The sequence below is a fragment of the Chionomys nivalis genome, chromosome 12, assembly GCF_950005125.1.
Source record: "Chionomys nivalis chromosome 12, mChiNiv1.1, whole genome shotgun sequence".
NCBI classification, from domain to species: Eukaryota; Metazoa; Chordata; class Mammalia; order Rodentia; family Cricetidae; genus Chionomys; species Chionomys nivalis.
Window position 1 is genome coordinate 70,346,892 of NC_080097.1, and position 60,948 is coordinate 70,407,839.

The window sequence follows — 60,948 nt, forward strand, 5'->3', positions numbered from 1 at the left end:
GATCTAGCCTCCTAAATCTACTCAAACAGTGGTACCAACTGGGGACCTGATGGAGGTGGGTCTTGTATTTATCTGTTGCTTTCATTGATTAATTAATAAAGAAAACTGCTTGGCCCTGACAGGACAGAAAATTAGGTAGGCAGAGTAGACAGAACAAAATGCTGGGAGAAAGAAGCCGAATCAGTGAGTCACCATGATTCTCTCACTCCAGACAGACGCAGGTTAAGATCTTTCCTGGTAAGCCAGCTTGTGGTGCTACACAGAATATTAAAAATGGGTTAGATCAATATGTAAGAGCTAGCCAATAAGAGGCTGGAACTAATGAGCCAGGCAGTGCTTAAAAGAATACAGTTTCCATGTAATTATTTCAGGGCATAAGCTAGCCATGTGGGCAGCAGGGCACCGGGAATGTAGCCCCGCCACTCCATATTACTACAGAGTGGCATCCAACGTGATGGACTAAATCCACTTAAAAACCTGAGAGGGCTTTAAAAAAAAGGGGGAGAGAGAGTTTAACACAGCTTTTTGCTGTTTGTGGGTGGCTTGCCACAAAGAAATTTTCTTGACTCAGCAGCAGGAAAAAACTGGCTGTTTTAAAATGCCGGCTTTCTGGGCTGTGCCGCCATTGTGATATCTGCCTGGCTCCTGCGGGAGACAGAGCATTTGAATGGAGCATTTGGAGTAAAGTGCTATGGCTTGCTTGATGGCAACTAGACTCACTGTGTGCCTAAAAGGAAGTCATTGCATGCTGCGGCTCAGAGGCACAAGCAGCTCCACCATGCTACTGGTGCAATATGCAAGGATCAGAGACACGAGCGGCTCCGCCATGTTGGACCGGGCGGGGCAAGCTGGCAGTACCTGTTTTTGACCTAGGAATGTCATAGCTTAGATTCTTAAGTGTTTAACGATTTAAAAGCTCAAGACAAAGTGCTCCTGGATAGTAAAAAATTACAGATTCACAATAGAACAGATTTCAAACATAGAAGACCACTAAACGGATCACACAGTTGGATGAGTGTAAGTAGGCTTGAGAGAGAAAAGAAAAAAATATATAGAGAAAAAAAGTTAATGGTTTAAAAAAAGGGTAAAGTCTTTAAAGAGACAGAGTACAGATAATTATAGATTAAAAGAAATAAAGAAAAATAAGTCACATAAAAATGGAAAAATCACAGAGAGTCTCGATTATGTACATTGTGTTTTCTTTAAAATTTTTGACTGTAAAGGAGCTAAATACAGAGAGACATTTCATTATATGGGCTGCCAAGCTAAACCAGAATGGATATCATAAGGGTATTATGACTTCAGAATTTGGGTCTAAAGATATGATGCTTTGGAGAGGGTCTTCTTTTGTTTTCACAGAGGATGAGACTCTGTGGATTGCGTCTATCCCAATATGGTATGATAGACCACGCCGTCCTGAAAGGTTGCTGTGAACACCTTCAGAAAATTACTTCACTCAACTGTCAACTGAGACCAAACTAACACACAGGTTACACCATGAAAGATCTGAATAACAGCGCCCCCATTCAGCAGGAAGCAGTTTGGAGAGAAAAACTGCACCCATGTTCCCAAATATGGTTTATAAATGTTCTTTTACATTTAAAGGGGGATATGATATAGATATAAATAATTTACACTGGTATGGATTATAAGGTCAATTTTGTTATGTGTACATGTATTTCTGATCTTGATTAAGGTATTGTGATTGTATAGTTCATTTAAAAATGTAATGTATAGTTAAGAAATATAGGTTAATGGATAATCATCAATAATAGTCAAGCTTGTAGTCATGTTAGTTAGATTTTCTAGATATATAGAGATATATTTCAGTTAGATAGACATTCTTCATATCTTTCAAAGACTACAGAATATGGCATTTAAAATATTTTAATAACTTAGGGCTTTTCATGACAGTGAGACACGTCTGCTCCTGGCAGCACCAATCAACTTTGAAGATGGGCATCGAAGAGGATTCTTATGGAGTTGGTTAGCCATTTGAGCAAGAAACTGCTCTTGCCTGGACTATTGCATAAACTGGACTATTGCATAAACTGGAAAGAGGACTGCTGAACTTGCCTAAAGGTGGGATGGTCTTTCGGGGTTCCTGACTCATGAAAGAGTCTGCGATGCATTCTGCAGGACACAGCAGATAATGACTGAACTGTCTTTGAAATTTCCTGCTTCATGGAAAGTCTGCTGGACACTATGGACCTGTAAGCTGAAGATGGATGCCCCAACGGTACAGAGGAACTTTGGGTGACTGTCCAGGCAGCGAGATGTCTCTGTCATTTCTAGAGTTTGAAGTTTCTTATTTCTTGTTTACTTAGGTAATATTATATCCTTTTGGAGTCTTTGATGGAGTTGAAGAATGGTTAGTTATAGTTATAGTTTTCCTTAGTTATGATAAAAGATAAAATAGATATAAATATTGTAACTATAATTCTTGCTTTATAACTGTTTTGTTATATGTAATTTTACTATGTTAAAGTTAAAGCCTTTCTTTTTTGTTTAAACAGAAAAAGGGAAAATGATGGAGATAGGTCTTGTATTTATCTGTTGCTTTCATTGGTTAATTAATAAAGAAAACTGCTTGGCCCTGATAGGACAGAAAATTAGGTAGGCAGAGTAGACAGAACAGAATTCTGGGAGAAAGAAGCCGAGTCAGTGAGTTGCCATGAATCTCTCACTCCAGACAGATGCAGGTCAAGATCTTTCCTGGTAAGCCAGCTCGTGGTGCTACACAGAATACTAGAAATGGGTTAGATCAATATGTAAGAGCTAGCCAATAAGAGGCTGGAACTAATGGGCCAGGCAGTGCTTAAAAGAATACAGTTTCCATGTAATTATTTCAGGGCATAAGCTAGCCATGCGGGCAGCAGAGCGCCGGGAATGTAGCCCCGCCACTCCATATTACTACAGGGACCAAGTATTCAAATGCATGAGACTATGGGAGGCATCTCCTCCAAAGCTCTACACTCAGCTTTAGAAAAAGAATTTGGAAGTGGGACTGAGGATATGGCTCAGTAGTTAAGAGCATTTGCTGCTCTTGTAGAGGACCCAGGTTTGGTTCCTAGTACCTATATGGTGGTGGCTCATAACCATCTATAACTCCAGTTCCTAGAGATCCAACATCCTCCTCTGGTTTTTAGGGGCATTACACACATGTACATACAGGCAAAATACTCATTCACATAAGATTAAAATAAAATTTAAAACCCTAAAATATTTATTAAAAATTTGATGTTATTCCTTCTTTTTCTACTTTATAGGAGAATTATGTATGTTAGTAATTCTCTGCTAAAATTCTTCAGCGAATCCATTAAGCCCTGAGGTTCTTTTACTTGGGTGCTGTGGGATAAGACTCTTGTATACTGTAAAGATTTGTCACTCATATTGTTTCAATAAAATGATGATTGACCTATACAGGATGTATAGGTGGGGTGACCAGACTACGAGAATTCTGAGAAGAGGAAAGGCAGAGATGCAGTCTCCAGCAAGATGCATAGAAAGCAAGATGAGAATTCCTTATTGAGAAAAGGTGCCAAGCCATGTGGCTAAAAATATAAGAATTATGAGCTAATTTAAGTTGTAAGAGCTAGTTAGTAATAAGCCTGAGCAATAGGCCAAAAAGCCTATAATTAATATAAGCCTCTGTGTTTTTATTTGAGACTGAATGGCTATGGGACCAGGTGAGACAGAAACCTCCATTTATAAATGGCACACATGTTTGGCAACTACATCCATGTAAAACCTGAGAGAGCTTGGGAAGGGATTCTAGGCACAAAAGAAAAGAGTCAAGTTTCTTGGTTGCAGCACTTTTTCAGGTGGTATGTTTGCTAGAAGCAAGCAGAGGCATGGCTTTTTTAAGAGAGATTTTTTTTCTAGCAAAGCAAACCAGTCTACAAATCACAATCCCAGAGAACCTAGACAACAATGAGGACCCTAAGAGAGACATACATGGATCTACTCTACATGGGAAGTAGAAAAAGACATGATCTCCTGAGTAAACTGGGAGCATGGGGACCATGGGAGAGGGTTGAATGGGAGGGGAGAGGAAGGAGGGGAGCAGAGAAAAATGTATAGTTAATAAAATCAATTAAAAAAAAAATAGGGAGATTTGCTGACTCAGCATTAGTGCCCCAAACCACGCAGCTCTTTTAAGAGGCCCTGTTACCAAACACTTAAATGCTGTTTATGAGCAGCTGGCAGTATGCTTCTTAGTGGTAGAATGGACCTGGAATCTCCACAGAGTTGTGGCAGTAAACGTGGTTCATGCCCGTACCTCCGCCATGAATCCAGACTCTCAGGAAGCCAAGAAAAGGGACACAGCCAGCCACCAAGGTCACAGCTTTAATCCTAGCCATGCCACTTAGCAAATTGAAGATTCGTGTGCTGACATGGGAGCACTGGACTGAGCTCCCAAGGTCCAAATGAGGAGCTGAAGGACGGAGAACATGAGCAAGGAAGTCAGGACCGCGAGGGGTGCATCCATCCACTGAGACAATGGGACTGATCTATTGGGAGCTCACCAAGGCCAGCTGGACTGGGACTGGTGGAGCATGTGATCAAACTGGACTCTCTGAATGTGGCTGACAATGAGGGCTGACTGAGAAGCCAAGGACAATGGCACTGAGTTTTGATTCTACTGCATGGACTGGCCTTGTGGGAGACGAGTCTGTTTGGATGCTCATCTTCCTAGACCTGGATGGAGGCAGGAGGGCCTTTGGCTTCCCACAGGGCAGGAAACCCTGACTGCTCTTAGGACTGGAGAGGGAGGGGGAGAAGGAGTGAGGGGAGTGGGAGGGAAATGGGAGGAGGGGAGGAGGTGGAAATTTTTAATAAATAAATAAAAATTTAAAAAAAAAAGATTCATGTGGTGAGAAAAAGGTGGCCATTTGGATGTCAGTGTGGCCATTTATCAGAAAATTAGGAAACAACTTTCCTCAAGACCCACTTTTGTGCATATATCCGAAGGATGCTCAATCGTGCCACAAGGACATGTGCTCAACTATGTTTGTAGCAGCATTGTTTGTCATAACCAGAACCTGTAAACAACCTAAATGCCCCTTGACCGAAGAATGGATAAGAAAATGTGATACATTTACACAATGGAGTACTACACAGCAGAAAAAAATAAGGACATCTTGAATTTTGGAGGAAAGTGGATGGAGCTAGGAAACATTATTTTGAGTGAGATAACCCAGAAAGACAATTATCACATGTACTCACTCATAGGTGGTTTTTAAACATAAAGCAAAGAAAACCAGCCTACAAACCATAATCCCAGAGAATTTAGACAACAATGAAGACACTAAGAGAGACTTACATAGATCTAATCTACATGGGAAGTAGAAAGTAAAAAAAGACAAGATCTCCTGAGTAAATTGGGAGCATGGGGACCTTGGGGGAGGATTGAAGAGGGAGGGGAGAGGCAGGGAGGGGAACAGAGAAAAATGTAGAGCTCAATAAAAATCAATTAAAAAAAGAACACATCAAAAAGATCACCCAGCTTCATCCCAGAGATTCATGGATGATTCAACAGTTCTTCTATCCCAAGGTTCCAAATTCTGTCTACAGTCCTCCTTAAAACATGGTCAGGTCTCACCAAGTGGTGATGGCACACATCTTTAATCCCAGCGCTTGGGAGACAGAGGTAAGCTGATCTCTGTGAGTTTGAGGTCAGCCTGGTCTACAAGAACTAGTTCTAGAACAGCTAAGGATGTTACACAGAGAAACCTTGTCTCAAAAAACAAAAACAAACAAACAAAAAAAAATGGTCAGGTCTACCACAGCAATACCTCACTAATATCTATCTTAGTTATGTTTTTATTTTTATGAAGAGACACCATGACCTCAGCAACTCTTATAAGGAAAACATTTAATTGAGATGTTGACTTACAGTTTCAGAGGTTCAGTCTATTTCCAGCATGATAGGGATCATGGCAGCATGCAGGCAGAAATGGTGTTGGCTACATTTTGACCAGAGGGAGCAGGATGTCAACTGACTGTCACACTGAGTGAAGCTCAAGAAAAGAGACCTCAAAATTCACCCCACAGTGACCCACTACCACCAACTAGACCTACCTACTCCAACAAGACCACACATCCTGACAGTGCCACTCCCTTTGGGGGCCCTCTTCTTTCAAAACTCTACAGAAATGATGATATCTCAGCAGTGTTTCTATTGTTCAGGATTTCTTTGGCTATCTATGGTTTTTTGTGTTTCCATATGAATTTTAAGATGACTTTTTTTCAATTTCTGTGCATAATTGTGTTGGAATTTTGAAGGGCGTTGTATTAAATCTGTAGATGGTTTTCAGTGGGATAGCTATTTTCACCATATTTATCCTACTGGTTCCTGAGCACAGGAGAACTCTCCCTCTGATAACCCTAACCCTGACTTTATTTCTTCAGTATCTTAAGCTTTTCATTGTATAATATACCTTTGTCATATTTATTACAAGAAAAAAATTAGAAAACAAAGTTTGTTTTTTTTTTTTAAGGAGCTCAGTAGGATGTTCTTTAGGAACCTAAGAGCAGTGCAGAAGATGGGGGCCTGGCTTGTAACATTTCAAAGAGAAGGTTAAAGACTTTCTCATGGCCATTTGGTATTTTGAATTAAAATCCTGTAGTTCTGGTTAGCTGGAGCTGAAAACCCAGCTGTGATTAACAAGATACCAGAATTACTAAAGCGAAATTTTGCTTTGCTGGGATACTTGATGCTGGTCACCTAGACCTAAGAAATTGGTGGTGACTAAGAAGAGACCAGCTTTGCTAAGGTGAAATCTTCTGAGATTTGTTTCCTTCATATCTATAAATCAGTGCATTTCTTAACTCTCATTGGAGAAGATTCTTTTTGCAGTAGATGGAGATAAGCACAGAGAGCCATAACTGGTCAACATGCAGGAACTACTAGACGATAAAGTGTTCACATCTGAAGGGGACACCTATATCACATACCCCTCTCCCTGTAGATGGAGCAGGGGGCTGACCTGCTTTTCGTCCCGCCCGGCTCTGCATGGCTAGCTTAGCTCCGGAAATAACAACACACAAACTGTATTCTTTTAAACACTGCTTGGCCCCTTAGTTCTAGCCTCTTATTGGATAATTCTCACATCTTGATTAACCCATTTTTAATCATCTGTGTAGCACCACGAGGTGGTGGCTTACCGGGAAGGATCTTAACCTGCGTCCATCTTGGAAAGGAGAGCTATAGTGTCTGCCTCACTTCCCTTCTTCCCAGCATTCTGTTTGGTCTACTCTGCCTATCTTAATTCTGCCCTATCAGGCCAAGCAGTTTTCTTTATTAACTAACCAATGAAAGCAAGAGATAAATAGAAGACCCACCTACATCATCTCCCCAAAACTCAGGAATAATTCCAGAAGAGGGAGCAGACCTCAACAGTGAAATGGTATTTGCTGAACATGATAGTGCTGTTGTACACATGAACTCACAGTAGCTGTGACTGCATGCATTAGATCCACACAAGGTTAAGCCAGTCTACATCCCAGCATAGATGGGAGGGGCTCATGAAGTCACATTCTTAGCTGAGGAGCTATTGCAATGGATGGCTACTTGAGAAGGGAGAAGCAGGTTTCTTCAGGGTTACAGACCCTAAGAGATTATTTGTGGTCTAGTAGAGGGCACTACACGCATGTACATTGTGTACATGTGGGCAGCACTGAGTGGACTAAGCGCATGAGGTTGGAGACAAATTGCTGTGGGGTAGGGGAGGAGTTAGAGGGGAGGGAGTCAGAGACAAGCTTGATCAACACATGCTATAGACAAAGCTTGAGCTTTTAACACCAGCACTCAGGAGGCAAAAGCAGGTGAATCTCTGTGAACTTGAGGCCAGCCTCAAAAATCAAAACAATGAAGCCCCACTATGTGCATGAATGAAATGCTCAATCAATGAAAGAGAAGATAAATATCTTCATAAATGGAGAAATACTATTTCTTCATAGGCCAGACTGTTAGGGTGTCATTACTTCAACTGGTGGATAGTATCAAAACAATTCTAGCAGCTTTTTTTCCTGGAAAGGGGATTGAACCCAAGACTTCACAAATATAAGCACATTAAATGGGCTTTTTTTGTGTAGAAATGGACTAAAATTTCTAAAACTAACACTAAAGATTCCAGTCACACAAAACAACTTTGAACTAAAAGAACAAAATTTGAGTTCTAACACTTACACTTACAAAATAATGTAATAAAAAAGGGGGTGGTGGTGATGGCTCATTGGGTAAAGGCACTGCTCACCTAGGCTGACGACCTAAACCCAAAAGCCCAGACCCACACTCTCCATCAGGAGAGAACTGATTTATGCGAGATGTCTTTTGACTTCTGCACTAGTTCTGCAGCACACGCACCACACACACCCACTCCACAACGTATCTGCATGCATACAAACAAGACAAATGTCTGAAAGGGAGCATTGGCTGCTACCGAAAGCTAGCCAGATTGTTTGGCATTGGCATTAAGATAAACAGAGCTATGAAGCTGAAATGGTTATAATTTTTAACAAATATGCAAAGGCAATTCAGTACAGAAAGGATGCTTATCAACAAAAGATGCTGAAAAAAAAAAAAAAAAAAAAAAGATGCCCAGCTAGGATAATAGTGCTGCCTGTAATCCCAGCTCAGGGAAGGTGGAAGCAGGAGAATGATGAGTTGAAGGACGGCTTGGGCTATGTAGCAAGACCTTGCCAAGGAAAAAAGAGGTAGAGACTGTTTAATCCATACCTCCTCATACCACATGCAAAATAATAGCTTAAAAACAAGTTAAGGATGTGCGCGCGCGCGTGTGTGTGTGTTGAGAGAGAGAGAGAGAGAGAGAGAGAGAGAGAGAGAGAGAGAGAGATCCTGGGGGTTGCATCGAAGACCACAAGGTGTCAGATGAGCTCCAGTCACTGATCTTCATCCCCAGCTCTGGACCACAGACTTTCATGAAATGCCTGAAACTACAAGGGTGGTGGAATAGAGCACGGTCCTAGCAAGATGCACAAAGTTAAGAATCTTCTGGGGCTGAGGGGCTGGTAATCAGTAAAGTGCCCTCCCTTGCAAGTATGAGGGCCTGAAATAGACCCCGGCCCCCAAACAAAAGCAGGGTGTGGTAGTGCGTGCCTGCAGTCCAAAACCTGTGGGTATAGAGGCAGGAAGAGTCTTGAGACCTGCTGACCAACCAGCCTAGGCTAATCAATAAGCTATAATAAGATTCATGGAAAGACATTGTTTCAAAAACCCAAGTGACAAGTGACTGAGGATGACATCTGTCATGGATCTCTAGCCAAGGGTTTGAGAAGAGTCAGTCAGTCGGAAAATATGAATTAAAACCACAATGAGACACCACTCCAAACCTACGAAAATCGTCAGAGTGTAGGTGCGGCTGTGGAGAATTGTCTTAGGATTTCTGTCGTTGCGACCAATTTGTGACCAAAGAGTAAGTTGGGGAGGAGAGGGTCTATTTGGCTCACACTTCAGAATTGCTGTCCATTACTAAGGGAAGTCAGGACAGAAACTCAAACAGGACAGGATCCCCGGGGACAGGAGCTGGTGGAGAGACCACAAAGAACTGCCGCTCACTGACTTGCTTCCCATGGCTTGCTCAACCCACCTTCTTATAGAATCCAGGACCAGCAGCCCAGGGATGGCCCCACCCACCATGGCCTAGGCCCTCTGCTCATTGATCACTAATTGGGAAAATGCCTTACAGCTTGATCTCATTGAAGCGTTTCCTCAACTGAGGCCCCTTCCTCGGATGACCCCTAGTTTGTGTCAAATTGACACAAAACCAGCCAGTACAAGAATCTAGACCCACTGTTGTCAGGAATATAGGTTTACCTGACCACTTCAAACAATAGTTCCCAGTCTCATTAGAAACTAGTTAAACATACACCAGGCACTTGATCTGACCACCCCTAGATATATGCCCAGAGAGGTGACAGCATATATCTTTTCAAAGACATGTAGCTGGCTAGAATAGACAGGAAGCAACCCAAGCCTCCCTCAGCAGATGCAAGGATAAACGAGTGACCTAAAAGCACAATTCAACCAAGAGATAGTCACACACCTAGTACACAGAATACAGCATTAGAAAGAAGGAAATGCAGATTAACCACAGATTAACCACAACTTCATTTTACTACTTTTAAAATGTTTCTTTAAAGCCACAAAAGGGGATGTGGGAGAAAGCCTTCTTCCTTCTCTCTGCTTGGCAGCCACCAGGTGAGCCAAGATGGGTGCACACAAATACATTCAAGAGTTACCATTGCAGAAGCAGTCCTACGTGATGCGTGTTTCCTTCCGAGGGTCAGCTGCTGGCAATACTGCCAGCTCTTGGCACCACACAGCTCTCTGAACACCCCACCTCACCCCACCTGATAAAGCACAAAAGCTGAGATTCAGGCCAAGCAAGGTTGTGTCATACACAGGATTTGTGTCAGAAGTAATGGCTGCAATGCCCAGCTCCACCTGTCCATCATGGTGTTAACCAGCTAAAGTTTGCCTGAAGCCTGCAGCCTGCTGCTGGGGAGCAAACTGGATGCCACTGTGGAGTTTTGAGAGGCCAGAATACTGAGTTGGTAAACTATCAGAAAAACCCTGATACTCAGTGTGCCAGACCAGTACACAAACACAGAAAGAAGTGTTGATAGAGGTCACACCTGGTCCCACAGCTTATCAGTGAGGCATTCTCATCTTGCTTCCTCTGGGTCTGGTGACGACTGCAGACTGAGCCTTCCCTGAATTCTCCTATTCTGGTTGCCTCACCTGCCTGGCTACTGGCCAATCAGCATTTCATTAAATCAATACAAGTGATAAATCTTTACAGGGTACAAGACCATTGCCCCACAGCACTTCCCCTTTTTTCTTTTCAAAAAGAACTCTGAATCTAACCTCTTTTGTTTAGCTATTTTCCTGTAACTAGTAACCAACACTCTAAACAAAGATAAATATCCATAATCCATTTTTTGGGAATGTGGACATAGTTTTCTAGGCTACTTTTCTGCTGATTGGGGTCACTGATAATCTTATGGGAACCTAAAGAAAATTAGGATTATGATCAAGTCCTGACTGGAATATTCTGTGAGGCTTGATCATCTCATTCAGAGATGATCCAGGCTGTTCTGGACATAGAACTCAGAGGAAACTCCAACAGAGGTCCTCTGAAATGTTGGATCATCTGGTCATCTGTTCACATTGGAGATTTTTCAGGGGGTCTTCCTTGGTCACACCTGATTTTTCTTAACCCAGAATTAATCCACAGCCTCTCATTTCCTGTAAAAACAAAAGCAAAACCTCTTCTCCAAAGTAACATATCTTTTGACTTAAATTTTGAAGTCAAAGCATTTTCAAAATACATATGTTGGATTAATCCAGCAGCATTTATAATCAAATATCTTTTAGCAGCTGTTGCTCTTTCCTCAGCCATTAAACAATTAAAAGACAACACAATAACATACAGTATCCAGAGTCTCTGTGTATTTTCCATCTTTATGTGGCTTTACCTTAAACTCTATTTCTTTAATTTTTACTTTTCATTTTTGGCTTTTTGAGACAGGGTTTCTCTGTGTGTCTTTGGCTGTCCTGGAACTCACTCTGTAGACCAGGCTACCCTTGAATTCACAGAGATCTGCCTGCCACAGTCTCCAACATGCTTGGATTAAAGGTATGTACCACCATACCCAACTATTCTCTTTCTTTTTTTTAAGGACTTTATTCTTTTTCTTTTCTCTCCCAAGCTAGCGTATATTTTTTAACACATTTTAAACCATTTAGTGGTGTTTTTTTCTGAATCTTTTTAAACCATTTAGTGGTGTTTTTTTCTGAATCTATCTTTATTGTATATCTCTATTTTTCTGACCACATGAGTCAAATTAAAATTAGCAAATTAAAGCTAAGTGATATGTCTAGGATTAAAGCTGTGGCTTTGATGACTGATCTACCTTATTCCTTAGCTTTCTGAGAGTCTAGCTTCATGGTAGAGGTACTGGCAGGAGCCATGTTTATTGCCACAACTCTATGGAGTTTCAAGGTCCCTGCCACAACCAAGAAGCATGCTGTCAGCTATTCATAAACACCATTTAAGTGTTTTGTGGCAGGACCTCCTAAAAGAGCTGCAAGGTTTTACAGTTAAAGCTAAGTCAGGAAGCCTCTCTTAATTGAGGTGTGATTTCCTCTAGCAAACAGAGCTCACCTGAGAAAATGCTGCTACCAAGAAGCCATGTTTAATTCTGTTCTTTTGTGTCTAGAATTACTTCCAAGGCTCTCTCTGGTTTTCTGTGGATGTAGTTAGTTCTCCCACGTTGGGCACCATTTTTTGACAGAGGTTTCCGTCCCACCCGGTCCCGCAGCTTTTATCAGTGAGGCATTCTCATTTTGTTTCCCCTGTATCTGGTGACAACTGCAGACTGAGCCTTTCCTCTTCCCAGAATTCTCCTATTCTGGTTTCCCTGCCTGTACTTCCTGCCAATTAGCATTTTATTAAACTAATATAAGTGATAAATCTTTACAGGGTACAAGACCATTGTCCCACAGCAGAGAAGCATGGGCTGGTATCTAGAAGTTCAAGGCCAGCCTGATCTACAGAGTGAGTTCTAAGATAGCTACACAGAGAAACCCTGTCTTGAAAAATCAAAAAAACAGAAATAAGAAATAGATAAATTATTCATGTATGTGTGTGGGAGACCGTGAGTTTGGGCATGTGCGTGTAGTACCCATACACACGCACACACACACGCACACACACACACACACACACACTCTGAGAAACAGTTTCTTCTTGGTTAACTGGGCAAGGACTCATATTCCTTACCCTTTAGCTAACTGCATCAGATTGTAAAGTCAAGCTCCTACCAATGGGCTCAGATGCAGTCACCTATGTTAAGGATAAAATACACCTGTGTTTGCTAGCCTGGTGTGAATTCTAGTATACCCTTTTTTCAAGCTGTACTTTGCTAAGCTACTTTTCTTTGTGTGTTCCTTTGTGCTACACCAAGGTTTTTTATTGTTTCTAAAAACTCACATGTATACATACAAAGATATTTAAAAATAATTATGACCGTAAATGCTATGTTCTATGTATTTCATCACAATAAAAAATGGAGAGAGAAAAATGAACCTTTTTTCCCACTGAAGAAAACAGAAACAGTACATACTGCTTCTAAGGTATTGATGTGACCATCTCCCCAGCCCCTAAATGTTTGTTATTGATGATGTGGTTTGTACAAGGATTTTTACATTTTAACATTTATTTGTTTGTTTGTTAATTGCATTATGATACATTTATATGTGTGAGGGATGTATGCAGTCATGAACAACTTGCAGGAATCTGGTCTCTCCTTCTATCACATGGATCCCAGGAATTGAACTCAGGTTGTCAAGTTCATAAGCAAATGCCTTTAACATCTGAGCGATCACAAAAGAGCCAGTGTGTGTGTGTGTGTGTGTGTGTGTGTGTGTGTGTGTGTGTGTCTTGGTATTAAAATGTTATTATAACCTACAAAATCAAGAATGCAGTTCAAGATGACTAGATCAAAGCAGATTTGGGGTACTGTGTTTTTACCCTGACTCAAGGTCCCCTCTCCTTCCACCAGTCATGTTGATGACAGCTCTTTCCCATGGGAACTTTACCTCCTGGACTTCCAAAGCCTTCTTAGCCATTGGGTTTTCTGATTGTTGTTTTGAATCACTGCTTAAGGAGGTATTCAAATAGCATACAATTTACCTGTATAAAATACACATTGCAACTGGGTTTAATGACTCTGGCTTGTAATCTACACAACTCTGCTTCAAAAAATAAAGCAGGCTGGAGAGATGATTCAGTGGGTAAGAGCACTTGCTACTCAAGCATGAGGAACTGAGTTCAAATCTCCAGGTCCCACATAAAAGGCCAGGCATGGTCATATGCCTATAACCAAGCAGAGACAGGAGAATTAACTCCAGATTCAATGACATACTGTCTCCAAGGAATACAGTGGGGAATTGTAGAACAGGACACCCACTATCCTTCTCTGGCCTCTCTACACTAGCACATACATGTGTGCACACACACATCACACACACATACAACCACTGTTGATTTTAATGCATTACAACTAGTGTGTCTGTTGGTGTTTGTTCGTTTGTTTGTTTTCAAGGCAAATTTTCAATTTGTAGACCAGGCTATCTTTGAATTATAAATTCTCCTGCCTCGAGCTTTTGGATGCTACAAATCTTAACTGTATGCCACAATGCCTGGATACCACTACGATTTAATTTTGGTTTTGTTGTTGTTGTTGTTGTTTGCTTGTTTGGTGTGGTGTGTGTGTGTGTGTGTGTATGCGCGCGCGCATTTAGTTGGTTGGTTGGTTGTAGATAGGGTCTTGCTATGAAGCAATGGTCAGCCTCAAACTCATGGTCCTCCTGCCTCAGCTTCTGAAATGCTAGGGTTACAGGAATGTGCCACCATACCCAAGGTACCACCATGTCTTTATCTGACACAAACACACACTCCATTGTCTTCACATCACAAATCTTACACTAAAGGAACTGGCATCTTGGTTCTTTGTCTCCTGGCTACATCTTTGATGTCTTCTTTAAGGAGAAAAAACTCACTGGATCCCTACAGGGTGGAATAGTGAATGACAATCTTCCGGAACAAGTCCAGGTTAACAAAGGTCGCAGGAAATGGAACTGTGGGCATGGGAGCCGCAGGAAACTTTCTCACACAGGAGTGGATACAGAGGCAAGGGGGATGGAAACTGGCTCGGCCCAGAATCCAGGGGGCCCTGCCATCAGACCTGTGCCCATCCGATGTCTCTTGCCCTTCCCGCAGGCCCAGCTTGACCCAGAGCCTACAGAGCTATCGTTTCCTAAGCTTGAAAACAAACCATTTCCACTGCCAGCCACTCAGGATCCCTTTTCCTGTCTCTCTGCCCTGAGAAAGCACTTTTTAAAAAACTTATCCTCCTGGGAACAGCATGGATGGAAACTTCAGTAAATGTGACTGGGTGCAGAGTCCACCTGGAACTCACCTTTCACCTTGCTCCATAAGAACCCCAACCTACACTATCTATGATCGGAGCTCTGAGGTAAGGCATTTGGCTCAAAGTCAATCTCTGCAGATGGCTTGCACAGACTGTCTGACTCTTTGCCACCTTCTCCTGCCCTCACCCCACCTAGGAGAGTCGTTCTTGTTCTGCTGACGTTACCCAAAGTAACGTCTGGAGAAGTGGGATAGAGTAAGAATATCCCAGGGCTTGCAATGGTGGGTGATGGCTGGGGTGGTTTGAATAAGATTGGTCCCTATAGGCTGGTAGATTTGAATGCTTGATCATCTGGAGTGGCACTACTTGAGAAAATTAGGAGGTGTGGCCTTATTGGAGGACGTGTGTCACTGGGGGAGGGATTTGGGGTTTCAAAAGCCCAAACCAGACCCTTCTCTCTTCATGCCACCTGTGGATCCAGATGTGGAACACCTGATGCTGCCACGCTCCCTGCCATGATGGTAATGGACTAAACCTCTGAAACTGTAAGCCAGCCCCAATTAATGTTTTCCTTTATAAGAGTCGCCATGGTCACACCAATAGAATGCTGACTGAGACAATTCTCTTCCAAACCTGGCCCAGAATGAGCAAAGGCCCTAGCCATGAAGCTGTAAGTGAGAAACCCATAGGAGTCCTTGGCCAAGTGACCTGACCTCTCTGAGCCTCAGTACCCAAATCAATAAGACCAGAGTTAATAAACGGAAATAGAATGGAGGAGATAAAGGCCTTCAAAATGATCCTCCTTCTTGTTTATTGGTCTCTGGCCAATCTTGTTTATCCCAGCTTTGTTCCTGCCTTGGAGTCTTGACACTGACTGTCCCATGTGCCCCAAACATCTCCAGCTCAGATGCTACCTTCACAGAGAACCCTTCACCACCACCTCCCCATTCCTGCCTTTTACCCCACTTTTATTTTTTTACAAAACCCTAAAACTACCTACCATGGTAGAGGGCAATGAGTTTGCTGACACTGAAGTGCTAGAAATGACATTTGTGGGAGGGGCTGGGGAGATTGCTCGGTAGTTAAGAGCACTGGCTGCTATTCCAGAGGACCTGGGTTCAATTCCCAGCACCCACGTGGCAGCCCACAACTGTCTGTAACTCCAGTTCCAGAAAATCTGAGACCTTCACAGAGACAGATGGGAAAACAAAACATTGATGCTCATTAAATAAATAAATATTTTTTTTTAAAAAAAGGCATTTTAGTGAGTTAGAGACCACACCTGTTGCTTTGTCCCTGGTCCTAGGACAGCACCTGACATGTAGCAATCCACAAGTGTTCAACTCAAGACGCAGCAGCTTGTGGTATATCCTAGTCAGTTTGCCTTCCCTGAAGCTCAGCAAGAGCAGGTGCTAATATTTCTGCATTGGAGGAGTCAAGAGGCCCAGGAAGGGATAGGGCTAGTGTCCTAAAAAAATGTAGGGCTGCTGCCGGGCGGTGGTGGCGCACGCCTTTAATCCCAGCACTCGGGAGGCAGACGGATCTCTGTGAGTTCGAGACCAGCCTGGTCTACAAGAGCTAGTTCCAGAATAGGCTCCAAAAAAAACCACAGAGAAACCCTGTCTCGAAAAAAAAAAATGTAGGGCTGCAATGGATGGGACTCAGAGGTGCCTATAGCCTGTCCTAAAGCAGTCGCCCCAGGCTGTGACAGAGAGCAAGTGTAGGCATTGACCTCAGAGGACTCCCTGCCTGAGCCCACCCTGAGCCCTGGCCTAACAGCTCTGCTCCCCAAGGTCCTACAGACCTGGATCCATACCCAGCAGCCCCTCCCTGCCAGAGGATTGATAAGAGACTGACTGTCCCCAAGGGATGAGACCCCAGAACAGGGTTTCCTCACCTGCAGACCAGGTAGGCAATGAAACCAGACCCTAGGCAGAGAGTCCAGGGAATATAGTAACAGGTGGATATCCTAATCCGTTGCACCAGGGGCCTGCCACATCACAACTGAGGAAGTCAGAGTCATAGAGAAAAGCTAACCCCAATCAGCTCTAGGGATGTGACCTCAGAAAATCACATAGCAGTCTTTGTGCCTCAGTTTCCCCATCTGCCAGAGGGAAATACTAAAGTCCACTTCCTGAGATGACAGGTTGTTTCTTGCCACTTCTCTGCTGGGTTCATGTTGAGGGTGATCCCCAAAACCTTTCTAACATGAGAGGTTTCTACTCCACCTTTGGAGAGGGGGAAAACAGGGTCAGAGAGGATAGCGGCCAGCCCAAAGCCACACAGCTAAGGAGGACCGAGATGAAAATAGACCCAAGTCCATCCACCTCAAAACCCAGTATTTACACCACAACTCCAGGCCAGACACACAAAGATCCCCAAATAATGTGATTTCTTCCCCCTCGTTCCTTAAGCTTTAGATCTTAGGGCATATGATGACCACAGAAGATGGGAGGGTCCAAGGCTCCAGATAGAGACTGCAGCAATGTACCCCTACACTCCCAGTCAAGAGTCAAGTACACGACCAGTGTAGGCTGGCCTTCCCAGCCACACACCTCCTCTCCAGCCCAGGCAGGGTTCAGCCAGTTCAGGTCCAGTTCCCACAGCCTCAGTGTGACCCTCTGTCTCCTCTCCACTCATATTTAGGTAAAGAGACCCCTGAAATCCCTGCCTACCTAGGGTCTGCCCGGCTGAGCTGCCACTGACGTGGAACTCTCAAAATCAGACAGCCCTCACTCACATGTGACCCGCACCCATAAATCAGGGAGGGTGAAGGGTGGAGACATTCATAAATCCATATCAAACAGCCCCCAAATTATGACAGATGACACAGCAGTCATAAAATTGCCCAAGCAAAACTCACCAAGCCATTAATTTCATGGCTCTAGAAAATAAACAGACACATTTTTCCTCGGCCCTAATAAATTTTTAAAAACTCAAAAGAATGGTCCATCTGCTTCGAATAATTTTTAATTTCCTATTCTGTCTCATTCCCATTAGCTATTCCACAGAGATATTTGCTAAATTCTTTCATTTACCTCCACCCATCTGTATTCAATTACCTGACTCCCAAATAGACCGAGTTTTTGTTTCTCCCCTGCACGGCACAAAATGCCCTCACCTGTCCCCTAAAGCAAACGTTATGTGTGTTTTATTATCTGCTAGACTGTATGAGTCATTCTAAACTCGATTGCCTGCTACAGAAAGGCTCAGAGAGCATGTGATTTTGATGTTTTCTGGCTTGGGTGGTGAACACCTGCCTCGTTCTCAGAGAGAATCTATTAACGTGGTAAATGCTGTAACAGATGCTTGTGAGTGAGCAAGGGGCCGCGAAGCCTGTGACGGGGCTGGTGTCGGGCGTGCTGGGGAAATGCTCAGAGATCAGAGACCAGCAGCACCGCAAGGGGCCAGGCTGCCAGAAACGGTGTTTCCTGGCCAGGGTTCTCCTTCTTGCTGCCTGGAGGCTCCCATTGCCTCCCTGGACTCTCAGCAGCCACTAGAGTTGTAAGGACCTTTCAAGGTTACTTTGGATTAATGCGAAAGAAGCCAATGACCAGAGAGGGCATGTGCCTTGATCAAAGCCACACAGCACACTGGAAAAGAAGAACGTCCCGAAAGGTTGCAGGTGGATCAGGAACCAGAGCTGACCTGCGGGCACAGCTCAGCATCTCCTATCAAGGAAGGTCACATCATTCGCTGCATTGTCAGCCTCCTGCCACTCTTCCCTCTCCTGCAGGTGCTGAGCCAGGGCCATCACACAGTAAGGAACTCAGAACAGAGCTGAGGGCCAGAGCCTTGCCTTGGGGTGGCCTGCCTTCGGTGGTCCTTGCATGCTTCTTTTACAAGGCCCCAGGAACGTGGGCTTCCAGAGTGGCAGGGTCCACCCACCTGAAGGGTAGATGACCACGACTGTCACAAAGCTGCTAACGATCTCATCGTTGTGTGCCTCCTCCTGCCGAGGACCAGGTTTAATTGACTTTCAGGATAGTCCAGGAGTGTAGGGCCTTGAACGTCCTCAAAAGCAACCCTAAGACAATGATGGAGAGGCCCTTGCCTCTTAGATGGGATGATTCTGAGACATGTCCTGCCACGTCTAGGCAGGGGTGATTTTGTTCCCGTGGGAAACATCTGATAACATCTGGAGACATTGTGGTTGGAAGGTTATGACTGGCATTGTGCAGAGCCCGGGAAAGCCCCACAAAAACTAAGAGATGAATTGTCGGCAGAGGGAAGGGTGAGAAGTGCTGTCCTCTGCTCTCCCAAGAGTCTCCAAAGGGCAGCGCGCGGCTGCTTGTAACCTCTCTGTTCATCGGAACAGTCCTCCACTGTTACCCTCCCTGGCTCAGAACCCACTGTCCCCGCCAGCATCACACCTGCACTGCCCCCACGAACGGCTTTCACTAAAATTCTGGTCTCACATCTGCCCCTTGGGTCACATAAGAACCTTAGAAGGGGTAGACAGGAGGTGGGGGGAGGGAACAGGAGGAGAGGAGGGAGGGAAACTGAGGATGGTATGTAAAATTGAAAAAGAATGTTAGAAGGGTTTTGCAGGTATGTCCACCCTTTCAATGTGCCAACACGATGCCCGTAACAGAGTTCATACTTGAGAATCATACAACTGAGTTTTAACAAAAAAAAAAAAAAAAAAAAACAACTCCAATAATGTTTTATCTAAGCTTATGGCTTTGTATTGAACTACATGTGTGCTATCCTGTGCTTTACACATTCTCATACAGCCCACAGGAGATCCACTGAGCAGCCACGGTGGACCACACCAATGAACCCACACAGCCACGCCAGATGAACACAAGCAGCCATGTGGACCAGCTGCCTGCAGACGTGCTCACCCCAGAGAGATAGGATTGCACATGCAGTGTGGCCCCATCAGAACACGGATTCTTTGCAGCAGTTGGCAGGCTGGTTGGACACGTCAGCCTTGTCCAGCCAAAATTACCTTTAAACAACAACATGGTCCATGCCTGTAACGCTAGCACTTGTGGGGAGGATTTCAAGTTTGAAGCTAGCCTAGTCTATGTAGCAAACTCTGTTCCAAAAGGGACTGGATGTGTAGCTCAGGAGAGCGCTTCTCTAGCACAACATAAACTGGGTGGTGCACAGCTGTAACCACAGCTCTAGCAGAGGTTCAAGGTTATCCTCAGCTGCGTAGTGAGTTTGAGGCCAGCCCGGATTACACGAGATCTGAGGAAGAAAGAAAGAGAGAGCAGAGAAAGGAAGAAGTAAAAAAGGAAGATAGGAAGGAAGAAAGAAAAGGTTCATTTTCACAATCTTGGAGTTAGTAGAGGTTCCTAGTTACGGCTCCAAAAGAATGAGCGTCAAAGAAAATTTCAATTGAGCTTTAGGCTTTAAGCACAGTATCGATAAAGGGAAAATATAGAGGCTGGAGAGCCGCTCAGCAATTAAAAGCAAGTCCTCTTGCACAGGACCTGAGTTGATTCCAGAGCCAATGTCGGGTAGCTCACAACTGCCAGCAACCCCAGACCCAAGGGCTCTGATGCCCTCTGACCTCCACAAGCACCTGTGTTAACATGCACTTTCCCACACAGACACAAAGACTCACAGACACATAACTAAAGGAGCAAATAATCAAAATAGCAAAATAAAAAAGGTAAGATGAATATGATAAAATACAACCTACGAAATACAAAATATTTGCAAACCATGTATCTGATAAGATGGTCCACCTTGTTCACTAACTTCATCGGCTTGGAAAATAACTAGGTTAGCATATCAGGCCTCTGGGTTTGGCAATGAAGTTTTCCAGACAAGATTAACCCATGTAGTGGAGGAGACCTTTCTGAATAGCTGTGTTACATCTCAAAGGTTGGAGATTCAGACAGAAAAATGAGAAAGGAGAACACCATCTAGACTGGCATTCATCCTGTCTACTCCACCGCACAATGGCCTAATTAATCTGGCAGAGGAAATCTCGATGCAGTCCAACATTCAAGCTGTTGCATTATTTTTTCTGGCTGCTTTTGGCCAGGTTTATAATGAGACTCTGGAACAAAAGTTGGAATGGAGATATTTTTATAACTTAATTTGTTTCTCTCGGGTATTTTGCCACAAAGTGGTGGTTTGAATAAGAATAACCCCATAGGCTCATATATGTGAATATAGGGAAATGGCAATATTTGAGAAGGATTAGGAGGCGTGGCCTTGTCTGAGAAAGTTTGTCACTGGGGGTAGCCTTTCAGGTTTCAAAAGTCCACACCAGACCCAGTCAGTGGACCAAGATATAGCTCTGCACTACTGCTCCAGTGTGCCACCATATTTCCCATTGTGATGATAATGGGCTAAAACCCTGAAACCGTAGCCAGCCCCAATTAAATGCTTTCTCCTATAAGAGTTGCCATGGTTATGGTGTCTCTTCACAGCAATAGATGTGTGATTAGGACACACAGTGACAAGAAAACCTACCACATTTGAAAAGGAACATTACATATTTTGAAGCTACAGCACAAGGTGTCAGTAAGTGATTAATTTTCTCCTTTAGCTAGCAAAACCCTAGAGCTGGGGCTGCCCCTGCCTGGGGAAGCCCACATCACCTACTATGTGCCCTGCCAGAGCTGCCCCTGCCTGGGGAAGCCCACATCACCCACCACGTGCCCTGCCAGAGCTGCCCCTGCCTGGGGAAGCCCACATCACCCACCACGCGCCCTGCTGGCCAGGCCTGGGACATGACCCTGCTAATGTTTGTTCCACTGAGTCTTGGTCTTTCTGTATTATTCCCCGTCTGTGCCTCAATCTGCCTCTTTCAGCATGGGAATGCCTAGTCCTAACACACGTTGAAAGTCTCTAGGTTGTGTTTGTTTGTTTGTTTGTTTTTCGGGGCTCCTAGCTGAGAGCATGCTTTGAGTCTCTCAGGAGACTTTGAACTTGGACTTTTGAACAGTGACTGCAGCAATTCTTGGAGAAGGGCTGAATGCATGTTTGCACTATGAGATAAACATGGGCCTTGTGGGACTTTAAGGAGATATGTCTGGGTGTCAAGATGATGAGGGGTGGACTTGTTAATCTTTTCCACTTGACTGGACTGAGCAATACTAAAAGATGGATCTAAAGATGGATCTAAAGGTGTATCCAAGAGGATGTTTCCAGGAAGGAGCAAAATTGGAACACCTGCCCTGGATGCCAATAGTTCCATCTCATTGAAAAAGAGGGAAAGGAGAAAGCTACTTATGCGAGCACTCTCTTGGGCACTTGTCACAACAAAAGCAATAATAATAAATAATTTGGAACTGGAGAGATGGCTCCGTGATGAAGAGCACTGAATGCCTTTCCAGAGTCAGTGCCCAGCACCCACATCAGGCAGTTCACAACCATCTGGAACTCCAGCTAAGGGAATCAAATACCTCTGGTCTCTGGAACCTCTCATGTGCACACATCCACACGCAAATGTATGTACCTATACATAGTTAAAATAATAATAATAAATCAAAGAATAATAAAGGAATCTATATATTTTGAAGCTGTATTATTAGGTATATATGACTTCACCTCTAATTTTCTCTTGTCAAATTTTAATTTTATTATATTCACACTCTGTCTCTTGTGATGCAGCGTTGTCTTAAAATCTATTTTTCCTGACATTAGCATGAGAAGAGTAGCTTTCTTCAGCTAGTACATCCCTGATTCTTTTTCACTGTGGGACTTCATTCTCATCTGTCTTCCACTTGAGAATCTTTTTTTAAGATTATTTTGGGTGTATATATAGATACGAGTGCAGGTACATATGGGGGCCAGAAGCAGGAGACAGATCTCCTGGAGTTGGAGGTAGGGGTGGTTGTGAGCCACCCAGTGTGGGTACTGGAAACCCAACTTAGGGCTTCTGTAACAGTAGTGCTCACTCTTAACTGAAAAGCCTCACAATCTTTTTAAATCCAGTCTGGTAGCTTATACTTTTTTCATTTGTTAATTTTTTAGTGAATGAACTGATGGCTTCTTTGTGTCATTTGCAAACACACCTATCACACTCCTGATCCTCCCCCGCCTCTCCTGTCTGCACTGGTTCCCCTTCCTCCCCACAAATGACCCCACTATGCTTTCATAGGTAAATATTTAAATCTTTCATAGGTATATATTTAAATATTTCAGTCTATACCTTTGTCTGGAAAAGTCAGTCTGGTTTTATTTCTAGAGATCACAAACCCATTTGGTTTTATTTCTGTGATCTGATCTTGAGTGTTTGGGAAGTTGCTTTGTTTGAGGGATGTTCTATTTTCTAAGGTGACCCGCCCAGCAGGTCGTAAGTTACTCCAGGGTCTTGAAGAGGCACCATCTGAAAGACATGGGGGGGAGAGAGAAACAGACACCAAGCAGTATTCCTCGTCAAGGCATCCTGTTTATTGAAGCAAGTTTGATGTCTTATATACTCCTCAGAAAGAAGCTAGGGCAAGGGGGAACTGAGGAAAGGGGGAAGGGAAGGAGGGGCTCGGTAGCTAGGCAGCTAAGCAGGCAGTTGCAAGGTCAGTGGCTAGAGCACTTGCTGTTAGTGATAAGCAGCAAACAAAGAAGACACTCTGAGGTGCCTTCTGGAGCTTGAATCTCCAAGGTCAGAATACAATGTCTCAGTTAACTTTAAGTTTTTCTTTCTTTTTTTTTTTTTTTTTTTTTTTTTTTTTGGTTTTTCGAGACAGGGTTTCTCTGTGGCTTTGGAGTCTGTCCTGGAACTAGCTCTTGTAGACCAGGCTGGTCTCGAACTCACAGAGATCCGCCTGCCTCTGCCTCCCGAGTGCTGGGATTAAAGGCGTGCGCCACTACCGCCCGGCTCTTTTTTTGTTTTGTTTTGTTTTGTTTTGTTTTGTTTTTCTGTCTCAAGATTTCCACCTCAAGGCCCTGTGAGACGTGAGAAAGGAGAAGCCTGAAATGGCTCCTGACACTAAGGATTTTTCTTTTTGCGTTCTTTTTAATTGACTGTAATTGGGGTTTTTTGGATTTTTGTCTCTACTTGCCTCTCGTCCTGCTTTTCCCCACCTCCTGGTTTGGAAGAGGGGCTTTTGCTCCCATTGCTGATGATCAAACCCAGGATCTCACACAACTGAAAGCCATCTGAGTTGTTTCCAGTCCTTGGCCATGGTAAACCATGTTAGCATTCTCGTGTGTCTTCATGTGGAGATATGTTCAATACTCTTCAACCTCATGCTCATCCTTAAAAGATAGTTTTATTGTGGTTAAAGCCTATAGCTGCCTGATTTTTTTAAAAGTTCACATTGTTGGATACACGTACATAATACATAATAATCAAATATAGTTACTAACAGTTCCAGGATCCTTAATTATTATTTCTGTGTGCTGAGAGCCCCCTTGCTTTTGGTAGTTTTAAAGTGTGTACTGCTGTAAACTATAGAAACCTCATTGAGGTGTTGGTAGCATTAGAAATCCTCCCTCTGTGCGTAGCACCCATCCCCCTTTCCTGGCCTCTGTTCTACTCACTTCTCTACTGAGATCAATATTTTTAGTTTCCATAAATTAGGAATGACATATGTTTAAATTTCTGTGCCTGGCTTATTTCACTTAACATAGTGTCTTGTTCTATTTATGGTGCACAAAGATAAAATTTCACTAGCTTTTATGGAGGAATAAAATTCCCATTGTATATGCACACCTCATTTTTAATCCATTCCTCCACTGGCATCTTGGTTGACTCTGTTATCTTGATTGTTATAAATAGCACTGAAAAAACATATATGTTTAAATATAATGTTTCATTTTCTTCGTATATATAACCAGAGTGTGGTTAGAAGATCAAGTGGGAATTCTATTTTGAATTTTTGTTTGTTTGAGATAGTCTAGCTAACCTCAAATGCCCAATCCTCCTGCCTCAACTTCTTGAATACTGGAACTACAGACCTGTACCACCACACCCAACTTGTTTCATGTGTGTTAAGAACCTCCATACAGTTCCCAAATGGCCTTACTAATTTATACTCACTGACGGTGTGGGAGAGCTTCTCTTTCTCAGCATCATGCCAGCGTCACTTATTTTTCATCTTTTTTATGAGTCACTATGACCAGGGTGAGGTGATCGCTCACGGATTTAATTCTCATTCCCTTTGTGATCAGTAGCAGGAGCATCTTCACAGATTTGTTCACTGTTTGTGTATCTTCTGAGGAATGCCTACTCAGATTGTTTGTCCCGTTCCCTCCCCTTTAATTTCTTTTCCATTTATCTGTTAGTGGTACTAAGGGTGAACCAAAGGCCTCTAGTATGCTAAGCATGCACTTTAGCATGATGGTAGATTCCCCAGCCCTCATTTACCCATTTTTGAAATCAGATTTTTTTGTCTTAATCAACATTTTTGGTTTTCATAAATGAGGGGGAATGTTTATCTTTCTGTTTCTGGCTTATTTCATTTAACATAGTGTCTTGTTCCACTCATGTTGCCACACATGCCAGAACATATTTTTATGGATGGGTAATAGTCCACTGTACATAAATACCATTATTACCTTTTTTGTGGGGTAGGGAAAACAAGACAGGGTTTGTGTTGCTTTGTAGCCTATCCTGGAACTTATTCTGTAGACCAGGCTGACCTCAAACTCACAAAGATCCGCCTGTCTTTGCCTCCCAAGTGTTGGGATTAAAGGTATGTATCACCACGGCCTGGTGATAACATATTTTCAATTCATTTTTTTGTCTGTTGAATTAACTTTACTTTTATGCTGTGGTTTTTGAGACAAGGTCTTACTGTGTAGTCCTAGATGGATGGAATTTGATATCTAGACCAGACTAGTCTCAAGCTCACAGGAAAATACTCCTGCTTCTGCATCCCAAGAGCTGGGATTAAAGGCCTGTGCCACCATGCCTGGCTTAACCTCACTTTTTAAGCTTGTTTCAAAGTTAAAACTCTGAGGTTGGAAAGATGACACTTGCTGTTCTTACGGAGGACCTGGGTTTCATTCCCAGAGCCCACTTGACAGCTTATAACTCAGTTATGCAACTCCAGTTCCAGAGAACCCAACACCCTCTTCTGGTCTCTGCATGCACTGCACACATAGGGTGCACATCCATGCAAACACTCATGCACATAGAATAGATATAAATTTGTTTGTTTCAAAGTTAATATTTCTCTTTTATTGTTACAGTAGATAACATTATTATTAATCGGCCACTAGTCTAATCTCCTCTAATATTAAAAGTGGTAATGGTTTTTTCTCATTCTTTCAGAGCTTCTATTTTCTGGTACTTGTCTTTGTGACTATACATATGGTGCCTATATATGTGTCTATATTAATTTATTTTTATCTAACTTGCATGAAATTATTGAAATTCCTATAGATGAGAATTTTTTCCCATTTTTCAAGACAGAGTTTCTCTGTATAGCTCTGGCTATCCTAGAACTCGCTCTGTAGACCAGGATAGCCTCAGACTTACTGAGATCTGCCTGCTTCTGCCTCCCAAGTCCTGGGACTAAAAGTGTGCACCACCACCATGCCTAGCTTGAGTCAAGGTCTTATGTAGTTTAGATTTGCTTTGAGCAAAATACAGCACTTGATGGGGGAGGCTGCTTGTTCATTTCTCAGCCATCCAGACTCCCAAAATGATCATACAGAAATCTGTATTAATTGTACTATTGTTTGACCAATAGCTAACCATATTTTTGGCTAACTCTTATATCTTAAATTAACCCATTTCTATTAATCTGTGTATCGCCATGTGGCTGTAGCTACATGGCTTCTCTCTGACTCTGCCTAATATATATATATATGCCTAGCTTTACTCTGTTAAGCCATTAAACAAAAGCAGCTATTTATTAACCAATGGCAATAAAACATATTCACAACATACATTACCTCCCCTTTTCTATCTAAACAAAAAGGAAGGTTTTATAACATAGCAATATTACATATAACAAAACAGGTATCAGCCGGGCGGTGGTGGCGCACGCCTTTAATCCCAGCACTTGGGAGGCAGAGGCAGGCGGATCTCTGTGAGTTCGAGACCAGCCTGGTCTACAAGAGCTAGTTCCAGGACAGGCTCCAAAACCACAGAGAAACCCTGTCTCGAAAAACCAAAAAAAAAAACAAAACAAAAAAAAAAAAACAGGTATCAAGCAAGAATTACAGTTACAACATTTTATCTATTTTATATTTTATCATAACTAAGGAAAACTATAGTTATATTTATTCTTCAACTCCATCAAAGACTCTAGAAAAATATACTACCTAAGTAAACAGGAAGTGCATCATAAGCAACTTCCAAAACTCTAGAACTGAAAGAGACATCTCGCTGTCTGGACAGTCACCCAAAGTTCTTCTGTACCTTTAGGGCATCCATCTTCAGGATACAGACCAATAGTATCCAGCAGACTTTCCCGTGAAACAGGAAATTTCAAAAACAGTTCTGCCTACATTGGCAGCTTGTCAGTCACTTTCCTCTGTGTCCTGCAGAATGTCTAGCAGACTCTTTCATGAAGCAGGAACCCCAAAGGACTGTCTCACCTTCTTTAGGCAGCTTCAGCAGTCATTTTTCTGTGAGTCCTTCAAGTCCAGCCAAGCAGTTCAGACAAGAGCAATTTCTTGCCCAAACGGCTAACAAACTCCATAAGGAGCCTCTTTGATGCCTGTCTTCCTCTTGAAGTAATTGGTGCTGCCAGGAGTAGATGTGTCTCATTGTCATGAAAAGTCTAAGTTCTTAAAACATTTTAAGTGCCATATTCTGTAGGCCTTTGAAAGGTTTGAAGATTATCTATCTAGCTGACATATATCTCTATATATCTTGAAAACCTAACATGACTACAAGCTTGACTATTATAGATGACTATCTATTAGCCTGCATTTCTTAATTATACATTACAATTTTAAATGAGCTGCACAAACAAAATACCTTAATCAAGAGCAAAAATATACATATAACAAAATTGACCTAAAATTTGTATCAATAGACCAAGATCTATACCAGTGAAAAGTATTCATCTCTATAGCATATCCCCCTTTAAATGTAAACAAACATTTATAAATAATCATCATTTAGGGAATTTGGGTGTAGTTCTCTCCAAACTGCTTTCTGCTTTTTGTTGGGCAAAGTATTGTTGGGGGTATTCATGGCGACCTTTCAGGGGGTCTTGGTTCATCAAACCACATTGGTGTGGAAGAAATCCACAGGTTCTCATCCTCTGTGGAAACAAAAGAACTTCTTTTCCAAAGCAAGAAATCCTTAGACCCAAATTTTGAAGTCAAGATACCTTTAAAATATATATGTTGGGCCGGGCAGTGGTGGCGCACGCCTTTAATCCCAGCACTCGGGAGGCAGAGGCAGGCGGATCTCTGTGAGTTCGAGGCCAGCCTGGTCTACAAGAGCTAGTTCCAGGACAGGCTCCAAAACCACAGAGAAACCCTGTCTCGAAAAACCAAAAAAAAAATATATATATATATATATATATATGTTGGTTTAACTTAGCAGCCCATACAATGAAATTTCTCTCTGTACTTAGCTCCTTCACAGTCAAAAAATTCAAAAAAACACAATAATATATATAATCCAGACTCTGTGTATATTCAATATTTATGTGGCTTATTTTTCTTTAATCTATGACTATCCATACTCTGTTTCTTTAAAGATTTTGTTTTGGCCGGGCGATGGTGGCGCACGCCTTTAATCCCAGCACTCGGGAGGCAGAGGCAGGCGGATCTCTGTGAGTTCGAGACCAGCCTGGTCTACAGAGATAGTTCCAGGACAGGCTCCAAAGCCACAGAGAAACCCTGTCTCGAAAAACCAAAAAAAAAAAAAAAAAAAAAAAAAAAAAGATTTTGTTTTGTTTTTTAAAACAATGTACTTCTTTTTATGACTCTCTATACTCTTTTTCTTCTCTCTCCCAAGCCTATGTACATTTATCCAACATTTAGTGACCCATTTAGAAGTCTTTTCTGTCTGGATTTGTCTTTATTGCACGCATATCTGTAATTATTTTTTGACCAGGAATGCTTCCCTTTTTTTTTTTTAATTCTAAGTGGGCATGGTAAGGACCAACTCATGTGGTCCTGCCTGCTTGCTCTGCCCAATCCAACATGGCAGAGGGATGTTCATTGCCTCTGAGAGCCACTCTCACCATCCTAGATTCAGGGTCACAGCAGGTCTATGTCACCATTAAGCAGTTTGTAACATGCTGCTAACAGACCCCATTTAAATGCTCTGTACCCAGACCTCCCCAAAGACTCAGAGCCATTTCATGCTAGTGAACCAAGAAGTCTCCATCACACTTTTTAAATTAGCTCCACAGTTTTACTGCTAAAACTGAGTCAGGACACCTCTTAAAGGAGTCATGTCTCTGCTTTCAAGCAGCAAACAAAGCAAGAAGCTGCATTAAACTTGTGTGTGTGTGTGTGTGTGTGTGTGTGTGTGTGTGTGTGTGTGTCTAGAATTTTTTCAAGCTCTCTCAGGTCTTTACATGGATTTAGTTGACCATGTTGGCGCCAATTTGTTGGGGGAGGCTGCTTGTTCATTTCCCAACCACCCAGACTTCCAAAATGATCACACAGAAATCTGTATTAATTGCAATACTATTTGGCCAATAGCTTAAGCATATTTCTGGCTAAGTCTTAGATCTTAAATTAACCCATTTCTATTAATCTGTGTATCACCATGTATGTGGCTGTCGTTTACCAGCAAGGTTCCAGTGCATCTGTCTCCTGTAGGCTGCTACATGGCTTCTCTCTGATTCTCTCTCTCTCTCTCTCTCTCTCTCTCTCTCTCTCTCTCTCTCTCTCTCTCTCTCTCTCTTTCAGAGAGAGATCTTTCAGCCCGACTTTACTCTGTTAAGCCATTGGCCAAAAGTAGCTTCTTTATTAACCAATGGCAATAAAACATATCCACAGCATACATCACCTCCTACATCAAACACTGAAACTGGCTTGAACTCCCTTCTGCCACTGCCTCCCAAGTGTTGGGATTACAGGCATGTGCCATCACACAAAACTAAGATTTATGAGGGCTTTCTTGTTTAGTGTTTGATTGTGTGTATGTGTACATGCATGCTCATGTGCAGGAGTATACATGCCGTGTGTGTGTGTGTGTGTGTGTGTGTGTGTGTGTGTGTGTGTAGAATCAGAGAACAAACCCAACAAACGGAGTGTCAGTTGTCTTCACTACTTGCCTTGTCTGAAACTGGGTATTTCCACACTCAGCTCTACGTATGGGACCTCGAGCCTCAGGGAAGTCTCCCGTCTTCCCATGGGGTACTGGCATTACATATATGTGGGCTACCACATCTGGCTTTTGCATGGCTTCTAGGACCCAAACATGGTATCACACAATGAGCTATCTCCCCAGACCAGACATACATTTTTTTCAATAATCTTGGAAAATCATGAGTTAGTCATTTTAAATATTGCCTCTTTCCCTTTATCTCTATAATTCCTTTCAAATAACTAGATTAGATACATATTAAGGATTTTAATCCAGCTTTAATATGTCTTAACTCCTTGTACATTTTCATCTGTCTATGTTCTCTATGATTTCCCAAACCTTTCACTTTACAAATTTCACCTCCGATTATATCTGTTTGCTGTTTTGAGTTTTTCCTATGTAATTAACTTAAATCTGTTTTTTAATTATTTATTTTATTGGGCTTTTGACTCTGTGAGAGTGTCAGATCCCCTAGCACTGGAGTTACAGACAGTTGTGAGCTGCCATGTGGGTGCTGGAAATTGAGCTCAGATCCTCTAGAAGAGCAGCCAGTGCTCATAACCACTGAGCCATTTCCCTACCCAGTTTCCTAGTGACCTTTATAATCTCTGCCTCCTTCTTATGTACAGAGATCCGAGTTGTGGGAATCTGAGGCTGCCCAGAGAAGCACTTATTCCCTGGGACAATGATTTTAATTTGTTCCTGGTCTCTGAAAATTCTGTCTCTTACAGACTCTCCCACTGACTAAAGGGGATTTCAGCATTTTCCCTAACCCTATTTCATGCTCTGAAGCTGATTGATCTTTAAATCCTTAGTCATTATATAGATATTTAAAATCCCTTTGTTCTTTTTCCAGTGTTCATTCTTTGAGCTAAGAGCTATAAGTACCTACTTTGTGCCAAGAATGGTGCTAAGGAACTGATAGAAAATAAGAGTGTGTTCCGGCCCCCAAGACTGGGTAAAGTCTCTGCAAGGAAACCAGACACTCAAGCGGGACACGGCACTTCAAAGTCAGTCTTGCTGTGATAGAGTAAGCTATGCCATACAGAAGCACACGGAGCCAGCACAACCTAATACTATGACTGTCTTTCAGTTATCAACATACATTTAAAGGAAAGGAGTCCCACAAAGGAAACTGGCTGACTCCCTACCTCAGGAGGCATTACAGAAACAGCCTGCTATTATTCAAGTTCATTTTGTTACTGGGACATTTCTACTCTGGGGACGGTCTAGACCCCATCCCAACCCCACGTTACTTAGTAAATCAGTAATTCCAAGCACATGCAGTCACCTCCTGGAGAGATGCTCTGGGAACTCCCATCTCATCACATTTTCACTGGTATTTCAGTTGCAAGCCTACCTATCCCATAATTCCGGTGCTCTAAACAACCGTTGCTACATAGGAAGTGGCCCCAGATGGTGGATTGTGGGTTGAATAATGCAATAGCTTGAAGTCCTGATATCCAGTACTTCAGAATGTGACCTTATGTCAAAATAGGGTCATTGTAAATGTTAAAAGGAAGCAAGCAGGAAGAGAAGACTCCTTCACCCCCACAATCCAGATGAAGGAAGGGAAATCTGGACACAGTGTAAACCAAAGGAAAGGGCAATGCATGCGAAGAGGATGCTAGCCCACAAGCTGGGGGGTGCCATTGCCCAAAACTCCAAGCTGAGGGAGAGGCCAGGAGCGGACAATTCCCCCAGGACGCCATGCTGAGACTGTGATTCTGGCACTGGTCCCAGGAACTGAGTCACTAGGTTTCTGTCTCGCTCAGCATGAGTTACCTCTGAAACCCATGGACCCAAATGCGCCACATTTTGCTCAACCTGGAGGCTGCTGGAATCATCCGGCACTTCTCCCTCTGGCTCCATCACACACTGCAGAGACTCCCAGTGTATATGTCTAACATCTGGCTCAAGCCTCTCAAGCAGCTGGGCCGTCTGAGCATCTCTTAGACCGTGTGCTGTGCCCACGGAGGCTTTGGGGAGATGGAACAAGTTCCAGGAGAATCCAGGAGAAGCTCTGTCCTTTCCTAGTACAGCCTAGAGACTCACAGCATCGCAAATACTGTCCTAGATGGTTGACCAGAGACCAAGCTGGGAACACAGAATGTTCCATGTTTCAAGACTATCACAATGGCTGGGTTGGGACCGCTGACTGGGGAGCTAGAAGATCTAAGACAGCAAAGCCTGCCTGCCTGCCTGCCTGGAACCTGGGACACAGAGGGTGAGAACCAAGTGAGCAGGGCCAACAGGCTCCGAGGAAGTAATGGCTCCCCTTGCCCTGCCTGAGCCTCCTGGATACTATGGGGGAAACCAAGGAAAACCACCCGCTCTGTCTTTTAGCCACCAGCATAGTCCTGACGAGTTCCGGCTCCAAGCAGCAGCTGCGGGTACTAGCACTGCGCTGGACCGGGGCACAGATAACCCCCAAGCAGAAGTCAGCCACGGCCAACCTCTGCCTCTGGCCAAAGGTGGTACAGAGGCAACGTGAGGGTCCTGCCCTGGATGATCCTTTCACCTTGAGTCAAAGGCCCTGTGCTCTTACCTTACCCAGAGCCCCAAGTCTCTCAGAGAAGGGTCCCCACACAAGTGCAGCAATATCCTCTGGTTCACATGTTAACACAGCTATTCAACCCCCAGCTGTGGCTCGCCAGTTCCCTGCCTAGGGAATCTTTTCCCTCCCTAGTCTCCACTCTGAGGACAAAGAGGAGCAGCAGAATCCTCTAGGGTTTCCGGATGATCAGGGGCACACCTAGGAAGCGTCCTGTGAGCTTGTGTGCCAGGGTTGGGCAGAATCAGAAAACACTTCCTGCCCTTCAGGGCACACCCCAGGACTCTGGAGCCTGAAGGGACCCTGAAAGCCTCTTTTCACCACCACACAGATGGGAAACTGAGGCCCATAGGGACAGGACTTCCTGACACATATCAGAGCTAAAGCAAAGCTTCGTGGGCTCTGAGCTCCTCTTCGTGGTCTGTTGGAGTCCTCAGCTGGCAGGGGTCAGGCCAGGAAAGGTGTCTTTGTGCGATCTGTCCCCACAGACAGCGCCCCAGGCAGGAGGCAGAGAGGAAAGGAAGGAGGTTAGAGTTGAGGGGAGGATGGGCCAGAGGGAGGCTCAGAGCTGCAGAGCCACACAATGCTCATGCCTCCTCTAGGCTGAGGAACCCTCCACTCAGCCATTCAACCCTTCCTCAGTCACATTGTATCCAGACTGAGAGGAGAGGCCCCGCCTCCTCGCCTGCCCGCCCGCCTACCTGCCTGCCAGGGGAGTGCTTGTCTTCAGAGAGGGACAGCAACCTTCCACAACTAGGGACAGGTAAGCACTAAGTTAGCAGGAAAGGAAGCAGGTCTCCTACCCAGGGGCTCAGAGTCACCCCAAATCCCCAGTACAGAACAGGGACAAGACTACAAAGCCTCAACCTGGATTCATAGAGAAGCAAGGCGTGCAGGAGGGGCTGGGTGTCCCCTCCCATCTCTGCTGTTCTGTCTGGCTCTACTCCCTGTTACAGTCCCACCAGGCCTCCCCACCCCTGACCACTTCCCTCAGCAGTAGGAGAACCAGTGAGACCCAAGTGGGCTTTTTACTCTATCAGGCCAAGTTCCCTAGGGAGGGCTGGGGCAACAGCTTCTTGATTTTAGGACAAGCCTGCCTGCCCGCCTGCCCAGTGGGCCTGGGAGTCAGAATTTCTAGACTGTAAGTACTAAGACCACACTGGCGTGTCAGTAAATTCATTATCCCATTACACAGGCTTGAATTATTCAGTGCGCAGGAGGCCGCCTCAGCAATGCAGCGAGCACAGCTGATGCGGGTATTAGTGGGATGGATGGAGCCAGTGCCTGGCGCGTCGGTGCCACCAGGATAGGTCTGGGACTAGAAAGCACTAGAGATCTGAGCCGTGGCCCTGGGTGTTCCCAGAGGCTGGGAAGTCTACCGAGAGGTCCTCCCCGCCGAGGGCTCCACTTAGCATCTCTCTGGGGCCCTACCTGTTTGGCCCTTCCCCAGCTGTGTGACCTCCGGTCAGTGGTTGACCTCTGAGTCTTCAGTTTCTTCACATATATCATGTGGCACTGTGGTAACTGTGCCCAGTAACCACCATCCTTTCTGTCAACTTGTTATCTGTTGACACAAGTGTGTCACAAATGCGGCTGTTGTCCAAAGAATAAACGTAGAAGTCTGTGGGGACCCTCAGTACACTGTTACGAAATGAGTCCGGTTCCATCCCTTCCTCCCTCCTGATCGTCTGATATGGCTGGGGTTCAAGCAGCTCTCTTGCCCAAAGAGAAGTCACACGACGAGGAAGGAGTTTCCTGCAGGCTAGGATGACTCTCAGAAACTGTAAGTCCTGAAACCAGGGCACATGGGTTCAAGTCTCTACCACTTAGAAGCTGCGCCGTGTGGGGCGAGTTGCTTTAGTCCTCGATGAGATGGGAATGAAATGGTTGGTACCTGGCACACTATTGCCGTGAGGATTAAAAGAGCCCACAGGAAATCCTAAGGAGTGGCCCGGACTCAGTAAGGCTGATCTGAGTATTCACTGCTATTATCCGTTTACACACCGGACAGGATTCCCTGTACGGCTCTGGAATTCCACTCCAGGCGACTGCTCTCGGCAGCGAAAACCAGGGATGCTGCACGTTCCAGCTAGGGCAAAAGATTTCTCTCCAAGGAAGAAGGAAAAATAAAGGGTCTACCTGGGCATGGTGACTACTCAAGCAAGCACGGGCGCACGGTTCAGCCAATCAGATACTGTTCCAGCAAACACGATGACCAGCCAGGTGTCGATCCCGGAGAAAAGCAATATGACTCCTACTACCTTGGAGGTGGTTGTGGCGGAGTCTCACCGAGACAGGAGGGCTGCGGTAGCAGCTAGGTTTTAGTTAGAACAATCTTAAGATGGGACAAGTGGGCCAGGTGGTGGTGGCGCACACCTATAATCTCAGCACTGAGGAGGCAGAGGCCTGCGGATCTCAGTGAGTTCGAGGCCAGCCTGTTCTACAAAGCGAGTTCCAGGATAGCCAGGACTGTTACACAGAGAAACTCTGTCTTGGGGAAGAGGAATAGAACAGGTGATAGGACTTCCCAGCTGAGCCTCTGGGCCACTCCATGCTCTGTTGAGAGAATTGTTGTTTGTTGTAAAGTCGAACCTGACGTTGGCCACAAGGTGGCGCTGTGGCTTGTCATCAACAGACCCTGAGAAGCACACTGTCCTGTCTGAATCCCCTTATTGTGGGGGCGGGGGGTGGGCTCTTTATAACCATTCCAGGAGATTTGTGGATTTGGGGAAGAATTTTGGCTCCAAGGCCTTTATCATCAACGTTACTCTTTTGGTAACGACCTGGCAAAGGGGACCTTACAGATGAAGTTCCTAGCCAGCTTACCTAAAAACAGTGAGATCATGAAGTCTTCACCTGGGCTCCTGGATGCAAAAAACTAAGGCAGAGAGACCAGAAGCACCAGAGGATTCCAGACGTCATGTCTGGCCTCTGAGATGTGGGACTCTCAAAAGAATGAAGTGAGCTGTGCTGACAACTTCTACCCCCCGCCCCAGCCTAGAGAGAAAAGCAGTTACGCAGTCCTGGCCTGGCAGGGCTGCCTTCCCTCACTGATGCACAACTGTGCACTAGTATTTTTAAGACAAAAAAAATGTGTGGACATTCAAGATAGAGCAATAGAAAACTAAGAACAACCCTATACAATAAAAGAACTTCTGGAGGCATCACAATCCCTGACTTCAAACTCTACTACAGAGCTACAGTACTGAAAACAGACTGGTATTGGTATAAGAACAGACAGGAGGAAAATGGAACCCAATAAAAGACCCGGATATCAATCCACACATCTTTGAGCACCTGATTTTTGACAAAGAAGCTACCAAAAAAATAAAAAATAAAAATCAAATGTAAAAAAGAAAGTATATTTAACAAGTGGTGCTGGCATGACTGGATATCAACATGTAGAAGAATGAAAATAGACCCATATCTATCACCATGCACAAAACTCAAGTCCAAATAGATCAAAGACCTCAACATAAAGCCAGACACACTGAACCTTACAGAAGAGAAGGTAGGAAGTACACTTGAACACATTGGCACAGGGAACCACTTCCTAAATAGAACCCCAGCAGCACAGACACTGAGAGAAACAATTAATAAATGGGACTTCCTGAAACTGAAAAGTTTCTGTAAAGCAAAGGACACGGTCAACAGGACAAAACGAGCCGGGCGGTGGTGGCGCACACCTTTAATCCCAGCACTCGGGAGGCAGAGGCAGGCAGATCTCTGTGAGTTTGAGGCCAGCCTGGTCTACAAGAGCTAGTTCCAGGACAGGAACCAAAAAACTACGGAGAAACCCTGTCTCGAAAAATTCAAAAAAAAAAAAAAAAAAAAAAAAAAAAAAAAAAAAAAAACAGGACAAAACGACAGCCCACAGAATGGGAAAAGATCTTCACTAACCCCACATCAGACAGAGGTCTGATCTCCAAAATATACAAAGAACTCAAGAAATTGGGCACCAAAAGAACACATAATCCAATAAAAAAAAAAAAATGGAGTACAGACCTGAACAGAAAACTCTCAACAGAGGAATCTAAAATGGCTGAAAGAAGAGGCAGGTGAATCTCTGTGAGTTCGAGACCAGCCTGGTCTATAAGAGCTAGTTCCAGGACAGGCTCCAAAGCCACAGAGAAACCCTGTCTCGAAAAACCAAAAAAAAAAAAAAAAACCAAAAAAAAAATAAAATAAAATAAAATGGCTGAAAGACATTTAAGGAAATGTTCAACATCCTTAGTCATCAGAGAAATGCAAATTAAAACAACTCTGAGATTCCATCTTACACCTGTAAGAATGGCCAAGATCAAAAACACTGATGACAACTTATGCTGGAGAGGTTGTGGGGGAAAGGGAACACTTCTGCATTGCTGGTGGGAATGCAAGGTGGTACAACCCCTTTGGATGTCAATGTGGCCATTTATCAGAAAATTAGGAAACAACCTTCCTCAAGACCCAGTAGCCGGGCGGTGGTGGTGCACGCCTTTAATCCCAGCACTCAGGAGGCAGAGGCAGGTGGATCTCTGTGAGTTCGAGGCCAGCCTGGTCTACAAGAGCTAGTTCCAGGACAGGAACCAAAAGCTACAGAGAAACCCTGTCTCGAAAAATTAAAAAAAAAAAAAAGACCCAGTAATACCACTTTTGGGTATATACCCAAAGGATGCTCAATCATGCCACAAGGGCAGGTGCTCAACTATGTTCATAGCAGCATTGTTTGTCATAGCCAGAACCTGGAAACAACCTAAATGCTCCTTGATCGAAGAATGGATAAGGAAAATGTGGTACATTTACACAATGGAGTACTACACAGCAGAAAAAATAACGAATATTGCAGGAAAATGGATAGAGCTAGAAAACATTATTTTGAGGTAACCCAGACACAGAAAGATAATTATCACATGTACTCACTCATAGGTGGTTTTTAAACATAAAGCAAAGAAAGCCAGCCTACAAACCACAATCCCAGAGAACTTAGACAACAATGAAGACACTAAGAGAGACTTACATAGATCTAATCTACATGGGAAGTAGAAAGTAGAAAAAGACAAGATCTCCTGAGTAAATTGGGAGCATGGGGATCTTGGGGGAGGATTGAATGGGGGAGAGGAGAGGCAGGGAGGGGAGCAGAGAAAAATGTAGAGCTCATAGAAAAAGAAGAAATAAGAGAAAAGGAAAAAAAAACAAAAGAGAGAAAGAAACCAGCATGGCTTTGGCCCCTGTAATTCTGGCAATTGGGAGGCTAAGTTAGGAAAACTAGACATTAAGACTAACCTGGGATATATAGGGAGAGGCCATCTTGAAAGGGGGTTAGAAAGATGGTTTAGCTGGGTGGTGGTGCACGCCTTTAATCCTAGCACTCTGGCAGAAGCAGGCAGATCTCTGTGAATTCAAAGCCAGCCTGTCTACAGAGTGAGTTCCAGGACAGGCTCCAAAGCTACAGAGAAACCCTGTCTCAAACAAAACAAAACAAAACAAAACAAAAAACCAAAAACAAACAAGAAAGAGAGAAAGAAAGATGGTTTATTTGGCTCACAATTTCAGTTTTGGCTTCATCGTCATCCAGCCAGTTACTGTGTGGATACGGTGGCCCAGTACCTCATGGTGGCAGGAGGAGCCGCCACAAGGCTCTTGGTTTCATGAAGAATGGGAAGCAGTTATAGAGGAAAGGTGGTGTCTCAATATCCCCTTCACGGTCACACCCTGCAATGACCCTGCTTCCTCTAACTAGGCTGCTCCACTCCCAATAGCCCCACATAGCAGCCACCAAACCTCTAAGATCCAAAGCATGACGATCCTGTTTTATCCAACTGAGATTCTGGCCTCACCCAGAGTGAGATCAGCAGAGCATCCCACACTTGAAGCCCCGTTCATCTAACCCTAGAACCCATGTTGTTGCTTCCTTGTCTGGTCTCTCAGATGAGGAAACTGGGACATTTTGGCCGTTGCCAGTAAGCACAGAAGTTACCCAATCTGTGGGTCCCGTCCCCGGCACCCGGCCCCAGCCAGTTTGAAGGACTCGGAAATCCGGGCTTTGCAGTCTCTTTGCCTCAACCCACTCACATGAATTGCCTTTAGGGTCCTCCAAGTCTCAGGCTGGCCTCCCAAAATCTCAAATTAAGAGGTGCTACCTTCCCTGAGTCTAGCAGAGGTGACCCAGATGTGATGGAGTTAGATTGCAAGTTTCTCTATATGAGACAGGGACTAGGAAACCTGGAAGTCCATCCAAAGGTGTCTCGAAAGCCCAGGAGAAAGAGAAGCTAACCAAATATGGAATGGACCCCAAAGGGCCCAAAGGGAAGAAGAGGGTTCCTTAGGGCCACACAGGGATGGGCAGATGGTCGCAGAGGCCCACTCCACCCTGAGGGATCCATTTCACGTCCTCACATCGCCGCTCGGTTCCAGGAATGAACAGGAGCCGGTGAACCAGATCAGACGCGGTACAAAGCTGTGTGCGGGCTCACCGACTGTTTAAAACACCAAGCCCAGAGGTTTGCGAGAAGCCGGGCGGTGGTGACGCACGCCTTTAATCCCAGCACTCGGGAGGCAGAGGCAGGCGGATCTCTGTGAGTTCGAGACCAGCCTGGTCTACAAGAGCTAGTTCCAGGACAGGCTCCACAGCCACAGAGAAACCCTGTCTCGAAAAACCAAAAAAAAAAAAAAAAAAAGAAAAGAAAAAGAATCAAACCAAGACCCAGGCACCCTGGCCACACCCGGCTCTCTGAGTGGCTGTAGTGTCCTCTGGCGGAAGGGGAGAACTAGAGTGACACAGGCCCCAGAGAACTGTCCCCTGACTGGCCTCACCTGCCCGGCCCCTGGAGACACTCAAGTTCCCAGCTCTTCAGCTCAATTTAACCTTCGGTCTTCATCTTGTGCTCAGGCCTGCCTAGTCCCAGGGGTGGGGGTGGGGCTCTGAAGAGAGACCAAGCCTGTGGTGTTAGCAGGGCTGGAAGAAAGAGAAGGCGGGAGGCATCAGGCAAAAACTCAGAGGCCTCTCCCAGCCCTGTGTCTATGAACAGCTGTGACCCAGTTTGGCTAAGAATGTCCATTTATCTGCATGGACCCAGTTCCATACCCACTGACAAGTTCACTGACAAGGCCCGGCAGCAGATCCGGAGGTGACACCCCCTTCCTTGTGAGTGAAGGCACTGGCACGGCAATGGAAGAGACAAGAGATGAGGAGCAAAGGGAGAGGGAGGTGGAAAAAATTAAATTTTGCGTGATCAGCAAGGTTTCAAACAATCGCTCGCCAACTGAAGTGGGTGCCACGTGTATAAGTCATTCTGTTTTATAGACCATTAGGGTCTCCAGAGAGAATCTACATAGAGACCAGTGCTTTCTGTTGAAATTAAAATGTCAGAGAAAAAGAAATAGAACAAAACAGGGAATCTGCAATTAATTACCAGGCCATAAAAATTCAATAATCAGGAGGCAGAGCGTCCGCAGGCCCAGAGGTATCAGAGCCAACGTAACAAGAATGGAAGGCATTAATCTTTTCAAATTAGTTTTTTAATTTGACGGGGATATATGGTGACATGGCTCCCTCCTCGCCTGCGCCCCCCCCCCCACTGCTTCTGCCTGAAGCCAGGTTGGGGGAAGAAGGCTATGGTGTGCACTGGAAACCTGTGGGCCACGCAGATCCCCAGATGTGCTGGCACCCTGTGCCGTACGCGGGCTGGAGGCACCATGACAGGACCGCACTGTGTGCGTCTCAGAGAAGTAATGAAGGTGGTGGAATTTAGGAGAGAAGGCAGGTGGACAATGAGGTGACCACTTCAGGATTTCCCTTTCCTCCTCTGGAAAATGGGAACGATGCTGTAACTGCTCCAAGGGATGCCGGGTGTTCAGCGTCTGGTACCTAGTAGGTGCTCAGTAAAGACTTCCGTTGTCCCTGTTTTTACCACTGCCCACTGAGTGGGACCACCTCATCACTGAGAAAGCATACAGTGTCTGCTGTGTGCTCAATGCTAAGGAACTTCCTCTTCCACGGTCCTTACCTGGAGAACATAGCTCAAACTTGAGACATTTTCAGGATCAAACGGGATGTTTAGAGAAATGAGGACAAAGAGTTTGTCCTAGGGGTGGCTTTCGGGAGCAGCTGGGAAAGCTCACCACGTACCTAAAGAAAGCTCGGTGCCAGGGACAGACGCCAATAGGTCAAGAAGTCAATCTACCCTAATTGAAAATGGAGGCGATGCTCCCCGGCCCGGCACCCCTGCCCTTACCTCCTGCGGCCCAGGATTCCGGCCACTCAGCTCTAGGTGACCTGACTGGGGCCCCTCGCGCATCCTGCACCAGTTTGCCTGCCCAAGCCTGGCCAGTGTTGTTAAGAAACGGGCTTCCATGGCAAGCGCCTCAGGGACCCTGCAGATTGCAGCGTCTTTTAAAGATGGCACTGATAGCCTATAAGGCTTGTGCCTGTGCTTTTGCTCACAACCCCGTCCAGCGCTGTGGCAGTGAGGACCAGTCATGATTTCACGGGGTAGAAAAGGAGTTAGTACCTTTAATCCCAGCACTCGGGAGGCAGAGGCAGGCGGATCTCTGTGAGTTCGAGACCAGCGTGGTTTACAAAAGTTAGTTCCAGGACAGGCTCCAAAGCCACAGAGAACCCTGTCTCGAAAAACCAAAAAAAAAAAAAGAAAGAAAGAAAGAAAGAAAGAAAGAAAGAAAGAAAGAAAGAAAGAAAGAAAGAAAGAAAGAAAGAAAGAAAGAAAGAAAGAAAAGGAGTTAGTAACACTGGGTCCTGTCCGGTTGTCTCCAAGCCCAAACCACAGGGGCCTTTCCTTCCACCAGAACTCAGCATACAGTAGGTATGCAATAAATGCCTAGGGAATACTGGTCTGGTAGAATAGCTCTGCAAGGGGAACTCAGACGCCTCCTGCCAAGATGGCCTCTCCGGCCAATGGCTACCACTGTTGAACACCTACTGTGTGTGAGAAATCTGACACCTTTCATGGTAAGACTGTAACCCCTGCTTTACAAAAAGGAAACTGAGACTCAGAAAGACGGATAGGCACAAAATTCTACACCCAGCATTCCAGTCTTAGAACCCACTAACTCCCTCCCACCCCCAGGGATCTGTCTCCAAACCAGATCCTTGGTTCCCTCAACTTGGGTACCTCTCCAGGAAGCGTCCCTCAAGTCTCTCTGAACTTCTCCATTGGACACACGGTCGTTTTAACCATCCCGGGGGCTCCCCATGCTCATATATTTCTTGGGAGCCTCAGCAACAATGGCAGTCAGGAGGGGGCGATTACACTGCAGACACCGTTAACTCCAAGCTCAGGCGTGCTCTCTGGTCCGACGCAGTTCTGCATGAGGCCACCGGGTGGCGCGCGGTTCTCCCAGCCCGACCTTGCAATACGGCGATGTGTCGCCAGATGGTGCCCGAAGGCCGCGGCTCTTCCGGCAGGCCTGGACAAGGTGGAGCCCAGTCGGCCCGATAGTCCCAGTCCCATCCCCGCTACTCCAGCACACGTGATCACCGCCGCTGCCGCCTGCTACCCGCACCATGGCCCAGTCACTGCCTCGGCTATCTGTTCCCGCGGTGCTGGCCCTGGGATCGGCCGCCCTGGGCGCCGCCTTCGCCACTGGTCTGTTGCTGGGTGAGCTGCGGCAGTCCCGGGAATGGGAGGGCGCGGAGCAGAGCCCGAGAACCCTGTCAGAACCCCAGGCCCTGATCTGGCACCCTTTCCCCGGCAGGGAGACGGTGGCCTTCGTGGGGATCCAGACAACAGCGCCTGCTGCCCCCCGAGGACAGTCCCCTGTGGCAGTATCTGCTGAGCCGCTCCATGCGGGAGCACCCGGCGCTGCGGAGCCTGCGACTGGTCAGTAGGAATGGGGGACCAGAGCAGGCGCCTCATTTCCTAGCGTGGTGGATCTCACGTGGCTGTGTGACCTTGGGTTGGGCAGAGGCCCACACTGGGCTTCCGGGTTCCCTGAGACCTGTCCCCTCTTGGCCACACCTGCCACCGCGCCCCTGCAGGATTCAAAATCTGTGCGGGGGCGGGTGATTGCCAGGAATGGTACCACCCTCTCCCCACACACAGCTGACCCTGAAGCAGCCGCAGGGGGATTCCATGATGACCTGTGAGCAGGCCCAGCTTCTGGCCAACCTGGCGCGGCTCATCAAGGCCAAGAAAGCTCTGGACCTGGGTAGGGACGCACAGCCAGGGTCTCTGGGAACCCGGCTCACAGGTCCCGCCCCGCATCCTGGACTGAGCCTGTGAGTGTACCGGTCCACAGGTACTTTCACGGGCTACTCCGCCCTGGCGCTAGCCCTGGCGCTTCCCGAGGCTGGCCGCGTGGTGACCTGCGAGGTGGACACGGAGCCCCCAGAGCTGGGGCGGCCCCTGTGGAAGCAGGTGAGAGTCCCACACTTGCGGCTGCGCGTGCTCGGGGATTCGGGGGCGTGCCGGTCTGACCGGCCTCCTTCTGCAGGCGGAAGCGGAGCACAAGATCGACCTTCGGCTGCAGCCCGCCCTGCAGACTTTAGGTGAGCACCGGCGCAGAAGGGCCCCATCTGCACTGTCCAACCTGGGGGACCAAGCCTGGCGACCCTGAACCTTGGGCAGGGGCTTCCTGCCACCGGAACCGCAGCTCAGCTGCACCTGCTCTGTCCCGCAAGATGAGCTCCTGGCGGCGGGAGAGGCCGGAACCTTCGATGTAGCGGTGGTGGACGCGGACAAGGAGAACTGCACCGCCTACTACGAACGCTGCCTGCAGCTGCTACGCCCTGGAGGAGTGCTCGCCGTGCTCAGAGTAAGGACTAGCAAAAGCTAGCCGGCTCCCTCTCGGGGCTCCGTTCCCGCTGGTATCGGCTCCTCCCGTCCCAAAATTCCGCCCACAACACCGTAGGCACCGCCCCCCACTCCCGATGGCCCGCCCCTCCCTCCACAGGTCCTGTGGTGCGGAGAGGTGCTGCATCCTAAACCCAAGGACAAGGCTGCTGAGTGCGTGCGGAACCTGAATGAGCGCATCCTGCGAGACGCCAGGGTCTACATCAGCCTCCTGCCCCTGGGTGACGGGCTCTCCTTGGTCTTCAAGATCTAAGGAGAACCCCAGACAGTGACCCTAGTTTTAAACCTGACAATAAAAGGACTAGGACACACCATTTTCTGAGCATCCCTATCTGCCGTTTATTAGGTGGTGGTCCTACAGGAAGTCAGCTTTTCCAGCAAAGCAGTCTCCCTGGCACCAAGGCTTGTGGCCCTATCTGATAGAATAATCTTAATGAAGTGTGCCAGCTGCATGCATTGAGTAGAGTCCCAACAGGTTATGAGGGCTAGACGTAAGGGGTGTCTCCTGCCTCCCACACCTGGGGCCTGACAAGATAGATCCCTGCAAGAGAGCAGCATCCAGATCAAATTTCAACCTGCTACCTTCCAGAGATAGGTGCTTGGGGACAGAACCTTTCGAGAATCAGTCTTTTGATTCACATGGCCCCCATCACCCCTGTCAATCCCTTAGGACATGCAGTGGGGCTGGAAGGCACCCGTGTCCCTCAGGCCCCATTTGGCAAGGCAAAGTGCTATCTTCTAGTCCTTAACCTACAAGTTCTACATATGCACCATTTCTCGGAGAAGTCCCAAGTACTCCAAAGCTTCAACTGAGCTCTAGGGTCTAATCAAGCAGTGTGACACTTGACTCCTCTCTCTCATCTGTGATTCTCCCTCCTCCCCAGGGAAGCTTGTGCTTTCTAACCAGAATCACTGGGTCCTACAGATCACCCAGACAATGGCTAAAGGGGTTGTCCGCTTTTCAGTGTTCATCTGGAAAGAGCGCCGACTTCCTGCTGGTGCCCTCTTCCTCCTCTCCCAGCCCTCTCCCCTGCACTGCTCCTCTCAGGGTCCTCTTCCTCCAGTGTCTGTAGTTGGGGTTCAGGGGATGGCATGCCTGTTTAACCACTCAGCACCACTGCTGCATCATGCATGGGTTAACAGTGATTCACTATAATTGTGCACAAACTTAGAAACTGAAGAATGCTAACATATGTATCCTCTGATTTTATTGTAGTCTCAAAGACCTCGTGGAATTATGCTAAGGACACGGGAATTTAGTTGCACAGACTTAGGTAAAGAGCAAACAGCTCACCAGAAGAAAGTATTAACCAAGGTTAGACCCTGGCTGGCCAATCTGTAACTGCACATACGTGGAGTCATTAGTTATGTACACTTGTTTATTCATAATTTGTCATGTTTGGGGATTATCAAAGTAATTCTAATGATGGCTGAATATAACAAAAGAAAATCTTTTACCTCATCTTAAAACATCCACTGATCCATCTCATTCAGTACAATAGTCAATGTTAAAAGAACATAAAACAAACATGCACACCATGGCACGGTTTTCATAAACGTCTATTTCATCACTGGTGGGTAGCACATTTAACAGTTAAATACGTTTAAATAAGGTATGGTGGCTGCACGACGGCAGCGCTGATAACCAGATAACCATCCAACTAAAACCAGCCAACAGGAAACTATCTAAATAGTTAAAATACAGCTCTTGTTTAATCATCCTTTGATTTGATCACCTTCTGGGGGGAAGGGGAGGAGCCTGCTGGTCACATGGAAATATATTAAGGCCAAATCTTCTGATATCCGTTCCCAGAGGTTTCTTTCAACTGGATTAAGCCTCCAGTTCCAAGGCAAGCCCAAGTTTGTGGCCTCCAGCATTAAAGCTCTTCCCATCTACCAGAGCAGACAGTGTAAGCTTCACACCTGCAAACAAAGCAAACCGCCATGATGGTCCTGACAACCACTCACCCCCCACTGCCTAAGTCCACAGCACCACACTAATCCCAAAGGGCACTGGATGAGCCGTGAATACCAGCTTATCATGGGAAATGTACACCTGAGACCTCAAAAGGTTAGTAATAAGTTCAAAGCGTTCTAAGCCAAAATCATGGTCACTATACTACCCAGATTGTAACTGAATTCTCAAGAGACCTCTGGGGCGAGTGGGAAGCACATATTAGGTAGGTAGGTAGTGCTGATGTAAAGAAGGGTGCCAGGTATGTCAGCAGGAACTGGTCAGGTGTAGGAAGTAGGGTCCCCACTACAAATGTTGGGCTGCTTTGAGACCTTACTCGTCAACTGCTCTAAGCGCTCCAGAGCTCGCCACCTCAGATCCACTGAGTGACAATCTGCCTGCATATGACCCCGAAGCTGCTCTGAAATCCCCTGCGCCTCAAGGGGATGCAGAGACAGACCAGCCAAATCACCAAGTAAACTCTGGTCCAAGACACCATTTAGACAGCAGTGAGAAAACTACACAATGGGTTAGATGGTTAGGAGGGGCTCTCTAGAATGAGGAAGGCAGCTGTGCTTACTCAGGCCGCATCCTCACTACACAGAGCAGGGGAGGGAGTCATAAGCTGTAACTTTCAGGAGGGGAGCATCATCCCACTACAGGCTTGAAACGTTTATAAAACAATAAACTAAAAAAAAAATTAATTTTAGCCGGGTGGTGGTGGCGCACGCCTTTAATCCCAGCACTCGGGAGGCAAAGGCAGGCGGATCTCTGTGAGTGAGGCCAGCCTGGTCTACAAGAGCTAGTTCCAAGACAGGAACCAAAAGCTACAGAGAAACCCTGTCTTGAAAAATCCAAAAAAAAATTAATTTTAGGCAGGGGTGATGGCGCATGCCTCTAATCCCAGCAAATGGGAGGCAGAGGCAGGCATATCTGAGTTCGAGGCCAGCCTGGTCTACAGAGATAAGTTCCAGGACAACCAAAGATACACAGAGAAACCCTGTCTAGAAAAATGAAAGAAAGAAGGAAGGAAGGACGGACGAATGGGGGAGGGAAGGAGCGAGGGAGGGATTGATTAATTTTGATAGAAGAGGTCCTGGGTTCAATCCCCAGCACCAACATGGTGGCTCACAACTGTCTGTATCTGTTGTCCAACGGGATCCAATGCCCTTTTCTAGTGTGGACATTCAAGCAGACAGAACACCCAGACACTTCAAACAAATGAATCTTATTTAAAAGGAGGGGAGGTGGTAAAAACAATCCTACTTACCAGGCCTCAGAGTCTGAGTGTAACCCACTCCAATTAAGCTGGAGTTGTTGACCTTTGCCTGGAAAGAGAGAGAGACATTTCTGAAGGGAGCAAAGCATGAACTATAGGACCCAGGGCTTTAAATCAATGGGATACTAAAATTTAGAATCGTGAATTAAGCAAACACCAAGTGCAACTTAAAATTAGACATTAACTCAAAATCAAATTGTCATTAGGGTCCAACAACACATTTTATACCCCTTGGGATGTATATGGAGACCCCTATTATCCACACAATATAAAGACCACTCAAAAAGTCACCCTATGCACAAAAGCTAAAATGTGGCTGATGACGCCTACCAGACCCACTAGAGGTGAAAGCCATGTTTGGAATGTACATGAGGAATTTATAAGCTTGTGGCTTTCCACACATCACCACTCCCAGGGTTCTTTCTCAGATCCCCACAGCTTAATTCCTTCTTCACGCTCTTAACTCTCAGCTGCTGGATTTGGGCTATAACTAGTTGGGGCCTCATGAGGCTCCAATGGGGAAGTTCAGCAATCCCTTATATGCCCTGACAGTGTAGGATTAGGTCACAGACTTCGAGGGTTGACAGGAATGCTGAAGAGCAAACACGTTAAGCAGCAGCTCCAAGCACAAGTCTCCACTACCCCGGCTAGATGCTCCAGTCCGCCCACACTGCATCTTAATGTTGTTACCTATCAATGTGATGGTACTATACAGGACACATGCAGCCTGGAGGCCACAGCACAGATAGACCTGCAACTTACCGCCAACTCCAGAGCCTAGACAGACAACTGGGCTCTTCAGTATCCTGGGAGCTACAAAATAAAGCTAATATCTTGCTGCGAGCACAATGGATCTGGAATGATTCAGTGACTCTTCTTGTGATGTATAAATATCAAAACGCAATCAAGATAATGCCTATGCTTCTAGGCGCTGCTCCACTGGGCCATCAACAGCTCCACTTGATAGGAAATGCTGTCATGATTCCACAATGACTGGCAGCAGTCACTCAATGATACCTAGGCCCCAAGCCACCTTTTCCCATGGACACTATTAGCTGAAAGGGGTCTCTACCACGGGCATCCAATCTGCTATGGTGCCACAAGCACACATCTGAAGACCAGCAATGTGAGAGACAACGGTGTGCTGAGCAGAGTGCTTTACTGGTGCAGTCAGATACAGCGGGAGTCATAAATGTGTCACTGACTTATCAAAGGGAGAAGCATTCTGGATATTTTTCACTTTACACTGTGGCTGATCATAAATGTTTTATCATAAAGCAAAGATGGGACTAAAACATACCTGCTTAAGGTATTGAAACGCAAGTTCTTGAGGATCAAGAGGACTTTATGTAATAGCAGTAACTCTCCTGGACTGTTTAACTTCCTGTCATCCCTAGTACATACAGTACACACAGTCCCTGACACACAGTAACAGCCGCTCATCTGCCAGGAATGGAAGTCAATCCCCTACCCTCACAGCACATGCTCTTCTACCCAAACCACTATGTTTGACTAAAGACACAAACAGAAGAAAGAGCCAAGAATCAGACAAGAGTGGCCAACCACCTTGCTCTAGCCTTAGAAGAGGGGGGAGTAGTAGGTCCTGGAGGTGCAAGTTTTTAGGTCAACAGTCCCAGGAAGATGTTCCTCCCCATCCCCACCACCAGCAACAGTAATATTAAATCCTTTCTCTTGCCAAACTCTAGTCTCTTTCTTCAGTGACCTTTCAGACCAAATCTGATTTCATAAACCACAAAAAAGATGAAATCAAAAATACTATTATACAACACAAGTACAAACAACCCAGGACTCCAAACATGGGTTACCTGGAGCTTAGCCAGGCTTGGGGGCTCAGGGATATCAGCAATACTAATTCAGCAGCTCTCAAACTCAAGTGAACGTCTTTGATTGTCTTGGTTACTTTTCTGCTGCTGTGATAAAACACTACGGCCAAGGTGACTTATAAAAAGAGCCTTAATTCGGGCTCCTGGTTTCAGAGAGTCCATGACCATCACGGTGGAAAGCTGGGCAGCAGGCAGGTAGGCCCAAGCAGAAAAAGTTAACGGGGAATGACTGGGTTTTTGAAGCCTCAAAACCTGCCAAGTGACACACTTCAACAAGGTTACACCTACTAATCTGTCCCACCAAGCATTCAAATCTATTACCATATGGAGGCCATTCTCATCCAAATCACCAGTGAGCTAGCTTGAAAATCAAACCTCTATCCCAATTTTCACAGGAAACGCAGCATTCCAATTTCAATCTCAGTATATGTGTCAACATGGACTGTGTGACTCCCGGGCAAGCTTTCCACACCATCCAATATGCCCAGAGTAATTCCCACAACCAAAACCCCATTCTGAGGTGAAGAAGTACTCACAGAAATAGAAGCAGTAGGATCCAACTGGTATTTAGCTGCAATGCCAAAGCGAGTGCAGTTGGTACCTGACGTCCAAGCAAGATTTACCGAGGTATCGAAATCCTCGCACACTTTCTGATAAATTGATCCTCCAAATTCTGTCCCATTATTGCTATAAGATATTTTGAATTAGAATCTAGAATAGACAATGTAACCGTTTCTAAGGCACAGGGTAATACTGTAGCACTGCATGTTACTAAAAACGACTACTAGCCCTGAGCAGGCGGCCTAGTGGTAGGGTGCCTGCCTAGTGTGCAAGAGCCGCTCTTTAAAGTTCTACTGAAAATTCAAAGTCCTTTCTGGTTTGGTTGAGACAGATGAGTCTTACTCTGTAGCCCAGGCAAGATTCACAGCAATCCTTCTGCCCCAGTCTCATGTTTTTAATGATTTATTTTATTTTATGTATACTGGTGTTCTACCTGATATACGTCTGCATAGCGGTGTCCGATCCCCTAGAACTGGAGTAACGAACCGTTGTGAGCTGCCATGTGGGTTCTGGGAATTGAACCTGGGTCCTCTGGAAGAGCAGCCAGTGCTCTTTTAACTGCTGTGGCATCACTCCAGCCCAGCCTCATGTTTGGTCTGGTTTGGTTTTTTGAAACAGGGTTTCTCTGTAGCTTTGGAGCCTGTCCTGGAACTTATTCTGTAGACCAGGCTGGCCTCTGCCTCGCGTGTTGGGATTAAAGGCATGTGCCACTACCACCCGGCCAGCCTCATGTTTTTAAAGACACGGTCTCTCTATGTATTCCTGGCTGTCCTGAAACTCATTATGTAGAGCAGGCTGGCTTCAAACTCACAGAGATTCTTCTGCCTCTATTTCCTAAATGCTAGGATTGAGGTGTGCAACACGTACACACAGAGCAGAGGGGTTAGGATCAAGGACAGAATATTGCCTACCATGGATGAAGCCCTGGATTCAACTCGCAGCAGTACCATGCACATACACATGCACACACACAAATGTTCACCAAAACAAAGTTTATATATCAAGGTAGGAAATTTCAGGCTAGGCAGAGCTGAGATTACACTGTGTAAAATTATGTCACGGTGACTGATTTAAGAAAAAGCTAAATAGCCAACAGCAAGGCAGGAGGGTTAGGCGGGAATTCTGGACAGGGGGAACTCTGGAAGAAAGGAAGGCGGGGTCAGGTCACCAGCCAGATGCAGAGGGAACAAACACAGAAGTAAAACCATATGGCAACTTGTAGGTTAATAGAAATGGGTTAAGTTATAAGAGCTAGTTAGAAACAAGCCTAAACTAAGACCAAGCTTTCAAAATTAATAAGAAGTCCCCATGCACTATTTGAGAGTAGCTGATGGGACTAGGACCACAGACAGACAGACAGGTGGCTTACTGGGTCTTAAGGCCCTTGCCACCAAGCCTGAACTTGAGTTCAATTCCTGGGACATTCAGTTTTCCACAGTTAACCTCCATATTTATGTCATAACAAATAAATATTAAAAAAATTTAAGATTTTGTGTCTAGCTGGTAGGATTATGGGAAATAGTTTTCTTTTGTACTTCTGTTATGTACCAATATACTGTTTTATGGGGAAAACAGTTAAGTCCTTTTCTATGTAATCTAACTTGAGTTAGTTAAAAAAAACACCATTTTTTTTCCATTTTTTCTTTATTGAGAAAGGTGCTCACTATGTAGTTCTGGCCAGCCTAAAACTCACTATGTACACTAAGATGGCTCAATCTCAGGAAGATACAGCCGCTTCTCCCTCCCAAATTAAAAATGTAAGGCACCACATGATCGTACATGCTAAAATAATCCTATCAAACCAGGACCCCACCCATCCTAGCTCATCATGTCAGAGACAGCAGCACTGGTAGCAGTCTGTCAAAGTCTAACCTCGCACCCCCAACCCCCTAGAGCTATAAAGCACCTCAAGCCTCAGTGACATTAAGCATGCACTCTCAGTGTCTACACCACATGCTTCTGAGGAGCTCCTAAAACTATCCCATGTCAGACACCCTTTAAATAAAAAACAGATAAAAAGAAGTGACATCACACAACATCCTGAGAGCCTATAAAGGAATACTTACACATTAGTATGTAACTGGAAGTCCCCAGTCCTGTAGCCCACTGCAAAGTTACTCCTTGTCAGCTTTGACTTGGCACTGTCAAAGGTCATCTGGTACCCAGCAAGCCAGCCCTCATAACCAAAGACAGCTGAGCCATGGATCGCAGGTCCAGCAAAATCAAAGTCAACATCACAGCCAAGGTTTATACATTCCCTCTTGTAAGCAGACTTGATTTTACCACTTTTCTTCCTGAAAAAAGGAAAGACTAGTTTCAAAATGATGCTAGTGACAGAGATTTATATACCTAACTCTACAGGGGGGGCATGAAAGATTTAAATAAACTGCAGTATGAAAATTTCAGGATTAAAAACGAAATAAATTAAACCCACAGGGTGACAGGGAGAAGAGTTTTGTAAAACTACCAGTCATCTGACGAGAGGCCAAGGAGAATGGCACAGGAACTTTCATCTGGCGATGGATCGAGAGAGAGACAGAGACCCAATTTGGATCAACCGTCTGAGCTCTTAAGGTCCAAATGAGGAGCAGAAGGAGGGAGAACATGAGCAAGGAAATCAGGACCACGAGGGGTGCACCCACCCACTGTGACAGTGGAACTGATCTATTGGGAGCTCTCCAAGGCCAGCTGGACTGGGACTGAATAAGCATGGGTTGAAACTGGACTCTCTGAACAAGGCGGACAATGAAGGCTGATGAGAAGCCAAGGACAATGGCACTAGGTTTCGATCCTAATACATGAACTGGCTTTGTGGGAGCGTAGCCTGTTTGGATGCTCACCTTCCTGGACCTAGATAGAAGTGGGAGGACCTTGGTCTTCATGTAGAGCAGGGAATTTGGACTGCTCTTCAGTATCGAGAGGGAGGGGGAGTGGACTAGGGGGAGGAGAAGTGGAGTGGGGATAGGGGGAGGGGAACAGGGGGAGGGGGCAATATGTGGGAGGAGGGGGAGGGAAATGGGAAACGGGGAGCAGTTGGAAATTTTAAGTAAAAAAGAATAAAAAAAAAAAAAAAAAAACTACCAGTCACAAACGCTAAGAAACAATTAGCACTGCCACAGTGAAGAGGCCTATTTCTGAAGCAAGCCAGCAGTGTGGAGCAGCATTTACAAGCAGAAGTGAAGGACTGAAGTGAAGCTGCCTCTCTCCTGACCAGACAAATATAAACACTTACCCTGTGTTCGGTGAAAAGGTAGTATCAAATGTCAGTTTCAAACCTTGACAGATCTATTTTAGGAGAAAAAGAGCTTATGAGAATTTATGTTCAGCTTGATTTCCTTTTTGAAATCCAAAAATACACAAAAGCAAGTGTGTGAAACACTACCTGGTCTTCAATTGCAATCTCTGTCCCCAGAGTGTTATCGGTGTTCCATTTCTCTGTGAAAGTCAGACCATACTCACACCATTTGTATTTGGTCTCCAAGGTCCCACTAACTTTACCAGTGTCCGTGTTAGATGAACCAGATGTTGAAAATTCCTAACAAGACAATAAACAATCTCATGAACCCTCCTTCTCCTAAGCCTGGAAGAAACCACTGCCTAATTTATATTACATTCTATCTTTATCTTTTTTTTTTTTTTTTTTTTTTTTTTTGGTTTTTCGAGACAGGGTTTCTCTGTGGTTTTGGAGCCTGTCCTGGAACTAGCTCTTGCAGACCAGGCTGGTCTCGAACTCACAGAGATCCGCCTGTCTCTGCCTCCCGAGTGCTGGGATTAAAGGCGTGCGCCACCACCGCCCGGCTCTCTATCTTTATCTTATGCTAGTTCCAAAGCGAACCCAACAGTGAAAACTTACCTCCGACCGACTGATGCCACTACAATGCCACCTAACGTTTCTGACTAGTCAATAAAGATCACACACACAGGGCTGCTGAGATGCTCACTGGAGAGAAAGGCTTACTGTCAAGCCTGATGACTTAACTCCCATCTCTAAAGCCTACATGGCAGGAAGAGAGGACAGAGTTCTGCAAGTTGTCCTCTAACCTCCGCCCACATGACAATGTATGCCTGCACATACACATAATCCTCACTCAAAATGTAAAAAATTGTAAGTAAAATTTAAATTTTTTTTTTTTTTTGGTTTTTCGAGACGGTTTCTCTGTGGTTTTGGAGCCTGTCCTGGAACTAGCTCTTGTAGACCAGGCTGGTCTCAAACTCACAGAGATTCGCCTGCCTCTGCCTCCCAAGTGCTGGGATTAAAGGCGTGCGCCACCACCGCCCAGCAGTAAAATTTAAATTTAACAATCCAAATAGTCTATTTTTCTTTTTTCCTTTTTAAAGAATTATTTTTAATTTGCATACATGTGAATATGAAGTATAGATGCCATGAAGGCCAGAGGAATCTGATTTCCCTGAAACTGAAGTTACAGGTGGTTGTGAGCCACCATGTAGGTGCTTGGAAATGAACTAGGGTCCTCTGCAAGGGCACCCCCTCTTAACTGCTAAGCTAATCTCTCCAGTACCTCTGTTTTTTGGAAATGAGTCTTCACTAGGTTTCATGCCTTTCCAAACAACTTTCAAGCCATCTTTTTACTGTTTTTTGTTGTGGTTTGTCTCACTATGTGGTCCTGGACATCCTGGAACTCGCTTTGTAGACCAGGCTGGCCTGATCTACCTGCCTCTGCTTTCCTAGTGCTGGGATTAAACGTGTACACCACCACACCTCACCCAACTAACCACATTTCCATGGGGCCAGATAGATAGCTAAGTAGTTAGGAGCACCTGTTGCTCTTACAGAGGACCCAGGTTTGATTCCCAGCATGCACAGGCAGCTAAGTCTATAACTCGAGTCCAGAGTATCTACGGCCTCTGTAGGTACTACACACACTTGGTGCAGATACACATGCAGTCAAAAAGACAACCATACACATAAAATAAAGTCTTCTTAAAGTGGAGTAGGGGAGCTTCTTGATTTTTATCACACATATAAACTATGTATGTAGTAAGCAAAATAAATAAATAAATGGAATTAATCTAAAGTACCATAAAAAGCTTTGCCTCAGACTGGAAAAATGGTCAGTAAGTAAACACACTTCTTGCAGAAGACCCAAATTCGGTCCCCAGCATCCACATGACAACTCACAACCACCCTTATCTCCAGTTCCAAGAAACCTGACACCACAGGCACACAAAGACATAAAGGCAAACACTCACACATGTAAAATTAAAAAAAAAAATGCTTTTCATTAAAAATGAATAATCTTTTAAAAAGTTTTAATCATGGGTTTGTGTACAACAACCTGCCAATCCCTTGTTGCATACCAAGTGAAAAGGAAACACAGAAGGAGGCTGTACCTCAGCATTTTCTAGACGACCTAAGGATCTGTCTTTACCAGGCATCACACTTGAGTGAACGGCCCAAAGTAAAATGTAACCTTTCAGCAGTCTGTTGGAGTTCTGACTTCCGGTTCCTCTGTCAGTGTTGCTACATCCTAGTCACTGGAAGGCTGTTTTGATTTTTTAATTATTATTTTGAAATATTTATTTAGCTTTATTTTATGTGTATTTAGTATGAAGGCATCAGATTCCTTGGAAGTGGAGTAACATACAGACAGTTGTGAGCTGTCATGTGGGTGCTGGGAATTGGACCTGGATTCTCTGAGAGAGCAGCCAGTGCTCTTAATCACTGAGCCATCTCTTCAGCCCCCTAAATTTTGTTTTAAGTTTATCAGAAATTGTGATACCTGCAGAGTTAAGAAATATTAGAAACTGCCAGGTGGTGGTGCACACCTTTAATGCCAGCACTGGGGAGGCAGAGGCAGGTGGATCTCTGTGAGGTTGAGGCCAGCCTGGTCTACAAAGCAAACGCCAGGCAAGATCCAAAGCTACAGAAAAACCCTGTTTCGAAAAACCAAAACCAAATAAACTAAACTGCACCGGGTTATATTAGAAAGAACATTTGCTATAAAGTTAGGAGTCCTAGTCTGGGATGAGGTGTCATTGGCTAACTGAGAAGCACCAAGGAAAACCTTTAATTAACTGTGGAGGTCTGTCTTCTCAACCGTAACAGCACAGCCTGCTGTGGGATGATGAGCCAACAGAGCTGACAAAAGGGCAAGCTCTGTAGCTCTGTTACTTTGTCAGAGTAACATTAAATACATGTGAAGCACGTTCTTCCAGCAAACAATTGAAATGGAAAATGTTTACGGGCAGCAGTTGTTCTAGGTTTTTAATCATGACAATGGTTAATGACCCAAGCTCCACCTACTACCATCTATCAGTCCTGCGACCAAGGACCAGTCTAATAATGTATGCCAATGAATGCTCAGGAAACTAAGTCAACATCAACCTGTGGGCACAACAGGGTCAGATGAAACCAACAATAAAGCAACTCACTCCACCACTGTGAACTTATCTTTACATCTTGGGTAGACTGAACATCTCTGCAGTTCAATAAAGAAAATGGCTTTAATAGAATTTAATTTTGAGTAGGTTTATATATTACAGCACCAATACTATCCAATTTTACTCAGAAAGTATAAACAAAACATACCCTCGCCAGGCAGTGGTGGCACACTCCTTCAATCCCAGCACTCAGGAGTCAGAGGCAGGCGGATCTCTGTGAGTTCAAGGCCAACCTGGTCTACAAGAGCTAGTTCCAGGACAGGCTCCAAAGCTACAGAGAAACCCTGTCTTGAAAAAACAAAACAAAACAAAAAAACATACCCTCTTAGATCCAATTCCTAGATATCCTTCAAAATCTGAGACTTACTTTTATAACTTTCCCTAACTGTGTTTTACAATAAGCTTTTCCTTTCCAACAAGAATTTTTGGCTTATAAATCTAGTGCTTAATACAATTCTCCGGTTATTCTCAGCTTAAAGTTTGTCTACCAACTAGAAAGGGGTATTTGTCTTGCAGCACTGGCCCTCAAGCACTGCGTTACACCCCCACCTGAAAGTAAGCATTTTAAAGACAAGAATGGTGTTTATTTTACGGTAAAGTAACATGCACAAACATTTAAAAACCCGGTAAGCTGAAAATAAAAATTAATAATAGAGATGCAAGGCCCTGGGCTCAATCTCCAGCAACAGTAGAAAATATTAACTATCAGCTAATTAATATTCTATAACCTCTTATCCCAGCTAAGTTAGTCACTCAGTCATCACTAAACATTTAGACTTCTTTGCAAACCAAGAAAAGCACAGGACAGGACAAATGTAAGAACCCACAAATGTAACAGGTCTGAGCTTTAAGAAACCCCACCAGGAACAACTTTAATAGACAGCAGTTATATGCAGAACAGTATGCACTATCAACAGTGCCCCATAATCATAGTTTAGCATATACACAACACATCCTTCTCCAAATTTCAAAACAAAAACCTTTCGAGAAAAAAAGCACACAATACTTTTACTTTATCCCTTTCTTAACAGCTGGGAGGGATTAACATGCTAAGTGATATTCGAGTTAGGATAGACATATGTAGACATCTCTATGGATGACTGACAGAATATAGCCATTATATTAAATGATCAGTTTTTATATTCCTTTAAAAACCAGTTACTATTAAGCCCAGAACTATGAGGGTATCAGGAGAGAGGGTTACAAGCCTCTGGCCTTCAAGTTTGTAGTCTACCCAAATAACCAACTTCTACCTAAATTTCCCAACTTCTTTGTACAATCATATGTACACATATGTAGACAGGATATAAGAAAACATGAAAATCAGAAATCATATCCAAAGCCAATAAATCAGATTACATGTAAATCACTCAAAAAAAAAAAAAATTAACCTCTGCGTCCTTAAGGCAAAATAGCTGCAGACATTTACAGGATTAGAAATTAAAAGGCTGGGGCTGGAGAGATGGCTCAGAGGTTAAGAGCACTGGCTGCTCTTCCAGAGGTCCTGAGTTCAATTCCCAGCAACCACATGGTGGCTCACAACCATCTGTACTGAGATCTGGCGCCCTGCTCTGACGTGCGGGCATACATCGAGGCAGAATGTTGTATACATAATAAATAAATAAATCTTTAAAAAAATGTAAAATAGAAGTGACTTAAAAAAAAAAAGAAATTAAAAGACTGATGAGAACTCCGTAGTCACTTACCACACCGCTGCACGACTTTGTTTTCACATCCAGCTTTACCAACCCAAAGCCTTCAAAAAACAGAGAGCAAAGGTTTGACTCTTCTGCGGGTGTGCACCCGTCATTCACATTACATTCCAAACAATCCCAGCACCAGTCATTCACATCACATTCCAAACAATCCCAGCATCCGCCATTCACATTACATTCCAAACAATCCCAGCACCCAGGGACACAAGCAAGCACTGCTGCACAGCACGGAAAGGAACACTTAAAAAGCCATCAGTTCTGCTGCAAAGGCAGAGCAGCTGCCCAGTAGCGTGGTAGGTAACTGGCTCCACCCCCTGACACACCCTTTTCAAGCATTTTTAAATGTTAGATAAGAAAGTCACTTCCTCAGAATACACTGTTTAGGGCTACACCTCAAGGACGTTTATCCCAAAGGACTGGGAGAAGGGTGTGTCTTCAAGATCACTCAAACTCACTCTAAAAAGCCCACAACCCCTTAAGGCTTCAGTCCTCCCAGGAGTCACAAACACAAAATGAAAACACTAAGTCAGGGCTGAGCGGTCACTGAAGAGAATAAAAGCACACGCCTTTAATCCCAGCACTTGGGGGCAGAGGCCAGTGGATCTCTGTGAGTTCAAGGCCAGCCTGGTGCACAGAGTGAGTTCCAGGACAGCCAGGGCTACACAGAGGAACCCTGTCTCAAAAAACACAGAAAAAGTACAAATTTTTCCCTTAAAAGGTTAGAATTCGTAAACTTCGACCTGAAGAAAACCTGGTGCAGCGTAGCAGTCTATAACACAAAAAGCATTAACCCGTCAGGATATCCAGTCTGGAAAAACAAGCCAATTTCCTGAAGGGATCCAAAGTACACATTTTCTCTTTTCAGCTAAAAACATCCCGAGATGAGGCGTGGCCAAAAAAAAAAAAAAAAGCTAAAAATCAAAAGAAAAGTCCTTACCATATCCTTTGTTGAAAGTATCTCTGGCAGCTTTGCCAAGATCAGCATAGGAAGGAGGGATACACATTGCTGGAGAAAAGAAACATTCTACAGTTAATGTGACTGGATTATGATTGGACTATGAGTAATATTTACATGGAAGCAGACTAACGGGAACTATGTTTTTGACGCCTCTAGAACCATGACAAAATTGACTCTAAACAGCCATCCATGACAATAGTTTACTCCCAAAAGCTATGTGGTAATATAAACTTGGGGTAGTTCTACAGGACTGTTCTAATAGGTGGGGGTAGCCTATCTAATCCCTGAACAATGTATCCAGTCTCACAACACCAGTACATGTACACACCCTTGACCGAATTCAAGGGGATTGACTGATTTCACTGAGATAAAAACCAAAACTTAGGGATTTTCCCCTAGCAAATCCCTTGGTATGTCTTCCAAGAACAAAACCAACATTGAGGCACGGAGGCGGAAATTTAACATCTTGAAACATAGGGGGTAAAATACAACCATCTTATGTTTCAGTCAAGTACCTACGGCAACTAAATATCAAATAGCACTTTGAACACATCAATATGACTCCCAAGTACTCCGCCAATGCAGTGAGGCTTAAGGGCACGGAATCTGAGCTCCCGCAGCTCATTCATTCTAAAGAGCACGTCCACGCCCTTAGGAACACGAGAAATGACCTTGTAGTGCACCGGTCTCTGCAGGCCGGAGAACTACTTCCTCCTGCAAAGTGACTGATCTAATTCTCCAAAATGGAATTCAACAACTAGTAGTTTCTCTTTTGCTTTCGGATTTGTAAATGACACATCCAAAAGCAGAGGGTGGGTACGGCTAAGAACCAACGCCCAGGGCGCGAGCCCCTATCTGCAACCCAACAGCCCAGCACCGGGTCCGTCAGCAGAGTCCTTGCAGGCATGTGGATCGCGGAGGGACCGGCTATGGTTTCCCAAAGGGGACACAGCAGCCCCACCGCCGACATGTCTATCGATCTACTTACGCCGTGGGCATGTCCGTACACAACAGTCCGCCATAGCGAAGCCGCGGGGAAAAGGAGATCTGTAGAAGGGACAAGAAGTGCGGTCAGGGAACGATCAGAGGGCCCACAGGGGATCTCGGGCAGAAGGGCAAGGGGCCGGGGCTGGGGCCGGTGCGGCCATCTTATGGGCGCAGGGCCGTCCCGAGTCCGCTCAGGCGGCCCGCTCGGCCTAGGCCCCGGGCTCGGCGTGAGGCGGACGACGTAGTACCTGCGGGTGTCCTGAGGGGCGCTGCCGCCGCCGCTCCGCTCGCAGTTAAGGCCGCTCCGCTATCTGGCGATTGCGCTGCAGCCAACGCGGCTGGAGGGCGAAGTGAAGGAGACACCGTTGCGCCCCGCCGCAAGCTTGGCCTCCCCCAGCCAGGACCCCGCCGCCGCCGCCCGGGCTGTCCGCTGCGCTTGTCCTTGCCGCGCCGCCCGCCGCCCACTCCCACCTGCTCCGGAGGGGCCACGGGGGTTGAGGGCGCGACGATTCCCCCGGGGTGAGCTGTCTCGGACCGTCCGGCTGGGACCGGGCGAGAAGGAGCTGGCGGGCCACGGGTCAGGCAATGTACGGGGCAGCCCCAGAGGCGAGGGCCGGGAACGGCGGAGGCGGCGCAACGGCACCCGCGCGGCCAGGATGGGAGAGGCCACGCGCGTCACGACGGGGCGGGGCGCCGCAGCACGTAGGGTCACGTGCACCCCCTCCACCTCCGGGCTGAGGGTCCTAACAAGGAAGAGTGCAGGCAGTCACCGCCCGATCCGGACTTCAGAGCCGGGGAGGTCGAAGTGAGGTGTGCTGCGCCATCTGCAGCCTCCATGCCCTTCTTACATGGGTTCAACGCCCACTGCAATGTCATCTTCTGGTGGGGCTGGGCTCCCGAGGAACCAATTTGAGCCGGGCTCAGTGGGCTCTGGTCTGAGAGCCTCACGGTTGCGCTCCTGCAGCCTCCTTCCCACTCATGCATGGAACGGCTTTCACACACGTGCAGAAGCCATGCTCCATCCAGTAGGGAAATAAGTTTCCCCTGGTTGAGATGCCTGGAGGGCTAGGGGGAGAACTGAAGGGTTCGTGTTTGCCAGGCATTAGAAGGCTGCTCTCAAATTGTCTGGATGTGCAAGGAGAGTGGGGGAGCAGCCAGTCCTGATTCTTGGGAAGCAGAGAGATTGCTGCCAGTTTGAGGCTAAGCTAAATGTGCGAGCTAATGAAGATAGGTACAGGGCCTTGGGGGAGGGCTCAGCGGGTAAGGACCTGAGCTCCGATCCCCAGCCCCCACATTAAAATCCAGTAATAGCCCCAGAAACAGCAACAAGTGGGTCACTGAGGCTCCCTGCCAGCTGGTCAGCAAACAGCATGCTCTGAGTTCAGTAAAAGATACGACCTCAAGGGAGTAAGGGGAAGAGCAATAGAGACTACCCGAAGTCCTTATGCTCTCCTCGGGCATAAGCGTGCATACCTGTACCCACACAGACACCCATACAAATTAGACATGGAGACAATTGAGGCTTCAATTCAATAAAACTCAAGTAATTTAGCCCGTGAATCTCAGTTTCCTCATCTCTAAGGTAAGGTTTAATAATGTTTAATAGTCATACAGCGGACTGAGAGCAAAGACTCCGAACACATACACACTCACAAACCAATTATCTCTGAACTTTTCCTCGACTCAAGCATTGTGAAGTTTTCACTCTCGTCCTAAACTGTGAAAATATGGCAAATTGGGCTTCCCCAATCCAAAACCCAGTTAAATTGGCAAGCTCTGGATTCAGCAAGAAACC

General features: G+C 45.4%; 2 protein-coding genes across 2 annotated transcripts; one reads left to right on the forward strand and one right to left on the reverse strand.

The window, feature by feature from the left end:
• The first annotated feature begins 42,074 nt into the window (after positions 1-42,074).
• On the forward strand, positions 42,075-44,981 carry Comtd1 (catechol-O-methyltransferase domain containing 1). Its single transcript, XM_057785833.1, has 7 exons — positions 42,075-42,259; positions 42,357-42,481; positions 42,704-42,809; positions 42,900-43,018; positions 43,095-43,149; positions 43,282-43,415; positions 43,554-44,981. The coding sequence occupies exons 1-7, from the start codon at positions 42,166-42,168 to the stop codon at positions 43,704-43,706; spliced, it is 786 nt and encodes a 261-aa protein (XP_057641816.1). The 5' UTR covers positions 42,075-42,165; the 3' UTR covers positions 43,707-44,981.
• A 14-nt stretch (positions 44,982-44,995) lies between these two features.
• Positions 44,996-59,777, reverse strand: Vdac2 (voltage dependent anion channel 2). The gene is made up of 10 exons (XM_057785832.1): positions 59,402-59,777; positions 59,155-59,213; positions 58,146-58,214; positions 57,200-57,249; positions 52,474-52,626; positions 52,324-52,376; positions 51,158-51,385; positions 49,067-49,217; positions 46,678-46,735; positions 44,996-45,376 (listed from the first exon to the last, which is right to left on the reverse strand). Exons 2-10 carry the CDS (start codon positions 59,186-59,188, stop codon positions 45,285-45,287), a joined length of 888 nt encoding a protein of 295 aa, XP_057641815.1. The 5' UTR covers positions 59,189-59,213; positions 59,402-59,777; the 3' UTR covers positions 44,996-45,284.
• Positions 59,778-60,948: the final 1,171 nt, after the last annotated feature.

Coding starts and splice junctions, on each gene's coding strand:
- Comtd1 (XM_057785833.1), top strand. CDS start 42,166: ATGGCCCAGTCACTGCCTCGGCTATCTGTTCCCGCGGTGCTGGCCCTG. Junction 42,810..42,899: donor CAAGAAAGCTCTGGACCTGG/GTAGGGACGCAC, acceptor ACCGGTCCACAG/GTACTTTCACGGGCTACTCC. Junction 43,019..43,094: donor GGCGGCCCCTGTGGAAGCAG/GTGAGAGTCCCA, acceptor CTCCTTCTGCAG/GCGGAAGCGGAGCACAAGAT.
- Vdac2 (XM_057785832.1), bottom strand. CDS start 59,188: ATGGCGGACTGTTGTGTACGGACATGCCCACGGC. Junction 51,386..52,323: donor ACCTTTTCACCGAACACAGG/GTAAGTGTTTAT, acceptor TCCTTTTTTCAG/GAAGAAAAGTGGTAAAATCA. Junction 45,377..46,677: donor CACTCAGACTCTGAGGCCTG/GTAAGTAGGATT, acceptor CTTTGTTTGCAG/GTGTGAAGCTTACACTGTCT.